At 44.6% G+C, this 58716-nt stretch overlaps 1 protein-coding gene and 1 gene segment (V, D, J or C); both read left to right on the top strand.

Moving 5' to 3' along the window:
- The first annotated feature begins 30450 nt into the window (after positions 1–30450).
- Positions 30451–38564, top strand: LOC108536054 (Ig lambda chain V-II region MGC-like). The segment is given in 4 exon segments: positions 30451–30542; positions 30663–30972; positions 32876–32881; positions 38399–38564. Coding segments are annotated over 4 exon segments (531 nt in total).
- Positions 38565–53533: 14969 nt separating this feature from the next.
- Positions 53534–54704, top strand: LOC108536053 (immunoglobulin iota chain-like). The gene is made up of 3 exons (XM_017882532.1): positions 53534–53600; positions 53711–54039; positions 54651–54704. The coding sequence occupies exons 1-3, from the start codon at positions 53555–53557 to the stop codon at positions 54702–54704; spliced, it is 429 nt and encodes a 142-aa protein (XP_017738021.1). The 5' UTR covers positions 53534–53554.
- Positions 54705–58716: the final 4012 nt, after the last annotated feature.

The raw sequence follows: 58716 nt of genomic DNA, 5'->3' as shown, positions 1-58716 counted from the left end.
GAACTGAAATAAATTTACAAGAAAAAAAAACCCCATCAAAAAGTGGGCAAAGGATATACTTCTCAAAAGAAGACATTTATACAGCCAACAGGCACATGAAAAAATGCTCATGATCACTTCTTTTTCCTGAGTCTTTTCCGCTAACCTACATTGTGGCCATGCCCAGGGCTCCTCATTGTGATCGGGGAAAGGCCTGCGGAAGCGCAGCTGGCATTGACAATGCCTCTCAGGAACACTAGAGGGCGCTGTAGGCCATACGCCGGAAAAACAAGGATGGCAGCGACCTGTGCCTCCTGGTCTTGGGTCCCATGGACACGTGGTCACTGATTTGTAACAACTCAGCAGCTGAGACCTGACCAGGTGAGTGCCCCTGGGAGGGAGCTCATTTGTAAAAAAGACCAACCCCCACTAGGTGCTAGGAGTTATAATGACAGTGTGGGGGCTGACCCTGTGGGTGCCCTCCTAAGGATCACAGCTCTGGGCTGTCTGCAGCATGGCCTGGGCTCCTCTCCTGCTCACACCTCTGGCTCTGTGCACAGGTCAGGGGGACTTTCTGGGCAGAGGATGAGGGAGGGAAGACAGCACTCAACCTCTTGCCCTGTCTCATCTCCTCACCTTTTGTTCTCTCACTTGTTTCCAGAACCCACTTTCCAGGCTGTGGTGACTCAAGAGCCTTCACTGTCTACAGCTCCTGGAGGGACAGCCACTCTCCCCTGTGGCTCCAAGTGCTGGGGCCATCACCACCACCAACCATGCCCACTGGGCTCAACAGAAGCCCAACCACCTACCCCAGGACCTAATAAGTGACACAAGCAACTGGGTCCCAGGGGTCCCCGCCTGATTCTCAGACTCCATGCTTGGACACTAGGCTGTCCTCACCATCACGGGGCCCAGCCTAAGGACCAGGTTGAGTATTACTGTCCTCTGTGATACAGCGATCATCTCCACAGTGACAGATGCAGAGGGGGACCTGAGGCACACACACCCTGGCTCAGCCTCACACTTTGCTTCCAGCATCTCCATGTTTTTTACACAGAGGCTGCATCTGGCTAGTGTGGGCTCAGGACACTTCTTCTCTATGGCCCCAGAGGATATGGTTAAATCTACTGTTCTAAGCTCCAAAGTATTTTACTTTTAACACAGCATTTTACAATAATGATGTCTTTGTAAGAGACAATATAAAGATCAATTATGAACTGCATATTTATGAATAGGAGTGGCAAAAATACACACACACACACACACACACACACACATACACACACACTCTGAGTCAGACCAACCAGCACTGAATTACCAAGAGAAAAATTTGATACGACAGTGTTACAATACAGAGCTCTGATTCCTTGCATAATGCTAAACATAGCAGTGGATTATATAGTGTGAAATTTAGAAGAAACATAATGAAAATAGGGAGGAAACCACTTGTTTGTTTCACTATATCTTTAGAAAAGTCTCAAACAACATAAAATAAAATCAAAATCCAAAAAATAATGAAGCTAATTTCCAAAATGTAATGCTGAATATTTAGTAAGACCATTTATACTGCAGAAAATTTTGCTGTCTTCTCTGTATCTTACTTCAGTTTACCCAACGTGATTCTCCCTGGTGCTGCAGGAAAACCTCAGAGTCATAGAAGCAGAAAAGCACTGGCCCCACTGCCCTCAGTGTTTGTTGCCTCCAGAGACTGTAGGACTTTGCAGGGTTTCCTGAGGGCTGGAAAGTGTAGGCTCCAAAGCTGCAGGGGAAATGGATCACACAGGGCAAGGGTCCGCTGGAGAAAAACTTAGAGAGGCAGGCTTTGTTCCTCTCTAAATCAAGCCTATCACAAAGATTAGGTGACCTGGGCCCCATGTCTCCTCCATTAGATGTTGCCCAGGAAGAGGTCTGGACCTTCTCCCAGGTTCTGTTCTAACCCTCTCCTTTTTCTGTCTGTCCCAGGTGCAGGTTGAACCTCCCAGTAAGGAAAAGGCTCTGGGACCATACTGTTTTGCTGACTAGTTTTTGGCAAAGTCACTTATTTTACTGGGTGTTTGTAAAAAATACAAGCCTCAGACAAGGCTTATAATTTGCATTAACTGAGCAAGTTATGCAAATTATAAATTTATTCATAACTAAAACACAAACGTGTGTGTATGTATGTGTATGTATGCACACTGGTGGACAATAGCTCCTTTTATAAATTCAGTTAATAGGAGAGTGTCTTAGTTCATTTTGTGCTGCTATAACACAGAGTAATTTATATGGGATAGAAATGTGTGGACTCAGTTCTGGAGGCAGGGAAGTCCACTATCAATGTGCAGGCATCTGGTGCGGGCTTTCTTGTTGTGTCTTCACATGGCAAAAGATGCAACAGTAATTTTGACTGTTTCCACTAACAGGAGCCCTTTTTATAATTACATTAATCCATTCATGAGGGTAGAGTCCTCACGACCTACAACTCCTCCGATTGGGCACCACCTTTCAACACCTTTGAAGTGGGGATTAAGTTTTCAGCACAAGAGTATTGGATGGGACAGAAACATTCAAACTCCAGAAAAGGGATATACCCTATAATATATACTCTTATAGTAATTCTATTTTACAGGTTGTAATATGGAAGTTAAAAAACAAGTCAAAAATTAAAATTCCCTCAAGGAAGCCATTTCTGAAAGGCAGGGGAGTGCCTTCTCCATCACATCTTCTCTTGACAAGCAAGTCCATGGACTCCGCACATTCTTCACCTATAACATCCCATCCGGTGTTTCCTAAAATTCAATAGATTCTCTTTCAACTTTCTCTCAAGCTCCTCACAGCTCACCTTCTGATTCATCGCACGTAACTGCCTCCCTGAAGCCCCAGTAACCTCTCAGATCACACCCATTCAGGCAGCCAGCCCCTTGACCTCACAAAACCGAAGGAAATCTTGTTTTGCCTTTGGCCTGGCAATATTCCACCCTTTCTGGATGTGAATCCCTTGGTTCCTGGCAGCCCAGTTATCCTGAAACTTCTTGTGCACCTCAGTGTTTCACATTTTCTATCTACATTGTGGGGTTTCCTTCATCTTCACCTGAACCCAAGGATCCTTCAGTACACATCCCTTATTCCCTCAGCTACCAACTTTCCCCCTACTTCTTGCTATATGCAGGAACAAGGCTGTCCAGCTCAGCTTGCTGTTTCCTCTTACTACCTCACACCCAACACGAGGTGTTCAGTAAATATCTGCAAATGCAGACATTGCTTTCCCTGTACTGGCCACAGAGTACTGGGCCCAGGATGAGGCTGAACTGGGAGAGTCTGCTGTGGACCTGCTCTCAGCCTGAGAGCTGAGTGGGGCACCCACCGGGACATGCACCTATAACCAAGGAGGGGACATGGGCAGCCTCATCCTGTGTGTGAAAGATGGCTAGGCCAGGATCAATCCCTGTTCATTTAGATGGGAGGTAAAGAAAACAAAAATTCACTCTGAAAATTTCTCCAGTGTCAAAAAGGAAGCAATACAGGCACATTAAAAAAAAATAGCATCTACTTGACACTGAGTTAAATTTCATGTCTGTTGAGTGCTAGAAACATAGTCAATTAAAAAACTCTCTGTTAACAAACAAACATGATGAGACAATCTTTTTTTTTTTTTTTTTTTTTTTTTTTTTGAGGGTGGAGTCTCGCCTCTGTCACCAGGCTGGAGTGCGTGGCTGATCTCGGCTCATGCAAGCTTCCGCGCTTCCGAGGTTTACGCCGATCTCCTGCTCAGCTCGAGTTAGCTGGGACTACAGGCGTGCGGCACGCTCGGCCCGGTAGTTTTTTTTTTTTTTTTTTTTTCTTGTATTTTTGTAGAGACGGAGTTTCACAGGTAGCCAGGGATGGTCATTGATTCCTGACCTCGTGATCCACCCGTCTCGGCCCTCCAAGTGGGCTGGGATTACAGATGACATCTATAAAATAAGTTTTAGTTCATGCATTCAAGTTAAATGTGGTGATAAATGTGTGAAATATGTTCTTTCAGAGACTAAAACATTTTATTTAGGTGACTAATTTGTACATAATGTTAACTAATCTATTTTTAAAACTTGATGCATTTAAAATATCACAGTAATGGACACCACATGAACTACTCATCCATAGAGATACTAAACTGATGATGCTTCTGTTCTCTAACCACACGGGGTCTCTCTCTGTCTCTCTCTCTTTAACTCTCAATAAATGACTTACATGTATGTAAGTGTGTGCGTGTGTGTGCACATATACGAACATACACACCATCTGGTGCATCTATTTCTAGAACTTGTTTTTGAAATGGAGACTCACTCTGTTGCCCAGGCTGGAGTGCAGCGGCACCATCTCCGCTCACTGCAAGCTCCGCCTCCCAGGTTTACGCCATTCTTCTCCCTCAGCCTCCTAAGTAGCTGGGACTACAGGCGCCTGCCACCATGCCCGGCTAATTTTTTTGTATTTTCAGTAGAGACGGGGTTTCACCGCGTTAGCCAGGATGGTCTTGACCTCCTGACCTTGCGATCCGCCAACCTTGGCCTCCTAAAGTGCTGGGATTACAGTTGTTTCTAGAATTTTTTAAGTCATATACAAACGTTTGTTTCTTTTTGTGGTTTTGTTCAATGTAATATTTTTTCAAAGTTTGATTTTGATAACAAAAATACTGCATATTCTTTCAGGACAAATATTCTTAAATGTGCTTGTCATTTTTAAACAGACTGACAGCACTCACACCTGAGTATAATCCCATATAAATATTTTCTTTAGCGCTCTATTTGCAGTGGTTGATTCTAACACCTCTCACAAACCAGATTCCTGTGGGTCCTGGGCAGTGGATAGAGCAGTTGGGAGGCAGGACTGATTCCAAAGGGCTCAGATCACCACGTTGCAGGAAGGTGTGTCTGTGTCAACACTGGGGGTGCTCAGGGCCTATTTCTGAGGGATCTGGGGGTGATCAGAGCTGGTGTCAGTCACCTGCCCTGCCTGGTGCCCTCTGCTCCAGCTCACAGCTGTGACCTGCCCACTCCCTGGAACCACGTAACCTCACCCCTGCCTACCTCCTGATAGCCTCAGGAAGAGGGGCCTGATCCTTTTTATTAAGATAATCAAAAATTAAAAAAAATGGAAGTACTACAATTTAAAAATAGTCATTGTTTCCCCATTTAAAGTCTTCTTCAGCCATGGTGTGTGCTCGCACGCTTTTGTTTCCCTGAGATCAAGAGACCCAAGAGCTCCTGTGTCACTGTCCCTGAAGACATCACCGTAGAGATCTGGCTTTCCTCAGAGAAGTCAAGTTCACGGAGACTTCTGTGTTTCCTCCAGTGAAGCTAAGACGCATGTGGCAGGCCAGTTTCTGAATGGAGAAACTGTGTCCAGTGAAGTTTACAATATAAACATTATCTTCAGAAATGAGGAAACACAAAAAGATAAATTGAAAAACTGATGAAGTCTGTGGGTAGAGGTGTGATTTTGTGTTTAATTTGACGTATGTTTCTAAGGTTCCATGAGATTATATAGTTGAGTATATGTCCTCACTCAAATATCATGTTGAATTGTAATCCCCAATGCTGGAGGTTTGGCTTGGTGGGAGGTATTTGGATCATGGGGGTGGATCCTCAGGAATGGCTTGGGCCATCCCCTTGGTGCTGAGCTCTCTCTGTGAGTTCACAGGAGATCTGGTTGTTTAAAAGTGTGTGGCATGCCCCTCCTCTTTCTCTCTCTCTCACTCACTGCTGCTTTCACCATTTGATGTGCCTGCCACCCCTTCACCTTCCACTATGATGAAAGCCTCCCGAGGCCTCCCCAGAAGTCAAGCAGACACCAGTGTTATGCTCCCTGTATAGCCTGCAGAACTGTGAGCCAACTAAACCTCTTTTCTTCATAAATTACTCAGTCTCCGGTATTTCTTTATAGCAATGCAAGAACAGCCTAAAACAGGCATGTTAAATATGTTTGACTTATGGCTGACTCCTGTTATCCCAGCACTTTGGGAGGCCGAGGTCGGTGGATCACGAGGTCAAGAGATTGAGACCATCCTGGCCAACATGGCGAAACCCTGTCTCTACTAAAAATACAAAAATTAGCTGGGTGTGGTGGCGGGCACCTGTAATCCCAGCTACTTGGGAGGCTGAGGCAGGCGAATCACTTGAACCCAGGAGGCAGAGATTGCAGTGAGCTGAGATAGTGCCACTGCACTCCAGCCTGATGACAGAGAGAGACTCTGTCTCAAAATAAATAAATAAATAAATAAATAAATAAATGAATAAATAAAAGAAAAGAAAGACTCGATCTAATTTAATTTGTGGTCTTTACAACATCTAGTGCATAGTAAACAGACCAAAATACTTATTAAATTTTTTAAAAAGGAGAGAGATGGTGGCTAGGTAGGCAGACAAGCTTGCATATGACTACCTGAATGCAAACACACTTCACAGAGTCTTGGTGGGATTAATATGGAAATTTTTTTTATTCTTGAAATATGCTATCCTTTCTTGTGGAAGAAGGGTGAAAGAAAGAAAAGATGAGCAAGAAAGAAATTAGAAACAGAATCCTTGTCTCTTTAGATAAAGGCCACCTAATGTAACATAAAATGGTCAGCTTGCGTATGGCCCTAACTCTTTGCTGTGATTCAGTGACAGAGCTCCCCCAACTTGCCCACCCTGTGTGATGTCCTGTTTAAAGCTGAATTGCTTTAAATCTTCTAAGCCCATGGGGTCTACATATGCTGCTGCTGTATTTACCTGTTATAGAGGACTCACACTTGATCTAAAGCCAACTTTTGTTGAGGGGCTGGAATCAATTCTTGAAAGCATTCTGTTGTAGTTTCTCAGTATCCCTATGTCAACAGATAATCATTTCTAGGTTACTGGGAATGATACTGTTATTTTACCGATGAAAACAGCCATGATCCCAGGCTATGTTTCCTTCACATCCCCAGTTTCTATGCTGTGTGTGGGTCCATTGGATTGGTGGGTGTGTAGGCCACAAGTGGTAGTCAGCAGTGAGCTTGTCCATTATGGAGGACAGGCCAGATGAGTGCAGAGGGTGCACAAGTGAGTTGCAACAGATGATGGAAACCAGGTTATACCCAAGTCCTTTGTTGAGCACTTACTTGTTACTCTGTCTAGGCTTTTAGCTCACAGGATTTGAGCATTTCTGGGTTCGTGGTGGTAATATTAGCAAGTATACTATACAGTTTCAATTGCATATGTCCTGGGCCAGCTGCTATAGGTATGACCTCAGAACCGCAGGTGTGGGCCACGATTTCCTACATGGTCTCTTGCAGCTCCTGTAATCTGTAACCTGACCAGAAACATTAAAGTGTGTTTGTGACTTTTACACTAAGGACTATGGTGAAATAGTAAAAACGAACCTGCAGCAGCCAGGTTTTAATGGACACTGAGGACATTTCATAATGGTGAGCAATGCCTGGGAGCTCTGTCGGCCGGAGCACCTCACAGCTTAGACACACCTCCTGAACTCCTTCACATGGGGCCTCATGAGTCAGCAGCTGAGGCATAGAAAGAAAACACATTCCTTTCTGTGTTCTGCTATTTCACCAGGAGAACTGCATCCCCCACTTGTCTTTTACAACATAATTACAAGAATGCCCCCTCTGAGATGTTCCCAAAATGTCTGAGTGATGAGAGAGACACACTGTTCTGTTTTATTGAACTCCTAATATTTATAGGATTGTCTGTGTATTTAGATGTTCTGCCTGAGTTGAAGCCTCTAAAATGACTGACAGTTTTTTGATACGTGTTAAGTTAGACCCAAGCGTGGTGCTTGCACACGCGTTTCAGTCATCACTGTCTCAACTCAGTCACTGGTGACACATCCAAGGACACTAAAAACCAGCACCCTGAGGACACTGAAGATGGACCTGTGACCAGCAGTGGGTGCTGTGCACAGTCCCAGGCCCTGCCTGGGGGCTCCTCACAGTGGGGTGAGCCTCACTGGCCTCAGGCTGGCAGAGACAGAGCTGCCCCCGTGTTCACGGTGAGACTCAGTGGCCTGGTGCTTTCAGGGCCTGGCAGAGGCTGCTGGGCAGGGGCCAGTGTGTATTCTCAACAGCTGCTCCCTCCACAACCCTCCTGGTCTCACGCTCATAGCAGCCTCAGCTTCCTCCATCTCAGGTCCCCTCAGCCTCCTGAATCAGTGGCCAGATTGGATCTAATGGATCCAGGAAGGTCAAAGTCAGGGGTGATTTTACATAAGTAGCTTTTCTCCTCCTGGGGCAGTTGGGAGAATAGTACAAGCCTGGAACAGCCCAGGCTCACTGTGCAGCCTCAGGACAGGGCTGTGTCCACCATGGCCTGGTCTCCTCTCCTCCGTGTGCTCCTCTGTCACTGCACAGCTGGGGACAGGCTTCCAAGACTCACAGCAGCTCCCCAGTCTATGTCAGCCTCTAGGCTCAGAGCCCCCAGAGTTGAATCTAGCTGGGGCCCCATTTCCCATGCATGAGTGTTTGCAGGTTCCCTCTCCCACCCTGTGCTGACTCAGCCACCCTCTCTCCTTGCATCCCTGAAAACATCAGCCAAACTCACCTGCATCCTGAGCAGTGAGTTGACTGCTCAGGTTGACCCCACATTTCTAGTGCTTGTCTCTCTGGTTCTTTGATTGGAAAGATGTTGGATGAATAGAAGTTGTCTGAGACCTAGGCTTTATGAATCCAACCCCCATTAAATCCAGGAATCTTTTTAACGAATAAAATGAATCAGGACTCAGTGAGGATGGGGAAATGGGACGTGAGGGTTCCTCAGGACAGTAGTATGGGGAGAACATCTAAAAAGAAAGGAGGGGTTCCACTTTTCAGAATTGTCTTTTTATATCCATCCCCATATTGAGGAAAATTATAAAATTAGACTAAAATACCTTAAATATATAACATGGTTAAAAGAAAAGAGGTATTACCAGGATAATATTAAATAGCAAAAGAACTCAGAGGCAAAACAGAGCAAGAGACACTCTTTTCTGACAGCATCATTCTTATGGGCTATAATGCCACGGCTTGTACAGGAGGAGCTGAAGGAATCTCACAGGCGACCCTCACGACAATGAGAACAACAATAACAAAATAAGTCAACCTCTAAAAGAAGCCCTTGTAGAATCATCCCCAGGTATGAACCACCTGGAGGCTCAGCAGAACATTAAGCCTTAGATTTGGTTCAACATGACCACAGACTGGTGATGACCACAGGCCCCTGGGAGAAACACACTCACATGCCTGTTGATCCTGATATCTGGTAAATCATCACTGTGCATCCTGAAACACATCCAGTGATTAGCTCTTTGCAGACAACTAACATGAAAGAAATAATGTCTCAGCTGTAAACACTGCAGAGAGGATCTACTCATTCTACTCCCTTAGGTCATGAGTGAAAGATCCGTTTGCAAGGGTCAGGATGCCCTTCCAGAAGAGCTGGGTCCATGTCTGAGGGGCCAACCGACTTGGGATCTGAGCCCAGCAGGGGGTGCTGTTGGACTGTTCCTGAGAGGGCAGGGCCCTGGGCCGGGCCGCATAGGAAAATACTGGCTCTCACACACTTGAGCAAGCAGTATCCTCACTGAAGTGTGACTTCCTGCACCTGCACCACCGAGCAGGAGCCACTTCCTGCACCTCAGGAGCCACTGAGCACCAGACTTTAACACACACCAGTGCTTCCTATTTTATCCTCCACCCTCATGGAGTCCTTGTCCAAGCCTGCTCTTCAAGCAGAGACAAATCACACAGCAGGAACAAATTTGCTCAAAGGAACTTGAAATACAATGCTGCCTGGGCATAGAATGAGAAACACTTGGAGTTGGGGAAGCTCCCATCCTAACAACTTAGACTCAGCAAGAGCCCTGGGGCTTCTCCAGCATGGCCAGAATCTCACTCTACTTCAAAATCCTTAGTCCTTAGACCAGGAGTTCCTTTAGGGATCAGGTCAAGGTTTCTGGGTGCACATTACCACTGCCTTTCAGTCCTATCGTCTGGGCATGAGGAGCTTGTCATCTCATTCTATCCACCACTTCTAAACCTCCTTGCAGAGTGCTGGGTTAGAGAGTGCTAACTGCCATTTATACAGTCTGGACCTTTGTACAAAATTATAAATACACACACACAAACACACACACAAACACACATACTTATTTTGATGTTCCAGCAAAAGAGTAAAACTAAACAGGAACAGAAACAGATTTGAATAATACAAGACAATCTCATTAATGAACATAGAAGCAAAAATTTCTCAGAATACTAGTAATTAGAGTTCAGGTCACATCAATGAAGGACTACTTTGAGCATCTGGGAGGATGTGGGTTGAGACATTTGCACAGTCATTGGATGATGGTGAACATGATTTTTGAAAAAACAGCAGGTTTAGAGATATCAACCAGAGGTCAGATGCTTCAATTAGAGAAAGATCCTCTGAGTTCTCAGTGCTGCTTCCCTGAAAAGCTGTGGGAGAAGGAAATGGAGTGACTGGCCACAATGTCCATGGACTCATTGATCCTTTGGCCTCCCATGGGCAGCAGGCATCAGCGTGGTCTTATAGGGATGAAAAAGGTCATCCCTCAAAAAAGACTGACCATTTCCCCAGAAATTAATAAAGAAATATCACAATATTTTCACCAGTGCATTTCTGTTTGAGTAAACATGTTGGGTGAACAAATATATAATATACACTTTTCTAAAGGAAATTTTTATGTCACAAAATTGTAGAATTAAATTTTTGTTTTGGATAAGAAATCAAGAAACAATCACACACATTCTTATGATCTCATGATAAACCAGGTATAGGAAAGGAAGTCACAACTCCAAAATTCATCTAAAAAGTGAAGGTTTTGATTGAAAGACAAGAGGGTTGTCATGTTCCAGACAAAGTCACTACCGTTCATGGTATTGAAAGCGGTTGGTACAAGTGCCTGTCACTGCCGATTCACCCCAAATTTCTTGTGTATGTTTGCATCTTAAACACGAGCACACACAGAGGGAAACAGCAAAACTAGACAACAGATTTACTTTTTTGAGTTTCCAACTGGAGGAGAAAATGAACAAAGAGTAAGAATATCACATGATAACGGGTAGAGCAGTGTTAGGAAGGTGATAAGGAGCAGTTCAGCCGTCCCAGCTTGGGGCGATCTTAGTGGAGCAGAGTGACCTCCTTTCTGCTGACACCTGACTCTCTACAGTAGATGAAGAATAAATAACTAAACATAGAAAACTCTTAGGGAAAATATTGTCATGATGTCAGTGCTATTAATAGTTCAGTTAATAATTCTGTAAGAATCTACAGAAACTTACTGGCTTTTATATTTGGAATCACAACCTGAAAGGCTGCAGAACATGAAAGAAGAAAACTCAGATGGCAGTGTTCATTCTCTTTTATATTTTGAGTTTCCTACAAGAGCTGTATCTGTTATTATGCAAAAACAAACAGATAAGGAAACAAGAGTTATCCAGCCTCACGAGTGGATAAAACATGCACGGTTTTGTTTGCAGGCACAGGTGAGTCATTCAGACAGGGCTACTGCGGGTGACTCGTTTCCGCTGATGATGGAGCCTCAGCAAAAAAGTGTCACAGCTTGGGGCTGATTTGGTATGAAGGGTTCGAAATCGACTGAAGGTGACTTCATTGAGAGTCTGTAGTGAAGCTGGCCTTGACTGAATGACCTACCCGAGGCCTCCCTTGTGGCCTGGGTTTCCAGGAAGCTGGGCAGTCCCAGAGAATTCAGAGGTCTGACTTGGTTTACAAAGTGTCACTTCCACAGAAACTGTCAGTGCCAAGAGATCACTAGTGTCAGGTCTGGTTAACAGGGAGGGGCCTCATCTCACCCCTCAGTGGAAGGTGAGGGGGAAAAAAACGGAAAAGCTGTCTTCACATCAACACAGGCAGATAGCACTTTAAGGCATACTCTGTAGCAGGGTTCCCACTCCAGAAGCTATGGTACAGGATGTGTCACCTATGGCATGGGCCAAGGGAGGGTAAAGGTGAGTTACATCTGTCTCCATCACCATGAGGTTTTTCTGACAACTAAATATAAACATGTAAGGTGTCTCACAGCACAATTATGTGAGAATAAATGCAGTGCATGCCTTCAATGTTGCTCTATCCAGGAGGCTTTCCCTCCACTCCAGGTGTGAGCACGTGGCTTGCATGCCCCTCCAGCTCCCTGCACTGTGGTCCTACCTGCGGCTGCCACATTCTCAGCCTGAGCATCCCTACACAGGCGCAAACTCTATGGTTCAGGCTGGTCATTGCTCTGGGTCCACAGTAGCTGGTCAGAGAGAAACTGTCTTCAGACCTGCCCAGCAGGAGAAAAGAGCATTCCAGACTGATCACCTGGGGTCCTGTCATCCAGGCAGAAGTCCTTGTCTGTCTGGAGGCTCAAGACATGACTGTGCTGCCTTTGAGGACTCCTTCCACACCCAGGCTGTGGGCTCCACTGCCCTCCTCCCCCATGCAACGTGTTCTATCCCTGCCTCTGTTGCAGGCAAACCTGCTCGCCACAAGCTCCCTGCACATAGGATGCTGGGGTCCTCCCAAGGGCTGCTCTTCCTGGAGAAGAAGGAGAACCAGGTATTAAGGTCTATCTGAGCATCACGGGAAGGAAGTGATCCGATTCTGACTCCAGTGGGCACACACCCTTGGTGCTTGGTGTCTCCTGCTATTCCAGCCATAGGAGCAGGGGAAATGTGTGAGTTGTGGTCCTAGCTGGGAATAATCAATAAAAGGTGAAGGTGAGAGGACACTATGCACAGTGTCACCTTGTTATCCTCATTGTTTCAGCCTGAGTCCTGTGTTTCCTGAAAGATCCATGGCTCGAGGTGGCACTCCCTATCAGGGGACAGGAGTCAAAGAGGAGAATCTCTGATGGAAGGATTCACAAAGGAGGAGGGAGATAAAAACTGGGCAACATGTTCAGGGTGAGAACGATGGCTTTGTGCCAAGGGCTATTTATTTAGTGTCTCTCATTCCCATTATTAAATAATTTAAAAACAAAAATTGCCTTTTCAATGAATTTTCAGGAAATTCTAACCACCATTCCTTTATTAAATATCTAGAGATGGACATCTACACATATGCATATATATGTGCATATATAAAGACATATATTATATGATATATATATGTGTATATGCATGTGTGAATATATTTATATATATACATGCAAATGTATGCACAAACACATGGGGAAATTAAGAAATATGGGAAAATAGGATACTTTCTTAATTTCTTAATAATGTCTGTTTATATCTAAAGAAAAGATACTCCTAAGGTTGAACCACTAGAATCACTTTATTTTTAATGTGGAACAATAGAACACTTATTGCCCATAAAGATATTGGATAACTCATTTTTCTAGCAATATGAGAAATAAGCAAAAGTGTAAAACATTTAAATTCAATAATGTAATTCAAAAAATACAAAGTAATTCGTATTTTTAGTTGCCATGTTTATCTACCAAGAAGACATTATATTATTCTGATGTTCTTATACATTGTTGAATTAAAACTTGTTAAATACAAATGTATATGTGCGAATAGCATATCAACATTTATTTTTCTTTCATATATTTTCAGAAATCACTTTAAAATGTAGCAGTTCATAATGTTGACAAAATATCAAAATCTATAAACTCTGGATTTAAAAAACAATGAAGTACACAGTACACATAAGAAAATAGTGTCAAAGCTCACTACTATAAGAGACAATGATCAATATTGAAATTTTCTCTTACGTGAAGACACTCAAAACATTTTAACAGTGACTCGATAAGATTGTATCCATTCTCTTATGCTTATATTTATGTTTAAATTGTTGTCCTTGAGAAGGAGTGTGGGTAGGTATGAGCAGAGGTGACTGTGCGGATCCAAGATTCTAGCCTGGCCCCCTTGATACAGCCCATTACCCTAGTCCCATCTGATCTCATACATGGTCCATCGTCATCTTCTGACTTGAGTGGGGAGAGAGATGGCGGGTAGAGAGAGAGGAAAGAAGTTAGTTCAGAGCATTGGAGACATGGTCAGAGAGTTGGCAGAGGGAGGGAGGGAGGGAGATACTGCGGGTTCATGTGGTGCTTTGCCAACGGTGGATTGGCTTCTGAATGAAGCATGAAGTCATTGAGAGTGTGGAACAGTAAAATGATATTGCAAAATAAAATAAACAGATTCCAGTGAGCCTGTGGGGAATCACAAACACCCACAGCTGGGTGGAGAAACAAGTGCTGCCATCTGGAGAAAAGTTCCTCAGCAAACGAGGAGAAGAAGTCACTTCTCCTCATCAAGCAGACCACTGTCAAGAAGAAGTCCACCTGTACAGAGACACAAGCAAATGTTTATAAAGAGATCCTTATTGGGAGTAAAGCATTGGAAGCAACGTAGGTGTTCAACACAAATGGAATTCATAACACAAGTAGAAGATAAAATGCTAGCCAGTTGGAAGTAATACAGTAACTTCTTGGCCAGGTGCAGTGGCTCATGCCTGTAATCCCAGCACTTTGGGAGACCGAGGTGGGTGGATCACGAGGTTGGGAGATCGAGACCACCCTGGCTAACACGGTGAAACACCGCCTCTACTAAAAATACAAAAAAATTAGCCTGGCGTGGTGGCGGGCGCCTGTAGTCCAGGCTACTCAGGAGGCTGAGGCAGGAGAATGCCGTGAACCCGGGAGGCAGAGCTTGCAGTGAGCCAAGATCACGCCACTGCACTCCAGCCTGGGCGATGGGGCAAGACCCCGTCTCAAAAAACAAAACAAAACAAAACAAAAACAAACAAACAAAAAAACTTCTTATGCAGCGCGGATAAAATATACTTATCAGTTGAAAACAACAACAAAAAACTCTCACCAAATTAAACAACAGCAAAAGCTCTCAAGAAAAAAAAAAACAATGTGCCACTTATTTAAAAGCAGAAGTATGCATAATGAATTCTTCAAGCTTATATAATGGGCTTTTTGGAAAGTAGACCGGAAGCACATTACTTCCCATAAATGGGTGCCTTAGGAAGAGATGGTGACACATATAATGGCTAAAAATGGAAGAAATCCATTCAGAGGTCTTTTAGTGTCTCGTGATGATAGTGCTAATAATATTATGCGAGTAAATTCCAAAAAATTAAAACAGAAAAATATTCTTGATGTGGGGGTTGTAACAGATGAGTAAGTAAAGTGAGGATACATGTGCTGATGCAGTGGACGATAAGCCCTCTGCAGCTCATTGTTAGTGAGAAGGGCATTGCTTTGCCAGAAACCCCTTTTATTTAGATTTCTCAGGGTCCCTGGGTCCCTCTCCAGCATCAAGAGCAGCTTCAGAAGAGGATCAGGATAGCCAGTGACTCTCTGGCTACCACGGCCCAGGTGTGTCAGAGAGGTAAGAAGGGTTTGGGATCTTGGACAGACTGGGACAGTGGGAGAAATTCCTGAGATGGCCCTACCCAGCTTGGAAACAACTCAGGGCCTGCAGGGAAGTTTAGCCATCAGGGTGCTCATGAGACTCAGTTTGCGCTGCAACTCGGACCTGCTGGGACCCAGGGGTCACCATGAGCCAGGCCACCTCCACCCTTGGGTCAGCTCATCTCCTCCCTCCCTCCTTCAGATCTGTGAGTAACCAGGGCGTGGAGGCCCAGGAAAAGTCAGGCAGCAAGATCTTATTTAAATGCTGTGACTCCACCCCCATGAAGGCTTTGGGAGCTATAAAGAGACAGGGGAGCTCAGTCTCCAAAGCAGAGCTTCAGCAAGCACAGTGGGAATCCGCACCATGCCCTGGGCTCTGCTCCTCCTGACCCTCCTCACTCACTCTGCAGGTGAGAGTGGACCTTACCCAGGGACACGGGGGATCCACACCCACCTCTGTTCCAGCTCCTCCGCTCCCTGGCTCAGTGGACTCTGATCTTGCTCTCACATTCCTTTCTGTCCCCCTTACAGTGCCAGTGGTCCAGGCAGGACTGACTCAGCCACCCTCAGTGTCCAAGGGCTTGAGACAGACGGCCACACTCACCTGCACTGGGAACAGCAACAATGTTGGCAACCAGGGAGCAGCTTGGCTGCAGCAGCACCAGGGCCACCCTCCCAAACTGCTATCCTACAGGAATAACAACCGGCCATCAGGGATCTCAGAGAGATTCTCTGCATCCAGGTCAGGAAACACAGCCTCCCTGACCATCACTGGACTCCAACCTGAGGATGAGGCTGACTATTACTGCTCAGCATGGGACAGCAGCCTTAGTGCTCACACAGTGCCTCAGGCCAGTGGGGAAGTGAGATAAAAACTCAGGAGCTCCCTTGGCCTCACTGAACACGTGGGGACCTCACAGAGCACTGTTTAAACTGGACCCCCCCAAAAGACAAGGGATGCATTCACAATAGTGTACATTATTTAGGACTGTTAAAAATAGGAACACGAAGTGAAATTAGCAAGCCTGCCTTATTAACATTATTAACAAATGTGTGTAGGGAACATCATTGTTTATATATTAGTAGTTACATGTATATAAAACTAGTGCATGAGCATACATATGCACTAGCAGTTAGTAAAAAAGAAACACTAGGTTTAACTAAGGAAATATTTCTTATTCCAGAGTTTTCTTATCCATTCCGTTTGAAGATACTGGGATCAATGCCCTGAGGGTGCAGCTCTCTGGCCTTAAGAGTCCATTCAGCTGGGCCACCAACAGCCCCTCCCTTCTGTGGTCTGCTCATGCCGTCTTCTCATTAGAATCCCCTTCCCCTCTGTCACAGGGATCCCTAGACTCCTCCAGATCCAAATGTGTCCATCACATTTGGTTGAGGCCTCCTGAGCCCCACATTACTGTGCACCTCAACACCTGCACACTGAAAACAGTGTTCCCATGTGTGCTCTTCTTTTGCCTCATCGCTGTCCTCTAACAGCCATGGGCAGTGTGTGGAGAGAGCAGGGGTACAGTTGGAGCTCTGGGCTACAGTTGACAGAGATGTTGACAGTTTGAGAAAAAGAAAAAAGCTATATAGCTGTTTTCAGGATAATTTTCCATCAAGATAAAAATCCATGCATCAGAGCATCGCTCTTCCAATGATGGATGCATGGAGGATCCTTCTCACTCTGTTGTTGGGTAGTGACACCTGGAAAACTTCCTGCTTTATCTACTTTGCAGACAGCTGGTAAAGCACTCGACTGACTCTAGGGAAGTTGACCAAACAGTGTCCTCACTGATGTGTGACTTTTCTCCACCTGTAAGGCCCCACTGCCCTGTCCCCTCCTGAGTCTGCCTTTCCCATTGCGTTGCTTTAGATTTGAGGCATCTCCCCCTTATCTCTTTAAAGTCTTTGCCCAAGTCTGGTTCAGGAAGTGCTGACACACGGTGAGAACCCAAGGTGTATATGGAAGGAGTGATTCTGCTCCTAGGAGAGCCTGGCCAGGGGATACCACGCAGCTTTTGGGCATCCTCCCCACAGTGGAGCTTCTGGAGACAGAGCTCTGAGGTGTCCCCACCACACCCTGGGGCCTTTCTCCCCCAGTTCTTTATAAATGGGCATTTGCCAGGGCTTTAGGGGAAGAGGCCGCTGAGGTCACACAAGACCTGCCTTCTTACTCTGGCTCACAAGGCACAAGTGAGCTGTGACCCCAGACTCTGTGTCAGTGCTGTGGTCACTTGGTCAGAGCTCACTGCCTTGTCTAAGGGAAGCTCGAGAAATGTGGGTTGCTTTGACGCAGTCTGGCACCAGCAGCTCCCATCCGGAAGCACTCGGAAGGTGCTGATGGCTGTTTACTCTGCTGCACCCTGAGCAGGAGGCTGACCATCATCGCAGACCTAGGATAACAGCCTCAGAGCTGAAATATTCCTCCTGCCCTGAGAAAAGTGGGCTAAGGTTCTCCCTTCTGCTTGCGATACCCAGTGGTTTCCTTCCCTTTCATCACCTGTGACCAACCATGTGCTCACTGGGTATACTCATGCTGTCATTTCCGGCACAAGAGCCCAAAGATCTAAGACCATAAAATGCATTTGGTCTTTCACGCTGTCTATTCCCATCAGGGCAGACATCTCTCCATTAATACATTTTGTTAAATTTTCTTGTCTAATATTTTCCTAGCAGTGATGAGTAATGAGTGATGAGTAATGCAAACACTTAAAATAAAATGTTAGCTAACTCATTTGAGAGGCTGAGGCAGGAGGATTGCTTGTGCCAAGGAGTTCAAGACCAGACGGGGCAATATGTTAAAACAAATAAAATTTGTTTTTAATTAGCCAGGCATGGTGGCACCCACTAGTAATCCCAGCTACTCAAGGAGCTGAGGTGGGAGGTAAGGGGTAGCTTTGCATTTTTTTGATTTCAGGGAAAATGTCGTCCATGCAGTAAGTCGCTGACTCTGGACCAAGACATGTGCGTGTGTGTTTGTGTGCGCACATATGCATACATGCACACACATGTGTGTTGCCATATCATAAACAGATTTATTTATTTCTGTATTCTTAACTGATTTTCGTTAGGGATAAATGTTAAAACGTGCCAAACACGTTAAAAATCTATTAATACAATATGATCTTTGGTTGTGATGTAATACTACAGTATTATACCAAACCTTTATTAATGTTGAAGCCAACCATTATTTTGAGTATAAATCCCACTTCACAGTAGAAATGTGTAAATCTGCTGTTGAAATCAGTCAGTTCCTCAAATTTCCTGGCTCAGGTGAACCTCCCACGTCAGCTCCTTGAGTAGCTGGGATTACTAGTGGGTGCCACCATGCCTGGCTAATTAAAAACAAATTTTATTTGTCTTAACATACTGCCCCATCTGGTCTTGAACTCCTTGGCACAAGCAATCCTCCTGCCTCAGCCTCTCAAATGAGTTAGCTAACATTTTATTTTAAGTGTTTGCATTAATATGTTTATTTTGTTTTTACAATTTTAACTTTGATTTTAAATTCAGGTGGTACATATGCAAGTTTGTTCCAAGGGTATATTGTGTGATGATGAGGTATATAATTTTATCTTTTTAAATTGTTCTTAATACATAGTTCTAATTTAAATTTCAACTTTTATTTTGGATATAGCAGGTACATGTGCGGGTTTGTTACATGGGTGTATTGCACCCGGGTAGTGAGCCTTGTACCCAACAGGTAGATTTTTACACCATTCCCTCCTCTCCTTCTCCATTTTAGTAGTGCCCAGTGTCTATCGTTCTCATGTTTATGTCCATGCATGCTCAATGTTTATCTCCCACTTAAAAATGAGAACATGTGGTGTTTGACTTTGTGTCCCTGTAGTAGTTTGCCTAGGATTATGTCCCCCTGCTCCATCCATGTTGCTTCAAAGGACATTATTTTACTCCTTTTTATGCCTGCATAGTATTCCACGGGGGATATAAACTATACTTTCTTTATCCAATCCACCATTGACGGGCACCTAGGTGGATCCCATGTCTTTGGCATTGTGAATAGTGTGGTGGTGAATTTACAAGTGCATCCGGCCTTTGGGTATAATGATCTATTTGTCTTTGGATAGATACCCTGTAATGGGATTTCTGGGTCAGATGGTAGCTCTGTTTTAAGTTCTTTGAGAAGTCTCCAAACTGCTTTCCACAATGGCTGAAATAATTTCCATCCCACCAACGGTGTATACATGTTTTCTTTACTCTACAACCTTACCACTGGCTGTTGTTTTTTTTTTTTTTAACTCTAATTATAGCCATCCTGACCGGTGTGGCAGGATGGCATCTCATTGTGGCTTTGATTTGCATATCTTGATGATTAGTGATGATGAGCATTTCTTCGCAGTTTTGTTGGCCACTAATTTAGTGCAGTTTTAAGTTCATAGCAAAATAGAAAGGAAGGTAGAAAGATATCCCGTATCCTCCCTGACTCCACACACGTCCACCCTACCCCTTATCAATGGGTCCCACCAGAAATGTACACGTTCTGTAATTGATGAACCACATTGACAGGTCATCATCACCACAAGTCAGTAGCTTCCTAAAGGAATTTATCTCATTGATGCACAGTCTATGGTTATGGGTTTGGGCAAATATATAATGACATATATCCACCATTACAGTATCATGCAGTGTATTTTCACTTCTCTAAAAATCTTCTGGCTCTACTGATTCATCTCTCTCCCCCCTAACCCTTGGAAGTCGATGACCTTTCTACTGTTTTCCTTTGTTTGGCTGTAATATACTTGGAATGATTTCCTCCCTTTTTGGACTGTAATATACTTGGAATCATGTATCATGTCACTTTGCAGGTCAGCTTCTTTTACTTATTAATAAGCATTTAAGTTTCTTCCATGTCTTTTCATGCTTTGATAGTGTGTTGTCCATAAACATGTGGAATATATTAATGTAAAGTACTTTGGAGCTGATCAGAGCACTGGACATTCAGGCTTTTCAATTACTGTTTGTTAAATGACAGTGACCGGTCAGACGACAGGAAGTCTTAGACCCCCCAAGAACACAGAAGATGGACTGAGGATGGCAGGGTCACTGAGGACTGCCCTGGGTGCTCTCATGGAGGGCTCAGTAGGGGCGTCCTCTAGTTCCAGTGAGCCTGGGCTGTGATGGGCACTCAGAGAAGGGTCCTCTTTAGCCTACCAGAGCCCCTGCTCACAGGCTTATCAGCTGTCCCGGCAGCTTTCCCTCCCAGGACCTTCCGTGGGGCAGACAGAATCTCGCTGCCTGTTAGCCCTTCCTACCCACAAGACCCTCAGCAAACGATCCTTATTCAGTGCTCAGGGAGAGGTGAGGCAGACAGCAGCTGGGGCCACATGTGCATGACCAGCTCCTCCTGGCTGAGGCCCCCAGCAGGGAATAAGCTCAATCCATCCCACTGGACCACAGGGGACTGTGCCCACCATGGCCTGGACCCTCTCGTGCTTGTCCTCCTCACTCCCTGCACGTGTAGGGACAAGGCCTAGAGTCCTGGGGCAGTTCCCAGCTTGTGTCAGCCCCTCTGGCTCAGACCCACCAACAGCTTAACCCTGACACCTGCTCCTACAATGCAAATGTTTGCATTTCCAGGTTCCCTCTCCGAGGCTGGGCTGACCCAGGTGTCCTCACTCCCAGCATCTTCATGCAGATCAAACACACTCACCTGCACTCAGAGCATCGGCTTTCATATCGGCGGCAAAAAATCTGGTCCCCACAGAATCCAGGGAGCCCTCCACCTATGTTCTGAGATTATGCTTAGACTAAAATGAGTACCAGGCCTCTGGGGTCCCCAGACAATTTTCTGGGTTGAGAGGCTCCTCCAGAGGCTCAAGTTCTTTGGTCCTCTCTGGTCTTCACCTTGAGGATGGGGTTGATCACCTCTCTCAGATGGGCTGACAGGGCATGGCTTACACTGTGCTCTAGGCCAGTGGGAAAATCCCCTCTGCTTGTGCTGCCTGGGCTCCCACTAGGCCCCTGCTGTTTTTGACAACAGCCAGCACTGGTGGTGACAGCTTCAGCCACGTATGCCCCACAGTGAGAGTCTGCATAACTTCCACACAACTATCACTTGCAGAATGTCTGCATCATTACTAATAGCACATTCTGAGCCTCCTCACATTTATGTGGGCAACAATTTCGTTTCCAAGACATGCACATGATACAGGAGATTTACTTACCAAATAAATTTGTTAGGAATCCAATTGTAATTAGAAGATATTCATCAGTGATTGGGGGAAATATCTGGTATAATTAAAATAGAATTTAATGAAAATATAAAGAAGTAAATAATGAAGATGTGGGCAGAGAGTCTGGAAACCCCAAGGGAGATGGAAAACCATGACCAGCAACAGTGGGGTTAGTGATGTCCCTAGGGGCAGGGTGGCAGGCATAGTGTGGGGGAGGCAGAAGCGAGCTGTGGATTCTTCCAGGCTGTGACGACTCCACGTGAGGGCAGCTGGGGAGTAAGCAGTCCAACCACACCAGCCTCCCTTCCTCAGGGTGGGAAAAGGCATCAGAAGAAGACTCACCTTCCTGGCGTGCTCAGCTGTGTCAGTCAATAAAGTAGAAGGTTGTGATTCTATGGCCATTAGGGGCCTCTGTGGGTCTGACAAGAGAGAAGTTTCCCAGGAGGCAACTGGCTGAGCCTGCTGTCTTGGAACTGGCTGCAATTACTCCATGAGTGTGTGACTGTCCTGTAGCTGGAACTGCTCTAGTCCTATAGGAATGATAAAAGTTATTTCTTCCTTTTCCACCCCAAATGGAAGTCCTATCCAAGGAAGAGTCCAACCCTCAATCACAGCACAGGTCAGAACTGGAAAGAGATCATGGCAGCAACACATTTGCAGGAGGGGATTCAACTGAACAAAGATGAAGATAAAGGCTAGAAAAGACCCAGGCATGCCCAGGCCACATGTGGACCCCAGAAGCTGTGCTGGGCATCCCTGCATGGATCCATGGGTATTCACTGGTAATATACAATCCACATGAGAATGCTGCCTGCTAGCTTCTGGCCCTCACATGCAATGAGATTGTTGATGCCCCCTCACCCCATGGAGAACTCCCGACCTGCCGCCTGCTTCCATTCTAAACTGAGAAGCAGCAGCAACAGCAGCAACAAAGTCAGCACAGTTCAGGTCTCTGCCGGTAGTGACCACAGCATTGGGAAGGGAAAGTGGGGATAGAGATCTGTGACTAAGAGGGGTGCTGTGAAGTGTGCTGTGAAGATGAGAGGCGTTGGACGGTTTCACATTGGAAGTCACATGAGGATGACAGATGGCAGGTGTGTGAGTGCAGAGGCTTCACGGAACTGGGACTGGACTGTGCTGTGACCCGGCCATTCTCCCCATGGGTTCTCTGTGCCCATCCAGTGCCTCACAGTCTCAGGCATTCACTCCACCTGCTTCTGCAGGTGCCTGGGGCCTCCCCTGGAGGGCAGGTCTTTCTATGCAGATCCCAGGTGAACCAGACCAAGGTGTCCTTCCTTCTGCCACGGATGCTCCTCCTTCCCCTGCTCCTCTTCATGTTACCTTTTCAGCCTCTCCAGGGGGCCCCAAACCTCAGAGCTCCTGTCCCTCAGGACATTTACCAGCTCCCCCCAGCCCTAATACCCTGTCATTTTCAGGCATATGAAGAGCATCCTGACATCGCCAACCCCACTATTGCTGGTCATGGTTTTCCATCTCCCCTGGGGTTTCCAGACTCTGTCCACATCTTCATAATTTAGTTCTTACATTTTCATCAAATTCTATTTTAATTATACCAGATATTTCCATACCCTGATCACTGATTAATATCTTCTAATTATAATTGGGTTCCTAACTAACTTATTTGGTAAATAAATCTCATGTATCATGTGCATATCTTGGGAAGGAACGTGAGGAGGCTCAGAATGTGCTATTATCAACGATGCAGACATTCTGCAAGTGATAGTTATATGGAAGCGCTGCAGATTCTCCCAGTAGGGCATACGTGACTGAAGCTGTCACCACCTAAGAGCCCACTCTCCTTTGGTCAGTTTCCCAGTCACAGCCCTGCCTCTGGACCACACTCCTCCATGCCCTTCTGAATGCATTTTTTTTTCTTTTTTGTCTTTGCTTCTCCTCTCACACCTACCTAAGTGTCACACTGTCTTTGTCCAGAACCAGGATGCAGAGCCTTGGCTCACCTCTGTGTAATGAACACAGGAAATGGGTAACAGTCACCTATGGAGAAGGGGCCCCTCCCAAGGTAATCAATGTGTGGCATTTCATGTGCCCCCTCCCAAATGTCCTCATGCCATTCCTCACTTATACAGATAGGTCAGATTTGAGGTAGACACAAAACAAGGAGGGGACTCATGGTCTACGATGGCCCTCACATCTGAGAAGCCTCCTTGGCAGTGCTTCTTTCTTCACAGCATAAACCATACTCTGATGAATGAACATAGACTTTTGTCCTAAAATATGTCTTCATTTCTTTGTCATGTGCCATTTTAGGCATTAATCAACTTTTAAGGTACCCTTCCTATATCTGAAAAGCGTACACTTTATGAATCTCTGAGTCTTCCTGCAGAAGCTAAATGTCTGATATTTTCCAGGAACATGTAAATACGTCATTGAAAATATTTCTGTAAAGGAGCAGATAATCCCATAAAATGGAATTTAAAATACATGGAGATAATATGAGAACACAATCGCAGATGTCAGGTGTAATAAAAGAAAACTTGAAAAAAAATAAAGTTGGTAATTTTGGTCCTCCTCCACAAATTCCCCAAATGTACAAGATTGGGGGGAAATGTTGGAAAAGTTCTCTTTGATGTCCTTGATCAAGGACATCATGTCGTGGCCATGGAAAGGGGAATAAAAGTCAATTGGAGGGAGAATGAGGAAGGAGGTGTTGTAGGTTAGAGGAGAAAGTGTGAAGTTGTTAACAATCAAAGCGGCCCGAGTGTGTGAGAACATAATGCCCACGCCCAGGTGACATCACCCATGACACAGCATCGTCCTCATTACTAATGCACCCATGGTATGACCACAACAATGGTCTGAGGATGGAGTCCCCTCAGTGATCTTCATATGACTTTGTCACCTGCCATCAAGCAGAGGTGGTAGCTTTTAAAATACACTTTTCACTCATACTTGCATAATGTATTGAATACATAAATTAGTTTCCTCAAGTGTAAAATGAGTGTTAGTGCCTTTGTATCCCCTTAAAGTAGCAGCCGTTCTTATAGCTCCATGTTAATTATTTAATGCATCATTCCCACACAGTCCCCCATGATGGCACAGCCTGCTGCTCAAGCATTGCAGAGTTTCCTTTCATGTTGACATCTGCGTCACTACCTGGCACCTGGCTTTCCAAAACAGAGAAACTAACGCTCATCACAGGATCCTAAGCAGGTCCTAGAAAATACCTCCTATGAGAGCAGCATAACATCCAAGTGCTCCACAAATAAGAACTTCAAAGTTATATTTTTTCTTTCTTTCTTTTTTTTTTTTGAGAGGGAGTCTCGCTGTATCTCCCAGGCTGGAGTGCAATGGCGTGATCTCTGCTCACTGCAAACTCTGCCTCCTGGGTTCACGCCATTCTCCTGCCTCAGCCTCCTGAGTAGCTGGGACTACAGGCACCCGCCAATACTCCCGGCTAATTTTTGTATTTTTAGTAGAGACGAGGTTTCACCATATTAGCCAGGATGGTCTCGATCTCCTGACCTCGTGATCGCCAGCCTCTGCCTCCCAAAGTGCTGGGATTACAAGCATGAGGCACCGCGTCTGGCCTATATTCACTTTTTTAAACCTTGCCCAGAAAGCCAATCCATCACCAACTGTAGAGATTCTCTCCAAGCCTCCTTCAAAACTACCTGGTCTATTGACTTCCCATTCTACCTTCATGAAACTTATTGATTAAGGGTTCTAATTAAATTTTCCCCTGACTCATACCTGGGCCCACCCCTTTCTGTGTCCTCAGAGTCTTTCTGCTCTCCTGGTGTCTCTGATGGTGAAATCTGAACCCTGGTCCCAGGGTTCCTCCCTCTTCCTGCCTGAAGGGCTGGGTCTCCTCTCAGTGAAGGGCGCATGACCTCACCCTATGTGGTCCTTCCTGGGAAAGGCAGAGACCTTGCCTCTGTTTCCTTCAAACAGAGCCCATTTTCCCTGATACTCATCACCTCCAACAACACAAAGTGAATCTCAATGTCTTAACCAGAGTGCTGGCTCTACTGGGTTTTCGCTCGTCTGAACAGTTTTGAAAGTTTAAAAGTACAGTCAGCACTGGATGCTGAGCAGAGACCCCCTGGACAGTGGCTGGAATTGTGAGGGTTTCAGGATGGAAGGACAGGGAGCCTGGACACCAGCACCTGCCCAGGGTCAACGTGACTTATACATCCACCAGAGGGCGCTGTGGTTCAAGCCCTGAAGCCCTGCTCAGGCTCCCCAGCTCCTCAGCTGTTTTCCTCCACCTGCAGGTGTTCTGTGCCCTCCACGGGGTGTAGCCCCTTCTCCTTGAATAGCCTCTTCATTTCTCAGCCAGAGACAGTCTGAAGTCAAAGGAGGCGCTTGTGCAGGTTCCAGAAAAGGAGACATTTGCATGGAGACCTCCCACCTTGAGCATTACAGTGAAAGATAAGAAGGGCTGGTGGCTCGTTCCTGGCTGTGGCTCAGGAAGCAGAGTCTGGGGCGTCTCCACCATGGCCTGGGCTCCACTCCTCCTCACCCTCCTCGCTCACTGCACAGGTGGCTGCCTGCAGGGAATTCAGGGAGGGCTCCTGGATGTCACCTGGGATGATGACCTCTGCCTTCTCCCTGGGAACCAGCCCTGACCTGTCCTCACTGATCTCTGTGTTGCTCCTCCTTGCAGGGTCTTGGGCTGAGGTTGTGTTCACTCAGCCCCATTCTGTGTCGGGGTCTCCGGGGCAGACAGTTACCATCTCCTGCACCCGCAGCAGTGGCAGCATTGGGAGCTACTACGTGCAGTGGTACCAGCAGCGCCCAGGCAGTGCCCCCACCACTGTGATCTACAATGATAACAAAAGACCCTCTGGGGTCCCTGATCGGTTCTCTGGCTCCATCGACAGCTCCTCCAACTCTGCCTCCCTCACCATCTCTGGGCTGAAGTCTGAGGACGAGGCTGACTACTACTGTCAGTCTGCTGCTGACAGCTACAGTCCCACAGTACTTCAGACTCATGCGGAAGTGAGACAAGAACTCCCCAGAGCATCCCCACCCTGAGTCAGCCTCAGCACAAAGAGTGTGCCTGTGGCTGATCCTACAGTTTAAGCCTGCGAGGAAGTGAGAATCAGCCACAGGCCCCTGCAAACGGTCAGTGGACCTTGTTCCCACATTGTCTCTATTTGAAAAAGTGAGATAAGTTTCACTTCGCATAAAACGTACAATTAAATTGTTTTACTGTGTTTACAGAATTATGCATCTATCACCATAATCTAATTTTAAAACATTTTCATCACCCCACAAAAAACCCTCACAATTAGCAGCCGCTCTTCACCTTTTCTCCCCAGCACTGGTCACTGCTAAAGACTTTCTGTAAAGAGCACGCAGTTAAAGACCTAAGAAACTCAGTGATGCCAGGCAGGTAGGTTTTTTACATGCCCAAACATGTAATGATAAATTCCTGAAACCAAAGATAAAGACACAATTATGAAAGCAGACAGAAAGCTTTAGAAGATGTACAGAAAATCAACCATTCAAACAATGAGAGGTATTTTATGAGTATACATTGAGACCAAAAGGCAGTGTTGTCTTCTTACAATGTCAAAAGAAAGAATGAAAGAACTGTTGAGTCATAATGCTGTATCCAGGTAAAGATTTCCTTTTTTTAAAAAAAGGTAAAAAATAAGACTTTGTCAGATGAAGAAAACCTGAAAGAATTCATCTAAAAAAAGAATCAAAACAAATCAACTCTAAAGCAAAATTTTCAAGTGGAAGACAAATGATAATGGAGAGACACATTGAACCTGAAAAATGCAGGAAGAATAACCATAAATATAGTAGAAAGAGACCAAGGTTTTAGTCTTCAGTTCTGGAAAATATGCATACCAAAAGCTAAGTTGTAGCATCTTGGGTATAATTTCTACTTATGAAAAATATAATATATACATATATATGACAACTTCAACCAAAAGAGGGGACTGCAAGGGGTCTACGTGACTGGGAAAATATTAGTCCTGTTATTACATCTAAATCGATCATGAATAGTTATGTGTACATGTTGAAATCTTTACAGCAACCAATGTAAAACTGTACAGAGATACCAATATAAAATCAATATAAAAATCAAAAGACCCCACTAAATAGTACTCAAAGAATCCAAAAGTAGCAGAAACAGAGTGGAGAGGAACAAAATTATAGAGAAAAGGAAACTTATACTAAAATTGTAACCTTAAATCCAACCATGTGAATAATTTCATTAAATGTAAATGACCTAATCACATATATTAAACACAGAGTTTGTCACATTGAGAAAAATAAAAAACAAGAAACAACCATGCGATTCTACAATAAACTCTAAATAGAAGTATATACACAAAAGTAAAATGATAACACAAATAAACACCTAGTTAAAATGGCATAAAGCATTACTTCAATGTTAATTGCATCATTCTGATTTTGTATATTGCGTGCTGTGTTTTAAGATGTCACTCTTGGGGAAAACTGGGTGAAGCGTAACTAAACCTTTATTACATAATTTTTCACCTTAACACGTGTCTATAATTATGTTTACAGAAAACATTAAATGAAAGTAAAAGGATGGAAAAGTTTATGAATTAATAACATAAACATACAATGTGGATATTTCTTTCCATTTCTTTTTTGTTGTTGTTGTTGTTTTTTGAGACAGAGTCTCACTCTGTCGCCCAGGTGGGAGTGCAGTGGCACAGTCTCGGCTCCCTGCAACCTCTGCCTCCCAGATTCAAGTGATTCTCCTGCCTCAGCCTCCCGAGTAGCTGGGATTACAGGTGCCTGCCACCACACCTAGCTACTTTTTGTATTTTCAGTAGAGATGGGGTTTTGCCATGTGGGCGAGGCTGGTCTCGAACTTCTGACCTCAGGTGATGTGTTCACCTCGGCCTCCCAAAGTGCTAGAATTACAGGCATAAGCCACAACACCTGGCCTTTATTGTTTTGTTTTGTTTTTGACACAGTGTCTTACTCTGTTGCCCAGGCTGGAGTGCAGTGGTGCAATCATGGCTCACTGCAGCCTCAAACTCCCAGGCTCAAGCCATCCTCCCACCTCAGCTTCACAAGTGGCTAAGCCTACGGGCAAGCACCACCATGCCTGGCTCATTTTATTTATTTTTTGTAGAGACAAGGTCTTACTCTGTTGCCCAGGCTGGTCTGGAACTACTGGGCTCAACTGATCCTCCTGCTTTGGCCTCCCAGATGGCTGGAATTACAGGCATAAGCCACCACACCTGGCCCCGTATAGATAATTCATGAGTAAAAAATGTAATAGTTGAAAAACAGATTAGATGTGTTCTTACTATTTCCACATAGCAGGGTACTAACTATAGGACATTGGGACGTACTTGTGAATAAGAAATGAAGGTTTTAAAAAAGATATAAAAAAAATAATAATAACTGCCTAAAACTGACTGATGAGGGGTTTACCCAATGCTTGAGCAGTAGAAAGAATTTAAATTTTGCACCCAGGATATTAAAAGCGGAAAGGTAGATTTCTTTTTTTTCCTGTTTCACTTTTTTGGGGTTGCTCTATTTGATCTAATTAAAAAGCCTATTTTAATGCTGATGGAAGACAAGTCTTCTCTAATTTAGTCCCAATGAGATTGTCTCCTCTGGGCCAACAATGCTCATCTAGAACTTGGAATTTTGAGAAATCCATTCTGAGGTGATGAGCAGCAGCATCAAAAAAGTTGATCCAGGTCATCTAGGACCCTCCAGGGAAGGGCTCAGGCCTGTCACAGAGGCCTGATAGGAACTGGGGCCCTGCAGTCAGTCTGGGACATTGCAGCTCTCCTGACAGGGTCCCAGCAGGTGGGAAAACACTCAGGGTCTCCCTAGGGTTTGAGCAGATGGCAAGTTCCCCATTCCCTGATTGGCCCAAAGCTTTGACCTGCTAGGACCCGGGGCCTATCAAAGGCCAGGTGTCCTCTCCCCATTGGAAACTTCCCCAGGCTCAGCTCTTCTCTTCGCATTCTCCTGCTGGCCTGGGAGCATCCAGGCCAAGGGGTGATGCGGGGACAGCCCTACATTAAGTTTTTATTTCAAGGTAGAAAATCTGTCCCCTTGATTGTTTGGGAAACTCTAAAAAGTCTAGGGCAGCCCAGAGTCTAAAACAGAGCTTCAGGGACTATAGAGTCAGAGTGCAGAAACTTCTATTCCAAGTAGCCATTTTCCTTTATTTTTTCTGTTTATTATATAGAAAGATAATTTATGTAAAGAAAAATTAACAGGTTTTAATTATACAGTTTGATGTGTTTTTACAAATGCAGATGCTCACGTAGCCAACAGTCTAATCCATTCTCACAACATCTCCATTACTGCAGGATGGAGACATTCTGTTCCCATCAACGTAAATTATCCCATTATAGCTCCCAAATACAATGTGTATGAGAGACACCTTTCTCCTGAGGACTTCTTACAAAGTGGGGTGTACTGTGTGTCCTGTTCCCACTGAAGAGGGCTAAATAGAAAACTAAAATCTGAAATAAAATAGGAGGCTACCCTGACGAGGGGTCTCATTTTGCCCTTGGACAGAGACCAGGCAGTGATCAAGGCCCTGGTCAGGGCAGAGGCCTCTGTCGGGACCCCCTGGCATCTGGTTACAGACACGATGGACCTGGGCCTAGGCAGAAGGGGGTGCTGTTGGTCTGCTGCGGAGGACTCTGTGGGGTTGTCAGCTGGGAAACCAGACACTTGAACTTGGTCTCCACGCAGGGTTCACTGGGCCAGCAGCTGGGCCCTCTCTGGGCCCTTGGAGAGCCTCAGGCCAGGCCCAGCCCAGTAACCCCTCCCAGAAATGTCACCCCACCACTGGGACTGACACTCTGGCACAGGGAGTGATTTGGTTGGGCAGAGGAAGAGGAGCACATTTGCATGAAGGGCCCCCCTTCCTCCTTTGGGACTACAGGGTGGGTAAGAAATACCTGCATCTGTCAGCCTTAGCAGAGCTCTGGGGAGTCTGCACCATGGCCTGGATCCCACTCCTCCTCTCCACCCTCCTCCTCCACTGCACAGGTCAGGATGGCCCTCAGCACCCTGACCTCCAGCTCACTGATACCACCTCCCAAACTTATGCCAGGAATGTCCTTCCCTCTTTTCCTGACTCCAGCCCATAATGGGTGTCTGTGTTTTCAGGGTGTGTCTCCCAGCCTGTGCTGACTCAGTCGCCCTCTGCCTCTGCCTCCCTGGGAGCCTCGGTCAAGCTCACCTGCACTCTGAGCAGTGGGCACAGCAGCTACACCATCGCATGGCATCAGCAGCAGCCAGAGAAGGCCCCTCGGTACTTGATGAAGCTTAACAGTGATGGCAGCCATAGCAAGGGGGACGGGATTCCTGATCGCTTCTCAGGCTCCAGCTCCGGGGCTGAGCGCTACCTCACCATCTCCAACCTCCAGTCTGAGGATGAGGCTGATTATTACTGTCAGACCTGGGAGGGTGGCATTCACACAGTGACGCAGGCAGATGAGAAAGTGGGACAGAAACCTCAGCCTGCTCAGGGTCTTGTTATATGACAAGTTTTAAATTTTCAAATATGTTTTATATGTACACACTCCACTTGGAAGCACCTTCTGGTTTGAAATGTTTCTACTCTCAATTTTCATTCAGTTTTCTGAAGTCTCAGGAAAACTAAAAGAGAAACAAAATCTCATGATGACTATGAGAGATTGCCTAATTTTCCAAATGTGCAGAATTTAGTGCCTGTGGAACTAACCATTTTCCCTTGACAGAAGAAAAATGAGCCTTAGAAATTGTTTCCAAATCCTGAAAGAGTCATCTTTCCGTGTATTCAGGACAGATTTAGAGAGTGCTGACCCTGCCCCTTGAAAGATGTTAATTGCCTCTCAGTGCCCACGTGAGGAGGGAGACTGAGGAATCAGAAGCCTACCTAGGGCTCCCCTCTCTCCTCTCAAAGTTCACTCGGTGTCACATTGCCCTAGAATTTATGCCTGGTGCTGGCAAATATTTTTAAATTTATTTTTTAATCTTTTCCTTTTCTGCAGTCGAATTTCTTGAGGGGCTGAGAAGAAGAAATAGGCCCAGAGAGAAGCAAGGCAGTTGGGTGCAGTCTTTAGACACCCCAGGGAGAAGAAAGAGGGAGCAGCTCCCGGTGTCCTGGAGGGAGGCACTGCCCTGTCCCCATTGGGCTTCCTGCTATGATGTCCGCTAGCGGAGGCTCCTCAGGGAGCCCAGCCTCCCAGAACTGCCCTGTAAACCTCACAGTGAGCTGAGCAAGTACATCCAGGAAGGAGGGTCTGTGGAGATGTGAGACTAAGGTGTGTTATGGCCTAAGCACTGCCCATCTCCATCCTTCTCAGGGATGACTAAGTGAGCAGTGGAGGAGATAGGATACATGGGTGCATGTGGACCTCAAGCAGCAGGCTGTTCTGGGGTCTATCCCTAAAGCTTGTGCTGGAGACCCCATATGAGAGCCACCCCCTGGCCGTGGGCTGGAGCCCTCTCCCCGCTGCTCACAAGAGCAGCAGCTGTGTCCTTGTAGACCCCCAGGGAGCCACAAAACAGCATCAGTCAGGACCACCTTCTTCCTGTGTCAGCTTTTCAGGGAGGGGTCAAAGTCATGGTCCAGGAGGGGGCTTGGACAGCCCAGAGGAGGAGGCTGGTTGGTATGAAGGATGCCCTCCTCAGCCTGAGCTGCTGGAGGGGTACAAGGCACTTGGAGAGCCCAGGCCCAGCTGATGATCCTCAGGGTGTAGAGCCGTGTGTGGGTCTCCACTGTGGCCTCTCCCCCCTTCTCCTTCACTGCACAGCTGGCTACGGCTCAATGTCAGGGCTGGTGATCAAAAGACCAGGGATTATACATGTGTCTCTTTCCCTGACCCACCTCTCACCCTGTGTCTGTCCTAATGTCCAGGGTCCTGAGCCCAGCCTGTGCTCACCCAGCCACCTGCAGTGCCTGCATCTGTGGGGCAGATGGGTACCAGCTCCTGCACTAGAAGCAGCAGAAATGCTGGGCACGGGCATGTGCTCTGGTACAAACATCCCTTTGAGTGACCCCAAGCTCCACATATATAAAAGCAGTCATTGTCCCTTAGGGGCATAGGCCCAATTCTGAGGCTCCCGTTTGGAGAACATGGCCTCTCTGAGTATCTCTGGACTCCAGGTAGAGGAAAAGGCTGATTTTTATGCTCAGCCTGGGACACAAGCACCAAGGCCGAGGCAGTGCTGCAGGCCAGTGGGGAGGTGGGAGAAAGACCTGCTGCCCATCCAGCAATGGGGCTTCTCTGTGCAGCCCCCGCTTCTTGGGCAAGTCAGCTGATTAACTTTGGTTTTCATTTGTTTAGTAAAAATTTAGATTTTACAGCTCACTCCAGTGAACACAGTGTGGAGAGTGTGTTCTTGTCCTCTCAATTCCACCCTCACATCCAACCCTTGGCAGTAACATATTGTTGTATTGTCTCATATTAAGAGAAATTCCTCCATACCAAGATCAGGCTGTCCTGGAAACCAAGTCCATAATGGATCAAAATAGGACCAGGGTCATCATGTCTCACTCAGGATAGTCGACTCCCAAAGGTCTGTTTGTCCACCCCATTCACTGAGAACCTACTATGCGTCAGGCTCACATCCAGGGGTTCAAGGCACATGATGAAGAAGAGAGGAAGGGACCCTGTCCTCATGGAGCTGACACCGAGTGGTGGAAGAGATAAGGCAATCAAGTAAAAATGTCAATGCAACAATATGATGTCACCACCTAGTGAGGAGAGGAGAGCTCAGTTGGGCGTTGAGGAGCCATCGGAAGGTCGGGTAAGGAAGACACAGGATCTGACTCAAGTTTATGAAGAAAAGTTCAGATGCCTCAGAGAAGATGAACAGGGAAGCAGGAAGTGTGAGGGCCATGGGGCCAGCTGGGGTCATTGGAGGGAGAGGTCAGGCCTAGCCTGTGTTTGTGAGAGGAGGAACTGAAGCCTGGGTGAGGAGAGAGGGCTCAGGAATAGCCTTGAAAACTGGATGGGGTGGATGCGAACCCCCTACTGAGGGGGCCTCCATGAGCAAGGAGGCTGGGGGAGGTCCTGAGCTCATCCCCATGATGGAAACTTCGACAACAGCCTCCCAGCCTCTTTCAAAGTGGTCACAGGACCCTTTTCTCTCCAAATGGCAAGGGAGGAGTCCCACTGTGAGTTTTATTTGAGGTGTCTCTTCTCCATGCCCTGTCCTGTCCCTAGGCTAAATTCCCACGCGCAAACAAGATACTGTTCAGTCTCAGGTATCACATTCACACACAGATGCTCCAGAGTGAGGGAATGCACTCTGACCAACCCACCAGGAATTCTGCCTTTGAGAAAACTAGAGCAGATCACTCATACCATCCTCCCTGACAGCATCATGTTGACCAGCGGGTTGTCTGATGGGTTTGGACAGCACAATGCAGATCCCTGTAGTTGCAGCTGGGGTCAGTCACATGCTCACCTCATGGCTGGGAGACTTTGGGTCCAGACAACAGGAAAAAAAGGAAGTTTGCCCACGTGATCCCACAATGTGCATCACTCTGTCATCCACTCCCATCCTTAGATGATGTTGGGTTTGTCCTATAGATGCTGGGACGTGAATAGGATCACAAGCCAGGTAATTTTTGGCTCACAAAGTTGCAGCTCAAGCTCCCTAATGTTGCTGATATTCTTCCCCCAGACCAATTTTAGACAGACACACTATTGCCATGCAAGCACTGACCTGAGATACAGGTAGTCTCAGGAGAGGGAGGGAGCAGATACACATCCCCATGATGGCCTCCTTGTCCCAGAGCGGGTAAGAAAGGCAAGGAGTTCAGGAAGCCCCAGGAGTGGCCACTGCCCACCACCACCTGTGCACCTGTCCTCCACCTGTCCCTCCCTCAGGCGAGAAGCAGCCTGAGGGCCCAGCACCTGCACCTTTCCCAATGTCCACACACTCCAAGTGGGGCCTCCTTCTGCTCCCCTCCCTTAGCTACTGCTTTCCAGGACACCTGTGTCATTGCTGAGAGTCTACTTTTCACGGCGCTCTTGTCCCAGTGGTCTGGGATCAGTGTCAGCCTGTTTAATTCAGCTCTGTCTCTGTCCTTTCAGGACACCAATCTAGCTCTGAAAGCTCTAATTGAATTTTCCTTTTTTTGCCGTCAAACCTTAGACTCTCCTTCTCAGTGTCTCTCTAGAATATTTTGTCTCTACCCAGTAATGTCAAGTTATGTTCAGGACTACAGCCACTTCTTTCCCCAAATTCTGCACCTTCTTTTCAGTTCTCATTCCCTCTTATGGCTTATTTTCCACTAACCAGATGATGCCAAACATTTATCTATTTTACCTCCTTCACGAATAAAAAAGAAAAGCATTTATCTACAGCCCATTGTCACAAAGAAAGGAACAGACGAGAGATATCTTCTAGAAAATACAGGGTGAACAAGGAAAAGTTTTAATTCCTCGTAGGAACTACTCTATGATCCAAGAAAATAAATTCCAGAGATTCAAGAGTTGACTCCATAGAAACAACAGTGTAAATACAGTAGGTACTACATTTTCTTGGTTTTCTCAATGAATAACCTCAAAAGGGTTAGAGTATGATTATAAAAAAGATGATATATTACTTTCAAAAATGTAAGATGAACATGTCAAAAATTTTGATCAATTCATATTTCTGAAAAGACCAGTAAAATGGTAAATAATTTTAAAGAACACTTTAAAACACACTGAGCTTCTATTCCACCAGGGCAGGACCTGTGAGGATAATTTCCTGTGTTAGAGAAACACTGTCCTAAAAAATAATAATAGAACTCTAAGCTCTGAATTTATCTTCTCCTGTAAGACAAAATCTACAAAGTGACAGGATCCCATTTATATAAATTATCTAGCAAAGTATCTATAGATTTGGGACACTCCCGTCTAATGCCTCCCATCCTGGCTGTCCTCAGGTGGAATCTACTCTCCTTCTGCCCATGTTCTCAACCTTCTGCATGCTTCTCTCTGCTGACACATGGCTTCTCCCTGCCTTCCTTTCCAGCAGCCTTAACAGATCAGGCCCTGCCAGTGAGTAAGCTCCTGGCCCCGGGAACCACATTGCATGTTACTGGATTTCTGAGGTGCTTGCCCTGCCAGGGACTCTCTTTCTGAATCACGATCCCTCTATTCCTGGGAATTCTGTTCTCCTGGATTCTGTTATTCAGCTCTGTATTTCTCCCTCCATATCCACTTTGTGAATTTCTCTACATCTCCACCTGAATCCCAGGAAGCTTGAGGACATGCTGATACTTCCTCAGTTCTCATGTCACACCCTGTTCCCTCTTCCTCTATGATCCCACCAGGTCATCCTGCATCAGAACCCTGAGTGCAGCAGAGGCTTCTCTGGCCTCCTTACCCCCAATGGTAGAAGGGAGGAAGGGAGGCCCCCTGTGCCCTTCCATCCTTGTGCTCCCATTAGGGTCAGCATGAAGCAGGGATGAGGCTGTCTAGATCATCATGGCCTTCCCAACACTGAACTCTGGGCCCAGCAGAAGGTAGGTGCTCAATAACTGTTTGACAATTGAAGACCTGCCTCTCACCACACTGGCCACATTGTACTGGACTCAGGATTGGGCTGAACTGGAAGAGTCAGCTGTGAACCTGCTCCTCTCTCTGCCCTCAGCCTGAGAACTGAAGGGGAACCTATCAGGGAGAGCACCCATGGGCAGGGAAGGCACATTAATAGCCTCATCCTGTTTGTGAGGCTCTGCTCAGCCTGGGGAACCCCTGTTTATTCAAGGCGGAGAAGAAGGAAAATGATTAACCAGGGCGAATCCAAGCCTGGCCAACAGGCAGCATCTGCAAGGTGATGAGTTGAGGGCCAGATGGTCGGAGATGGTTCTACCATCTCTCAGGCGTGTCTCTCCATGTTGCCCTTTTGTGCCATCCAGGGGTGAGGTTTCACCCCACTGAGCCCCCACCCATCTAGATGGGCTCCGCTGAGAGAAAACCCCCTTTTCTAGATGAGCCTACTGAGGCTCAAGGGGCAGATGTACTTGGTGATGCACCTTCTTCCCTTAGAGACTGGTCAGCCTAGAACACCCACCCCTGAGTGGCCTCCTGGTCCCTCATCAGCCCAGCCCCACCCAGATCTCCATGAACCTGAGCTGTGAGAGAGAGAGGAGGGTAGAGTAGGAGGAAAGGAGGCGTCCAAGCCATGGTGTGGATGTTGCAGGAACCCCTGGGTCTTCAAGCTGAGGCTGGATATGGCAATGTTCTTTTTATCTCCCTCAAATTTTTTGGTAAAGGGTCAGTGCTTGTCTGGTCCATTATTCAGACCTGATTCCTTTTACCACTATCATAGGCACACATTTCTGAGTCTTCACCCCAGAGAACAGCTCCTCTCTAAAGGGGAGGTGTAGGGTGGCTGTGAGTTCTGAGTTTGCCCCTTGGGAGGAAGCACCTGCTCTACCATGTGCACTGGCCTGTAAGCAAGAGCCCAGCTTTGCTGAAATAGGAACCATCTGAGTTTGCTTCAGGCCTTGCTGACCTCAGAAGTTTCACATTGTCCCCTGGTGACCTCTTCACAATGATATTAGTGGTGATGGAACAATGCAGAACAGAAGGTCTTCCTTACTTTCTTTCAACAACAAAAAAAATGGTGTATTATCCAGCCTGACAGTACCCTAGCTGGACACAGGAAAAATAATTTACATTTTAAATAAATCATGTTTGTTATTTTTTTCATTCTCATGAGTGTGAGATAAAAGTAATGCCATCTCAATACCAAAACAAACAAACACAAAAAAAACAGAATCTGAGGAGACTGAAGTGTGTCTATTGAGAGTAAGAATAATTTACTCCAGCTCCCCTACCTGGCTGTGAAATTCAATGATCCAATGTCCCACTCTATAGACAAACGTACAAGTTTTTCACCCAATGCAGACAGAAGACATTGTATTGAATTCATGAGTCCCTGTTGAGAGCCACAATAGGCTGGTGCGGCACAATGCATTATGGGAGGCACAGAATGGAGGGACAACATGTACTCAGTGGATTCTGCCCTCTTATCAGACTGAGTCACTGCAGAGACTGCTCACAGGGTTTCTCCACTGCATTCTGTTCCACATAAATAAAAACCAAGAGCCATAGGATATTAGTCAATTATATTTTCTCCTTCAGTGTCATACTTGAGATCTCTATCATATTTGAAACTGGACTCAGAGAGCTTCAATTATTTTGTTGCAATATATATTATGTTTACCAAAATTACCTAGACTACGTTGTTTCTGAAAAATAAATCTTACAATTTATTTGACTTCCAAGATGATATTAAACTTGAATGGTCAGCATATCAGCCAGTAGTGTGTCTGGGACTGGACAACAGAGAGTGCTTGAGGTTCATTCCTGAAGGGTCTGGGTGTGCTCAGAGCTGGCATCATCCACCTGTTCTGTCTCCTCCCATCTGCTAAGGCCTCACAACTGTGAACTTCCAAACCCCTGGGACATCACAACTCCACTCCTGCTCATTCCCATGATCCCCTAAGGCACAGGGCCCTGACCCTGACCCAAACACAGAGTGGGATCAAGAAGCTTAGAGGTTCTCACTTGCATAGATGGACTCTCTTCCTCAAGGAGTATAAAGAGAGGAGAAAGACTAGGGGAAGCTCTGCCACAGCTGTAGGCACAGAAGGCAGGACTCAGGCCGATTTCTACCATGGGCTGGTCCTCTCTCCTCCTCATAGTCCTCACTGTACAGGTGACCAGACACAGGGCCAGGAGAGGAGCCCTGGGAAGCCCAAGGGACTCTGCTATCTCTTCTTGTCTCTAGAACAGTATCACCATCTCTGCGTCTCTTCCACTTCCAGGGTCCTGGGCCAAGTCTGTGCTGACTCAGCCTCCTTCAGTGGCAGGGTCCCCAGGGTACAGGGTCACTATCTCCTGCACCGGAAGTGCCACCAGCACTGGGGGTGGTTTTCATGTCAATGAGTATCAGCAGTTCCCTGGAATGGCTCTAAAACTCCTCATCTATGAAAACAGCCATTGGCCTTTAGGGTCCTGTCCTTGGCTCACAGGCTTCACTGAGCACTTCTGGGCTCCAGTCTGGGGATAAGGCTGACTATTTCTGCTTATCTTGGCACACAAGCATTAATGCTCACACAGAACTGTAGGCCACTGGGGAAGGAAGACAAAAACAGGCTGTTTTTCCAGTGAAGGTATTTCCCAGTGTAGCCCCCAACCCATTCACCAAATAAGCTGCTTAACCGTGATTTTGTTTGGTGGACAAGATGTGGAGTATCAGATGTACTGAAGCAAACATGGTCTAAATTACGTTTCCCAGTCCTCTCTCAGTTCTACCTTCATATCCAACCCTTGACAGTAACACATTGTCATACTGTCATATATTGAAATAAATATCTGTACTAGTCCATTCTCACATGCTATAAAGAACTACCTGAGACTGGGTAATTTATGAAGAAAGGCTCACAGTCTTTAACTGACTCACAGTTCTGCAGGCTGTACAGGAAGCATGACTTGGAGGCCTCAGGAAACTTACAATCATGGAGGAAGGACGAGGGCAGGAAGTACATCTTGGTATGGCAGAGCAGGAAAGAGAGAGAAGGGGAAATACTACACACGTTTAAACAACCAGAAGTCATGAGAATTCACTCATGATAGTGAATCATGAGTACAGCAAGGGAGAAATCTACCCCCATGGTGCAAACATCTCCCACCAGGCCCCTCCTCCAACACTTAATATCATAATTCAGCATGAGATTTGGGTGGGGACACAGAGTCAAATCATATCAGTTCCTCAATACCAGGGTCAGTCTTCTCTGGGAACCAAGTCCATCATGGATCAGGACAGCACCAGGAACACAGCACCCACTGTGTCTGACCAAAGAGCCTCAGACGCCAGATGTCTGTCCATCCACACTATTCAATTAGCACCTACTATGTGCCAGGTTTAGGTCTAGGGGCTCAAGAAACAGGGTGGACAAGACGGGAAGTGTCCCTGTCCTCATGGACCAGATACCATCTGGTGGAAGAGATGAGACACTTGAGTAATAATATCAATGCAATAATCATCAATTAGTGAGGAGAGGAGAGGAGAGCTCAGTAAGGGTTGTAGAGGAGCCATCAGAGGGTTGGACAAGGAAGACAGAGGATCTGAGCCAAGTTTGTGAAGAAAAGTCCAGATGCCTCAGAGAAGATGAACAAGGAGGTGGGAAGTGTGATGGCTGTGGGTCCAGCTAGGGTCACTGGGAGAGACTGCTTAGACCCAGCATATGTTTGTGGGGAGGAGGGACTGAAGCCTGGGTGAGGGGAGAGGGCTCAAGGCTGGCCTTAGGACATGGACAGGATGGTACTGAGTCACCCTGCTGAAGAAGCCTTCATGGGCAAGGGGGCTGAGGGAGGCCCTAAGCTCATTACTTCAATGGAAAGATCAAACTCCCTGTTAACCTTTGTCAAAGGTATCAAAGGGACTTTTTCGTTCAAGATGGCAAGAGAGGAATCTCCCTTTTAGACTTCTTTGAGATATTCTTTCTTCGTGACCGTTTCTTGCCCCTGGATGAATACTCACATGGGAACAAATTACCTCCTCAGTCCCAGGATTTCAATTTGGACACAAACCCCCTGAGAATGATCGAGACCTGCCATCCCTGACCCACTGATCAGAAATTCTGGCCTTCAGGACAACTTGACCAGAACACTCACACCATGTCCCCTGACACCATCATGGTGATTGGGGTGAACTGTCAGACTGGTTTGGGTAATACACATCCTGTCCCTGGAGTTGCAGAACCTGTTCAGAAAGATAATGGTGTGGACAGAGGGAGGCTAATTCCAGCCACTTCAGAAAGCAAGAAAGACATGGAGACCACCGTCGAGCTGGCACAGCATCCCTGGGTCTCACATGTATCTCCAGTGACTGGAAAAGGATCTCAGATTTAACCAGTTCTGTTATCTCATCAGTCACTCTCCCTTTACTACTGATTCCTGAAGCCCCAACAAAAGCAACACTGTGGGATTATGGTCATGAAATGGAGGCCTTGCTGCTGAACTTTTTTTTTTTTTAAATTCCAAAAGTACAACACAAATAATGCATATTAACTAAAATTACAAAATGTATTTAAATGATGTGACAATGAATGTATGAGGGGTTAATAGGAGAAAATAATAAACAATATTTAAAAAATACAAAATACCAATACTCTATAAGAGTTATACTATGTTGGCTGGGCGTGGTGGCTCACGCCTGTAATCCCAGCACTTTGGGAGGCTGAGATGGGCGGATCACGAGGTCAGGAGATCAAGACCATCCTGGCTAACATGGTGAAACCCTGTCTATATTAAAAAATATAAAAGATTAGCTGGGCGTGGTGGTGGGTGCCTGTAGTCCCAGCTACTCGGGAGGCTGAGGCAGGAGAATGACATGAACTCAGGAGGCAGAGGCTGCAGTGAGCCGAGATCACGCCACTGCACTCCAGCCTGGGCGACAGAGCGAGACTCTGTCTCAAAAAAAAAAAAAAAAAAGTTATACTATATCATGGATTGTATAAATCAATATTGTAAAGATGGCAGTGTGCTAGGATGAATCTATCAAATTAATATAAGATAATTAAAATTTCAGCAATAATTTAGGGAACTGCTTAACTTATTTCAAAACTCAAATTGAAAATTGAGATAAAAATTACCTAAGATAACTTACCAAAACTTTGTAAGGGAAGTGATACCAGATATTGAGTTATTTTACCAAGCAATATTAGCTAAAATCATGCATGACTGAGATCTTGACATTTACATAATTCTCTTAAAAATTAGAGTAGATAGGACTGATGACTTTTTTATGTGATATTGGAAATATGGCTAACTCTGTTCTTAAAATTAAGTAGAGTACTTAATTCATACTTTTCTTTAAAAATCCAAACAGATTTAAAATATAATTTAGAAAAGAAAAAGTGTAAAAACTTCAGTTTGGAAAATAAAATATTATTTTACTTCATATGAGAAACTACTTCTTAAATAAACCTTCCAAGTCAATTCATAAAAGAAAATTTGAAGTATTTGGTTGCAATTATTTGAAGCTTTTTTTTGCCAGTGAGGATCACAGCTGGTAAAAAGAGAGAATGATATGTAAGAGTGGAAAGACATTGGCAAGGACAAAGTTTTGCTATTTGTAATCCAGAAGACAACTTTGCAAGGAGCGAAGACAGAAAAAAAGGAAACCCAACACAAATGTTCAAAGAACACAAATAAGCCATTCACAGGTCTCAAAATGACAGTAGATAAATGTGACATCAAAATATGTTAAATTCCACCAGAGACAAAGAGAAGGGAATAAGATCTTCAAGTAGAAATTGTGGAATGAGCCAAGCATGTCTGTGCATGGGAAGCCTTCCAGGCCTTGCAAAAAGCAAACAGCTTAAGAAAGGAGCAAGAAGGGAGTGAGAAGCCCTTTTGTAAAGAAATCAAAAAGAGAAAGTTTAGAGTGTTAGAGCCTGGGCCAGAAAGATGAAAGAGAGAACAGAGGTAGATAATGTGGGATCTGAGTGACCTTTGATTCCTGTGGGCATACTTCTGAGTAAGGCATGAAGCCACTGAGGGTGGAAAGCTGTTAAATGATATTGCAAATTTAAAATAAAAAAAATAAGATGCCAGTGAGGATGTGGGGAATCCCAAACCCTCATTCACAGCAGGTTGTATAAACAAATTCAGCTATTTTGAGCACAGACTGCCAGCACGAAGATACCTAAAGAGGGTGAGCATCTGTCTTGCACCAAGTCCACTCTGTACAGAGACACAAGGAAATGTTTATGACAAGGTCCTTACTAGGAGAAAAGTGTGAAAAACAAGCTAGGTGTCAAACACAAGGGGAATTTATAACCTGCACTTAGTTGATGGAATGCTAATTAATTGGATGTAATAAAATAAAAGCATTATTATGAGTTCCAAAGGCAATAAATAAATAAATAAAATTAAAAAGCCAAGAGTTAAAGAAATAAATTATTTTAAAATATGAACATGCACTATAATTTTTTTAGGTTTATATGAGCTATTTGAAAGTTAGACTGGAAGCACATTATATACACTTACATAAGAGCCTCTGAAAAAGATGGAAACACATACGAGGTCAAAAGATAATTTAAAACAATAGAGAGTTATTTCAGTAGCTGAAGATGTGAGTGCCAATTAAATGAATGTGATTCAACTCTGTGAGCATCGCTTTCATAAAAAACTGAAACAGAAAATGAATATTAATAGATGATGTGAGTGAAATCACCATGTATGTGGTGCTGATGCAGCTGAAAGACAAACGTCTTGCTAGTGAGAAGGGCATCGCTAAGCCCGATGCCTGCTTTGTTTAGAATTCCCAGCTACCCTGGGTTCCTCTCCAGCCTCATGAGCAGCTTCAGAAAAGAGGATCAGGACAACCAGTGTTCCTCTCACTGAAATGCCCGGATGTGGCAGAGAGGCAGGACGATTTTGGGTCTGAGGACGCTGAGGATCATCACTGAGTTGATCCTGCCCGAATGAAAACCACTCAGGTCCCCCAAGGGAGTTCAGCCATCAGTTCACTGGACTCATTTGGGCTGCAACGCTGACCTGCCGGGACCCAGAGTCATCATGATCCAGGTCACCTCCACTCACTGGGTCAGTTCATCTCCTCCTTCTGACCTGTGAGTACCCAGAGCAGGGTGGACAAGGAAGAGACACAGCAAGGTCTTATGTGAATACAGTGACTCTACCCTATGACATTTTCGGGAGATACAAAGGTACTCAGTGGAGCTCAGTTTCCAAAGCAGAGCTCCAGGAAGCTGGAAATCTGTACCATGCTCTGGGCTCCTCTCCTCCGCCTCCGCCCTCACTATTCAGGTGAGAAAGAACTTTATGTGGGGGGATTCATACCCGTCTCTGCTCCCTACCCCTCACTATCTGGCTCAGTGGGCTGTAAACCTGCTCTCATGGCCCTCTCTGTCCTCCTGCAGTGTCTGTGGCCCAGGCCGGGTAGACTCAGCAGCTCTCTATGTCCAAGGGCTTGGGACAGACAACCACACTCACCTGCACTGGGGACAGCAACAGTGTTGGCAAAGATGGAGCAGTCTGGCTCCTGCAGCACCAGGGCCATGCCCCCAAACACCTGATCACAGGAAAAACAGCCAACTCTCAGCGATCTCAGAGATTCCCTGGTTCCGGGTTAGGAACATGGCATCTGACCACCTGTGGCCTCCAGATTGAGGACAAGCCTGCCTATTATTGTGCAGCCTGGGAAAGCAGCCTCAGTGCTCACACAGTGCCTCAGGGGAAGTGAGATGAAAACTCATGAGCTCCCCTAGCCTCACTCAGCATGTGGGGACCTCATAGAGCCCTGTTTAAACTAAACCAAAAATGACAAGGGCTGGTTTCAATGCGACAAAGTGTGCACTATTCAAAACTATTAAAAATCATATCATGAGTTAAAATAACTAAATCTGAAGTATTAATGAATATTTATAGGCAACATTGTTGTGAATATGTTTGTGGCTAGATACTTGTATGAACATAAACACGCATTAGTCATTAGTAAAAATGAAAGCAAGGTTTAACTAAGGAAATAGTTATTTTCCCAGATTTTCCTTCTCTATTTTATTTGGAGACGCTGAACTCAATGCTCAGAGGGTCCAGCTCTCTGCCTTTGAGTGTGTGTTCAGCAGGGTCACCACAACCTTATCCCACCTTCTTGTGGCCTGGGCCCATGCCTGTCCTCTCACTGGAATCCCCTTTCTCTCTGTCACAGAGATCCCTTTATTCCTTCTACAGAGCCAGACTTGTTCCTCACACTTGGTTGAGGCTTCCTGGGCCCCACTTCCTGGTTTGCCCCCAACACCCACACAAGACAATGATCCCGTGTGTGTGCTCTTGTGCCCTTTCCTTATCCTCTGACATATCACAGGCAGTATCTGGAAAGAATAAATGAAGTGGGAGCGTTAGGTTGTAGTTGACAATGATTTTTGATATTTCGGGGAAAAAATATCTAGTTTAAAGATAGCTTTCCATCGAGATAAAAATGCATGTGTGAGAGCACGACATTTCTAATGGTGGACCAAAGCCCCCCACATCTTTGCTCCCCACATAGCTCCAGGGACATTCACTTGTAATATACAACCCAGGAGAGAGCACCGTGTCCTATGCGACTGCAATGCAGAGGCAGGTTTCTGCGCACTCCTCCAATGAAGTGAGTGCCAACCCCAACCTCACCTTCACCCATCATTTAGATGATCCCCATACAACCTCAACATAGAAACACATTGATCAAAGAGCCCAACTTTTTCTCCTTGCGGAGACCCCTGTTTGTTTACTTGGCATGTGACATTTTAGACTTTTACCAACAATTAAAATATACTTTATTAGAAAACTTACACTTCCTAAGAAACTCTGATTCTTTTTTTTTTTTTAAGATTTTTTTTTTTTTGAGGCGGAGTCTCGCCCTGTCGCCCGGACTGGAGTGCAGTGGCCGGATCTCAGCTCACTGCAAGCTCCGCCTCCCAGGTTTACGCCATTCTCCTGCCTCAGCCTCCCGAGTAGCTGGGACTACAGGCGCCCGCCACCTCGCCCGGCTAGTTTTTTTTTTTTTTTTGTATTTTTAGTAGAGACGGGGTTTCGCCGTGTTAGCCAGGATGGTCTCGATCTCCTGACCTCGTGATCCGCCCGTCTCGGCCTCCCAAAGTGCTGGGATTACAGGCTTGAGCCACCGCCCCTGGCCAAAACTCTGATTCTTATGGTGAAGTTAATACCTAATGCATCTTATAAACATAATAAATGGGAAATTGTTCTGTAAGGAGAAGACTAATCAATGAAATAAAATTACAAGTATTTGAGAGAAATCTAATAGGTAAAAGATTACAGGGTATCATTGTGAATGCCAGGATTATAGGATATAAAGGAAATGTGGCCGGGCATGGTGGTTCAACCTGTAATCCCAGCACTTTGGGAGGCCGAGGAGGGCGAATCACCTGAGCTCCTAAGGTCAGGAGCTTGAGACCAGCCTGGCCAACATGGTGAAACCCTGTCTCTGACAAATATAAAAAAGAATAGCCAGGCATGGTGGCGCATGCCTGTAATCCCAGCTGTGCAGGAGGCTAAGGCAGGAGAATCACTTGAACCCAGGAGGCAGAGGTTGCAGTGGGCCAAGATCACACCACTGCACTTCAGCCTGGGTGACGGAGTGAGGCTCAGTCTAAAATAATAATAATAATAATAATAAAATAAAGGAAATGTGAATACCTGGAGTTGATTAAGTTGTGGTCCCTCACCTTCAACACTCGAAAAGCTCAGAGTGGGTAGAAAAGCTTGTTGAGTTATCTTCTGATGTCATTGACAAGATAAATCAGGGGCAATAGAAGGAATCTGCGGAAGGAGGTGTTAATAGGCTAGAAGGGAAAGTGTGAAGTAGCCAGCAGAGAGCAGCCTGCTGGCTGACTGCTGGTGTTGATAGTAGCAGATGGTGTTGACGCCATCTCCCAGGGGAAAGACCCTGGGAAACAGGAAAGCTAAAGGCAGGCTCGTCTTCCTCATCCTTGACAGAACCGCTGAGGTGAGCACACCAGAGTGTGGGGTTCTCTCCTGGCTCTTCAGATTACATTGCTATTTGGCAGCAAGCTGATGTTAGTATGTTTTGTATAAACATATGTTGCACAAAGAATTGCATAAAATCTTCAATAATTTAATGAGGACTTTCTCACTTAAAAAGGTTTTTATGTCTCTTCTGTAGCCCCCATAGGTAGCCGGGGATCCCTCACTGCATTTCAGTCTGACAACTCATCACATGGACAGAGTCCACCGTGTGTGACTGTGTGTCTGTGATAATAGGTGGCAAAGCTTCACCGTCTTAGGCCCACCTGCTTCATTGTCTGGTACATGCCTTTCTAAAATAGGCAAATAAACTCTTACCAATGTGTCATAATTAGGTTCTATTTAAAGTCTCTTACCAAAGTTAAGAGCAGCCCACACAACTGGTCCACAAAATGAGAAACCTCCAATTTATATGGACTCTTTTCTCTACCCTACCCAGAGATCCAACTGGTCACCAGCCATGTGGATTCTCTCTCCAAAATGCTTTTAAATTCAACACTCCTGTTGACTTTCCATTCTCACGTCTTATGTCAAATATTCATGTCACTTATTTAGTTCTGATCAGTTCTCTGGCTCCATGGACAGCTCCTCCAACTCTGCCTCCCTGACTATCTCTGGGCTGCAGATTGGAGATGAGGCTGACTTCTCCTGTCAGTCTCATGATGAAAGCTGCAATCTCACAGTGCTGCAGGCCCATGGGGCAGTGAGAGGAAAACTCCCCAGAGCATCGTCACCCTGAGTCTGCCTTCAGCCTCTCCCCACCAGCCTGGTTTTTCTTTCCTGTCTCGTTTGAATGTTTGAATTCAAATTTTCTGTTTATGTGTCTCTCTATTTTCTTTCCAAAACACACAACTTTTTCTTTCTTGTCTTCATGGATGATATTTCTGATCACTGTGAAATTACTTTATGAAGAATATTTAGTTTAAAACATGACTTCTGAACATTATCATTTTAACATTGTGTGCTGGGTCATTCATTGTGTGATGGGGGCTGTTCTGTTCATGGTTGGACATTTATAAGCATTATTATGTCCCACACATCAGATGCCGATAGCACCCTAATTCCTAAATTCTAACTAATAAACAAACAAAGCAGACACTGCCAAATATCCTGGGGAGATAGCACCGCAGAATCACCCTTGTCTGAGAACCACTGTATTGAAAGGACATGGGCTCACATATTGGGCAGCCTTTTGTGTTGAATCTTCCTTATTCCATTCCACTGAACATAAGGCCACATGCATTACATCTCAATACTTCCAAATTTCCTGTGAAACAAATGTGTTGCCTACAACTCCAAAGGTTATATTGATAGATTAATAATACTCTAAACACCATGAGTTCAGAAAACCTGCTACCCAATAGACAGCATCTCTTGTTGACCAGAGTGTGGAGTAAAACATTTGACCAAACTGCTTGCACAATTGCTAATTCAAAGTTTTACACAAAACACCTAAACACATTCTTCTCTACTTATCCTCTTAGGGGTTACTTCTCAAGCATGGTATACAAAATTATGACAAGGATTTCGCGTGTGTGGAGTTCACATTTTAGAATGGGTAGAAGACAGTAGACAAGAGCAGCCTCAGAACTGAGCAGTCAGTGATGTCCTTTTTCCAGCCATAGCATGGGATGCAAATTTTACCAGCTGCCATTTGTATTCTTGGACTTGCTCCACCCAGTACAGTCCCCATGAACTGCATGTTGATATGTATATTTCAAAGTTAATTAATTAAAACTAAATAAACTTTAAAAAATATTCCTCAGCCACACCAGCTTCATTTCGCCTGCCTCCTGGACTCATGCTCTCCAGCCATGGCTCTCATGCTGGAGAGTTCACACACAGGCATCTCCACCATGGCAGAAAGTTCTACTGCAGAGCACGGTCTTTGATCATCTATTTAAGGTTTCCTTAGGCCAGTTTCTTCATTACCTGTAAAATGGGGATATAGTAACACTCAAGTTCTCTTCACAGTCTGGAACACTCTTCTCTCTGGGAGCATTACCTTGGCCCCTTCTTCCTACAGAACTGAGGAGTGATACTGAAACTAGTATTGGCCAATAAGATGAACAGAAATGAGAGGTGTAATTTCTGAGCAGTAGATGTAAGATTGGCCTGCGCTTTGTCAAGTTCTCCCATCTCTGACATAACACCCACAGTGTTCTCATAGAATCCTTTCAGCCAGCCTGCATCCTGGGATGAAATTGAAGTGAACTGAAGCCACAAGCGTTTCAATCAGAGATGGGAATGGCGGAAGAGTGAGAAATACACGTTTGTTGTTGTGAGCCGCCAAGATTTCTGTCAATTTCTCACTGCAGCCAAGCCTAGCCAGTACTGAGAGCTATGGAAATTGTAAGTGAATGTGGGGAGCCGCAATAACAAAAATAATATCTATCTATAAACATATATATAACATACAGTAATTATATTATATACTAATTATATATCAATACATAATAAATATATAATATATAACATATATAAGTATATAATATATAATATGTAATAATTATATAATCTATATTACATATATAATATGTTAATATAAATATACATCCATCATTTGATTGATGCAATACTGTGAACATTTAGTAGACTATGGAGATTGCATGATGTTTCATTTTATTCATTGGCAAATATTTAATTAAGCTGTCACCATAGTAAACATTAAAAAAACAGAATTAACAAAATAATTCTAGTGAGCTGTGGACATACAAGTTAGACAACTGATTAGAAGCATAGGTTAACTCCTGTGCCATTTGTGGCATTTTAACAACTTATTTACTCTAAGTGATGATTTCAGGAATAATTGGTTTTTGTTCTTGCCTTTTATTTATTCAAGCAGAAAAAAGACATAAGAATGATAACCCACATACATACAGAGTAGTAGAATGGCAAGAGCTAGTTATTCTCAAACACAAACTCTTGAAGATAAATGTAAAATATTTGAATTAAGCATTTCACTGTCCAAAGAAGGGTATGCCGGTTTTTTTCCGAGTACTCCAGGGCAGGAAAGTACATTTATCAGTCCCCCTGGTGTCCACTTTCTTAACACATTGTTCATATTGGTATATATTTTTCTTATTACTTTACTTTCTCATCCTATATATTGTGTTTCCTAAATATATTTCAAATTCATTCACAGCCTTGTGATTTCCCACGCAGTTTCTTCCCTTAAGCCCTCATTATGTCCCATGTCCTGCTGGGGTTCCCCCACCCCACCCCTCTCCTCATCTGTAATGTCCCCTCACAGTTACTGCCCTCCTGGGAACTGCTGTGCTCTTTCCTGCTCGGAGCCTTGTTACCTCCTTGTACTAAAATGCCTCTCCTATTTGTCTTGGTGAGCTCCTCTTCCATTCTTTAAAGGCTCCAGAGCCCTAGAGAAGAGCATCGTCTCAAAAACCTTCCCAAGAAGCTGCAAGTAATGAGAGTGTCTAAGGCCACTCTTTCTGCTTTATGGCAATTTTATATTTAACGTGGTATTGAGTCTTGCTGAGTTTTCAGTCCAAAGTCATAATGTGCTCAAATATACAAATTCCAGAGACACAGAGCAGAATGGTGGCTGCCAGGAGCTGAGGGGAGGAGGACACAGGGAGTTGCTGGTCAACAAGTGTAAAGTTCTAGTTATACAAGAATATTTTATAAAGATGTGCTGTGCAATACTTATCTAAATATTAATTATTAATAAAATAAAAAATTCAAAATTATTAACATACATTTCCCCCTGAGTTTACTGGACAGACGCCTTTATATTTGTCTCTGCTAAATAGACTAATGTGTAAGGATTTGGCACAAAATTTGTAAACTACAAACCCAGCCAAAAACAAAATATTATTTATTTGTATAGTCTTTCAATAAATAAAATTAATTTTAATATTGCTAGTTTATAAAATGCTGGTCTTCTAAAGTTATAAACAAATTTCCCATATTTCATTTAAGGGACTTTACTAGGTAAACATCTGCATATACCAACTACTACTATTACTAAGAAAAATGATTTAGAGAAAATAAAACTATTTTCCTTGTGTCTCAGTTTTCATAATCTAAATAAAATTTTAAGTATATAAATTGAGGATCAATATAAATGAAGTCAACACTTCTATTAAATTTTTTGTATAATTTTAAATTCTCAAAAAAAAATTAAATAATAGTCCTCATTAAAAGTATAGGGTCATTTAAAATAAAAATGTATATTTAGATATAGTCTTATAGAAATATCAAAATAGTTCTCATCCTATAAATATGAATTTATAAGAGGCAATGCCAAAGCCTCTTACATCCTTAGGGTTTGGGCAAAAATTATTGTTAAAAAGAATTAAACATTCTAATTAATATATAATTTCAAATATAAAATAAAAACAAAAATAAAAATACTAAATATATGTTTTTAAGTTAAAAGCAAAAGTCATAAAACATATGCTTATAAAAAATAATTTGCCAAGTAAGGATATAATATATGGTTACTTATAAAGCAATAAAAAATAAATTAGAAGAGATATCAATTATTATAAATATAGATATCTTTTGGCAAAAAACATTAGAACATAATTATATTGAACAATCTTAATAATTTTTGTCCTAAAATAAGGATGATTACTATTTTAAAAAGACAAATCAAAATGTCCCAACATTTTTTTATCTTAGTCTATGTAAATATAATAAATTCATTTGGGAATTAGTTAATAAATTAGTTAATTAACAGAAAGGCTATAATTTTAATAAAAATTATAGCAATCTTCCTAAGTATAAATTTAATATTGAAAATACACTACACAAAACTGAATACGGTTGATTTTCTATGTCCACAGTTTCTTAATATAATTACTCTAATAAAAGGTTTAAACATTGATTTTTATGTTTACATATTTCACTTTAAAACTTCTCAAATTACACTTCAAAAGTTCAATTTTGTTAATGTTTTTACGCATGATTACAGATTTTTATTGTCATCCTTCTTAAAAAGTTGTAATTTTTTACTTCACTGAGACAATAACTCTTTTCTTTAACCTTTTCTTTTTATTATTATACTTTAAGTTCTAGGGTACATGTGCACAACATGCAGGTTTGTTACATAGGTATACATGCGCCATGTTGGTTTGCTGCACCCTCAACTCCTTCCATTTATATTAGGTACTTCTCCTAATGCTATCCCTCCCCCAGCCCCCCACCACCTGGACAGGCCCTGGCTGTGTGATGTTCCCTGCCCTGTGTACATGGTGTTCTCATTGTTCAACTCCCACCTATAGAGTTGAGCATGCAGTGTTTGGTTTTCTGTTCTTTGTGATATTTGCTTAGAATGATTGGGTCTCCAGCTTCATCCATGTCCCTGACAAAGGGACATGAATTCATCTTTTTATATGTTACATGGTATTCCAATGGTGCCATAGTATTCCATGGTGCATATGTGCCACATTTTCTTAATCCAGTCTATCATTGATAGGCATTTGGGTTGGTTCCAAGTCTTTGCTATTGTGAATAGTGCCTGCAATAAACATACATGTGCATGTGTCTTTATAGTAGCATGATTTATAATCCTTTGGGTATATACCCAGTAATGAGATCGCTGGGTCAAATGGTATTTCTAGTTCTAGATCCTTGAGGAGTCGCCACACTGTCTTCCACAAAGGTTGAACTAATTTACCCTCCCACTAACAGTGTAAAAGTCCTATTTCTCCACATCCTCTCCAGCATCTGTTGCTTCCTGACTTTTTAATGATCGCCATTCTAACTGGCATGAGACGGTATCTCATCGTGGTTTTTATTTGTATTTCTCGGATGACCAGTGATGATGAGCATTTTTTCATGTCTGCATAAATGTCTTATTTTGAGAAGTGTTTGTTCATATCCTTTGCCCACTTTTTGATGGGGTTGTTCGTTTTCTTCTTGTAAATTTAAGTTCTTTGTAGATGCTGGATATTAACCTTTGTCAGATGGGTAGATTGCAAAGATGCCATTCCTTTCTGTTTGTTAGTTTTCCTTCTAACAGCCAGACCCCTCAGCTGCAGGTCTGTTGGAATTTGCTGGAGGTCCACTCCAGACGCTGTTTGCCTGGGTATCACTAGTGGAGGCTGCAGAACAGCAAATATTGCTGCCTGATCCTTCCTCTGGAAGCTTCGTCCCAGAGGGGCACCCGCCTGTCAGCCCCTACTAGGAGGTGTTTCCCAGTCAGGCTACATGGGGGTCAGGGACCCGCTTGAGGAGGCAGGCTGTCCATTCTCGGAGCTTGAACACTGTGCTGAGAGAACCACTGCTCTCTTCATAGCTGTCAGACAGGGACATTTAAGTCTGCAGAAGCTGTCTGCTGCCTGTTTTTCTACTGTGCCCTGCCCCCAGAGGTGGAATCTATAGAGGCAATAGGCTTTGCTGAGCTGTGGTGGGCTGTGCCCAGTTCGTGCCTTCTCAGCCTCTTTGTTTACACTGTGAGCCACTCAAACCTCAGCAATGGCAGATGCCCCTCCCCCTGTCAAGCTTCAGTGTCACATGTCGATCTCAGACTGCTGTGCTGGCAGTGAGCAAGGCTCTGTGGGTGTGGGACCTGCTGAGCCAGGCAACGGGAGGGTATCTCCTGGTCTGCTGGTTGCTAAGACTGTGAGAAAAGTGCAGTATTTGGTCAGGAGTGCACCATTTCTTCAGGTACAGTCTGTCAGGCTTCCCTTGGCTAGGAAAGGGAAATCCTCTGACCCCTTGCGTTACCCGGTGAGGTGACACCCCTCCCTGCTAGCTCTTTGGGCTGCACCCACTGTCCAGTAAGTCCCAATGAGATGAACCAGGTACCTCAGTTGGATATGCAGAAATCACCTATCTTCTGCATCGATCTTGCTGGGAGCTGCAGACCAGAGCTTTTCCTATTTGGCCATCCTGGAAGAGACCTTCCCTATGTATTCCAAGCCTTCTGAATTCTCCCATCAATGCAGCCTCCTTATATTGGATGGACTTTATATTTTTGCTTTTCTAGAAATTCAGAAATCCTCAGTGGAAAGGCTGTTTATTAATATGAGTTATCTCCAGACAGGGCAAAGATGTGGTCCATGGATGCTGTGGATTGGCCATGACCAGGCTCTCAGGTGACTCCACTCATGTGATTTTCACAGAAAGACTGCTGTCTGACCAGTGAGCAGCACAGGGCACTGTGGGTCAGACTCAGTGTCCGCATGGTGGAAACCCAAAACTTGCAACCTCCCAAACTCCCCAGGGCTGGGAAGATGGTGTCTGCGCTCACTGACACAGATTTAGCAGCTGGATATGGTCCCAGCACCCCCACCTTCTTCCATGTCCTGCCTGCCAGCCTCCCCCTCCAACAGCTCCCAGGTACCAACAGCTGGGATATCAGTATCCCAGATACTGATAAATCCATGGGGAGAGTTGGGGGCAGGCAGTGGGAGCAACATATTTGCATCCATAACCCCTCCTCTGTGAAGTCACTGAAGGGGATAAGAGAGGCCTGGAGAAGCCACTCCAGCTCTGGACGTCAGGAGGGCTGCTTCCACCATGGCCTGGGCACCTGTTCTCCTGCTGATATTCTATTATTTCTCAGGTAGGGACAGGTCTCGTGTCCCGGGGAAGCCCCCTAGCCTGAGTTCTTGCCCTGTGTTTCACTCTCACCCTTTGTCCTGATTCCTCACCCACGATCGTCTTTGCTTGCAGGTTCCCTCTCTCAGGCTTTGCTTATTCAGCTGCCCTCCCTCTCTGCACATCTGAGAAATGTTGTAAGACTTCCCTGTACCCCGAGCCGTGGCTGCATTGTTGGTGGCTGTCACATATTCTTGTACCAGCAGAAGTCACGGAGCCTTCCCCAGTATCTCCTGAAATACTACTCAGACTCAAGTAAACAGCAGGAAGCTGGGGTCCCCAGTCACTTCTGTGAAAGATTCCTCGGGCAACATGCAGGGATTCTGCACATTTCTGAGCTCCAGCCTGAGAGCAAGTCCGACTATTACTATTTTACATATCACAGCAACAGTGGCACTTTAACAGTGCTCCAGACTTATGAGGAAATGAGATTAGAACCTCTCCTGCATTCTCTCTGCCTTGTGCAGGCAACAATACACTGTCTGGGACCAAGTGTGGCTCATCAGTAGCAACTTTGTTGTTTGTATTTTTCATTCCTCAGCACAGGGTGGAGCCTTTCTACTGGCCTCCATTAATAGTGAGAGTCAAACAAGACAGTCTGTGGGTGACTCCAAAGTCCAACTCAGGGTCTCCTCATGTTAGCTAGCTTGGACTACTCTTTGGCTCCTCCCCAGAGATCTCAGCTTCTCTTGAATTCTCCAGGTGCCACAAGCACTGATTTCAGTCTTGGCCTTGCACTTTCCCTGAGCAGCTTCTGACTCTCCTCTCATTACAGCTCCATTAATGACCTGTTACCCACTCAATGTATTAAAAGACAGAGCATTTTGCAAGGTACTTATACTGGACTTTAACCCCAAATCCACCCAGCTTCCCTAGCTCATCCCAGATCTGCTTCTCATGAGGCTGTTGAGAGGTACAACGGCTGTGACCCTTGTTGAGTCCATTCTTGAAAATGCCCCCCAATAAAGCCTGATTAGTGCCAACGCCACAGGACATTGTTCTGTTTCCTTTGCAGGTGGTGCCAGTGAGGAAAGTTCTTCCTCATGAATATGAGTATTTTGGAGCATGAAACAGCTGAGCCAATCTGGGGAGGGCAGGCAACCCCTTGTGATGGTGGCCAGTTTGCTTGATTGGGATTGTCACCGACCATGTGACAATGGGATTATGTTGCATATCATAGATGCCCTGGACCCTCAAGCGTGCTGGGGAACTCTGGTTAAAGAATAGAATTGATCCCTTTGTTCATATTCACTATGCTGGATGCCCTGTTGAGTCCCCTGCAGGACGCTAAACCTCTGACTGCGGCAGCCTTCCCCTTTGATCTGAAGCTGTTATCATACACTGTTCTGCTCAGGGGATTTGTGTGGGGTGTTACTCTTACATAGCATCACAAGAAGGGGATTCTCTGGAGACTAAATGCAAACTGGAACATCTCCTGGAGGCTGTCCCCTTGATTGTTTGGGAAATATGAAGAGACTATGGGTGCTCTGTGTTTAAAATAAAACCTCAGAGAGTAGAGTCTGAGTGTAAACCCTTCAATTCCATTTACTCTCTATAAATTTATATAGTATCAAAACATAGCTATGTCATGTATTTACACATGTGCACACAAATCTATTGATACATGTTTGTAAGTTCACACATATGCATTATGTTATACATATATGCATTTATACATCATCTGAAGTTATTGTAATCGTAGTTTTACATACTCAATTTTCCTTTGTGTTTATCCACATTTCCCCCCTTTCTTTAACACTTATTTCTTGCAATTTTTGGTGCCTGCTTACTGAGATTTTACTAAAAAAGAGCTTCAGAAGTTCATTTAGATTAGGTCTTCTTGTGGCAAATTCTATTGTTTTTTGTCTGGAAAAATGGCATTTTTCTTTTTTTATTTTAAAACTTATCTTGAAGCATAATATGTAAAGTGAAATTTGCAGATCTTAATTGTAAAGTTCAGCGTGCTTTTTATGAACACATATGCTCATGTGTCCAATGCATACTCGCAACATGTCCATTACTGCAGAATTAAAACATTTTGTTCTAGTCAATGAAATTATCCCATTACAGTTGCCACATAGAATGTGTACATGAGACACGCTTCCCCTGGGGACTTCTTATAAAGTGCGGTGAATTGTGTATTTTTTTTTCCCGCTGAGGAGGCCAATATGGAAAGCTAAAGACTGAGATGATGTAGAAAACTGCCCTGAGAAGGAACCTCACTCTGCCCTGAGGTAGGGAGCCAGCACTGGTCAAGGCCCCGGTGGAGGATGGCACCTCTGGTTCACCTGGCCTCTGGTCACTGGCATGATGGACCTGGGCCTGGGCAGCAGGGCGCTGTGGGGCTGGCACTTAGCGTCTGTGGGGCTCTCAGCTGGGAAATCAGATACCTGGCGCTGGCCTCTCTGCCTAGGGCTCACTGGAGCCAGCAGCTGGGTCCTCTCTGGGCCCTTTGGGAGTCTCAGTCCAGGTACATCCCAGGCCTACTCTTCCCAGAAATGACCCAACCACTGGGACTGCACACTGGCCCAGGGAGGGTCACGGTAGGGCAGGGGAAGAGGAACACATTTGCATGAATGGCCCGTCTCTCTCCTCTGAGGCTACAGGGTGAACGCGAGAGACCTGCAGCGTGGCTTCCTCTGCAGAGATCCGGGGAGTCTGTACCATGGCCTTGACCCCACTCCTCCTCCTCATTCTTGTCCTGCACCAGGCCAGGACGGCACAAAGCATCCTGATCCCCCAGCTCACTGATGCCACGTCCCAACTCATGCCAGAGCTGTCCTTTCCTGTTCTCCTTTTTTCAGTGTATAATGGCTGTCTGGGTTTTCAGGATCCCTCTGGCAGCCTGTGCCCACTCAGTCGACCTCTGCATCTGCCTCCCTGGGAGCCCTGGCCAAGCTCACCCACACTCAGCAGTCAGCATAGCAGCTACGCCATTGAATGCTTTCGGCAGCAGCCAGGGAAGGCCCTCAGTACATGATGCAGCTTTAGAGTGATGGAAGGCACACCAAGGGGGCTGGGATTCCCAGTCACTAATTCTCAGTCTCCAGGACTGGAGCTGACCACTATAGTGTCATTTCTACAATCCCGTCTGAGGATGAAGCTGGCTATATCTGTGGTACAGATTGTAGCATTGGTGTGCCATTTGGGTAAAGCACAGATGAATGAGGAAGTGGGGCAGAAACTGTTTTTCTACTCCGCTACCAAGGTTGAAAAATGGCTCTCAGAAATAGTGTCTGCTGGCCTGCATACTCAAATATGTTGTGTGTGTGTGTGTGTGTGTGTGTGTGTGTGTGTGTGCTTTAATTCTACAAGTGGAGAGTCAGATATTTTCTGATTCCTGCTTCAAGTTCCCTTGGAAACAGCTTTCCAGGCCAGGCCTCTAGGGAGTGCACACTGATCTGTAATTATTGTGCAAATATTACAATAGAACCTGTCTCCCCCTACTGGTCTGGTGTGTTGTGGCTGTATAGGGAGATGCAAAGAATTTCTCCTTTTCATATTCAGACGCTGGGACTCAGCTGCATACCTCAGTCCTGCCTTATTGAGATCATTTAAATGATCACTCTTAGAAGATAACTTCTGACTTAAATGAATTTAAGATTTCTATCAACATGCTAGAAAGCACACTCCAGATAAATAAAAACAGAGAGAATGAAGATTTATAGAGATTGAGATGAAAGGTTTTAAACCCTTTGGGAGTTTCTGAAGGTATTCTCAGGTGTTCAGTGTCTGGGTTTTGGGATTAAGGGATAAGGAGGAGAACTTATTTCCAACACACTGAAGATGACAACAGATAAGCAGAAAGCTACCAAAGAAGAAGGAATAGAAATAGCCACGAATATCATCCTGGTATCCTTGATCTGGAATGAGAGGATTTTATTTATTATTTATTTATTTATTATTTCAAAATAAGTACATCCCGTGGAGTCCTTGGCAAAAGCTGCAGCATGTATTGCTTCGGGAAATATCTGTCCAGTAATTAGGTAACAACTAATGTAATTGAGTAATTAGGTAACGACTAATGTAATTGAGCGGAGACTTCATTAACTTCACAGGCAGAGAATGCAGACTTGCAGAACCCTCCTGAAAAACCATGAAACAACACATCATCAACAATAACAACTCCAGCAAAAACAGCAACAACAGCAACCAAAATTCTTTACAAAAAGTTCTGATTTCCGGAACTGTCACATTATATTATTTAAAATTTCCATTTGTTAAAGTAAAATAATGAGATAGGTCCAAGACACAGGAACACATTGCCATATATAAGGGAAAATAACAAAGAAAAAATTTTAAAAGAAAAAAAGATTAAAAGTTGACAAAACTATTTTCAAAGAGACAGAAACACTAGTCTTATTAGAACAATACTTCAACTCCATCAGTTCTCCATTTGCTCAAAGAAATTTTAAAATGTAAAATGTTCAAAAGCATGAAAAGAATGTATCTCCAAATAAAGAATATTAATAAAAAGATATAAAAGAGTCATTGAAATAAACATAGATTGATATTATCCTATTCTAGGAATAGAATGTAATAAGGGTGGAAAAAATACACAGAACCTAAAGACCCCCTTGACACCATCAAGTGTACCAATAAACACATAATGAAAGACCCAGAAGGGTAAGAGTAAGGAAAAGAAACAATAATGTAATTGAAAAATGGTAACCAAAACTTTCCCAAATTTGACAAAAAGAAATATACTCAATCTCTAAATTAATCAGAACTCATAAAACTTATGGAAAACATCATAGCAGGATAAAGTTACTAAGTTCTAAAAAGTCAAACAGACAAAGGCAGTTGCATCAAAAGTGTATCAATTTCTGTTTCTTGCCATGATGCAATAAATGGAGTTCTTACACCATAAACAAAAACTTTAAGACATAATTAAGTGCATGTAATGACGATTTCCAGACAGTGAATATTGGCCAACAGGGATAACCTGATTATGTAACCTTAGAGAAAGGAACCTAACACACAAATGAGCACTACAGTGGACACAGATTTCTTTCTTTCTCTTTCTTTCTTTCTTTCTTTCTTTCTTTCTTTCTTTCTTTCTTTCTTTCTTTCTTTCTTTC

The sequence above is a fragment of the Rhinopithecus bieti genome, unplaced genomic scaffold (assembly GCF_001698545.2).
Source record: "Rhinopithecus bieti isolate Rb0 unplaced genomic scaffold, ASM169854v2 scaffold_13317, whole genome shotgun sequence".
In the NCBI taxonomy this organism is placed as follows: Eukaryota; Metazoa; Chordata; class Mammalia; order Primates; family Cercopithecidae; genus Rhinopithecus; species Rhinopithecus bieti.
The sequence above is the reverse complement of the archived record's forward strand: the minus strand, read 5'-3'. Positions and strand labels throughout refer to the sequence as shown.

Coding starts and splice junctions, on each gene's coding strand:
- LOC108536053 (XM_017882532.1), top strand. CDS start 53,555: ATGGCCTGGGCACCTGTTCTCCTGCTGATATTCTATTATTTCTCAG. Junction 53,601..53,710: donor GATATTCTATTATTTCTCAG/GTAGGGACAGGT, acceptor CTTTGCTTGCAG/GTTCCCTCTCTCAGGCTTTG. Junction 54,040..54,650: donor GCAACAGTGGCACTTTAACA/GTGCTCCAGACT, acceptor TTTCCTTTGCAG/GTGGTGCCAGTGAGGAAAGT.